Source organism: Lineus longissimus, chromosome 18 (assembly GCF_910592395.1).
Source record: "Lineus longissimus chromosome 18, tnLinLong1.2, whole genome shotgun sequence".
Lineage (NCBI taxonomy): Eukaryota > Metazoa > Nemertea > Pilidiophora > Heteronemertea > Lineidae > Lineus > Lineus longissimus.
The window spans coordinates 10966126-11036225 of NC_088325.1; the positions used below are offsets into that span (position 1 = coordinate 10966126).

General features: G+C 39.8%; 5 protein-coding genes across 6 annotated transcripts in view; 4 read left to right on the forward strand and 1 right to left on the reverse strand.

The window, feature by feature from the left end:
* Positions 1-9888, forward strand: part of LOC135502379 (uncharacterized) — a 20987-nt gene extending 11099 nt beyond the window's left edge. The window contains exons 9-15 of the mRNA XM_064795168.1: positions 645-831; positions 1915-2032; positions 6486-6627; positions 7621-7844; positions 8019-8214; positions 8671-8803; positions 9336-9888. Of these exons, the coding sequence (XP_064651238.1) occupies positions 645-831; positions 1915-2032; positions 6486-6627; positions 7621-7844; positions 8019-8214; positions 8671-8803; positions 9336-9413 (1078 nt within the window). The 3' untranslated portion in view covers positions 9414-9888. The remainder of the gene's footprint in view (positions 1-644; positions 832-1914; positions 2033-6485; positions 6628-7620; positions 7845-8018; positions 8215-8670; positions 8804-9335) is intronic.
* A 6996-nt stretch (positions 9889-16884) lies between these two features.
* Positions 16885-17784, reverse strand: LOC135502224 (uncharacterized). The gene has a single exon (XM_064794882.1). The coding sequence runs from the start codon at positions 17782-17784 to the stop codon at positions 16885-16887; it is 900 nt and encodes a 299-aa protein (XP_064650952.1).
* Positions 17785-20159: 2375 nt separating this feature from the next.
* Positions 20160-24605, forward strand: LOC135502514 (uncharacterized). The gene is made up of 5 exons (XM_064795428.1): positions 20160-20601; positions 21389-21721; positions 22173-22595; positions 23109-23262; positions 23567-24605. Exons 1-5 carry the CDS (start codon positions 20526-20528, stop codon positions 23733-23735), a joined length of 1155 nt encoding a protein of 384 aa, XP_064651498.1. The 5' UTR covers positions 20160-20525; the 3' UTR covers positions 23736-24605.
* A 13409-nt stretch (positions 24606-38014) lies between these two features.
* LOC135502225 (leucine-rich repeat-containing protein 74A-like) lies at positions 38015-45247 on the forward strand. Its single transcript, XM_064794883.1, has 12 exons — positions 38015-38264; positions 38523-38716; positions 38905-39012; positions 39621-39764; positions 40206-40287; positions 40630-40715; positions 41971-42165; positions 42452-42547; positions 42925-43188; positions 43418-43503; positions 43924-44035; positions 44399-45247. Exons 1-12 carry the CDS (start codon positions 38015-38017, stop codon positions 44897-44899), a joined length of 2118 nt encoding a protein of 705 aa, XP_064650953.1. The 3' UTR covers positions 44900-45247.
* A 742-nt stretch (positions 45248-45989) lies between these two features.
* LOC135502504 (tetraspanin-18B-like) lies at positions 45990-59865 on the forward strand. Of its 2 annotated transcripts, none has more exons than XM_064795409.1 (8): positions 45990-46471; positions 55255-55326; positions 56230-56490; positions 57130-57204; positions 57764-57877; positions 58441-58683; positions 59130-59213; positions 59772-59865. In XM_064795409.1, exons 2-8 carry the CDS (start codon positions 55273-55275, stop codon positions 59841-59843), a joined length of 903 nt encoding a protein of 300 aa, XP_064651479.1. In that variant the 5' UTR covers positions 45990-46471; positions 55255-55272; the 3' UTR covers positions 59844-59865. The 2 variants fall into 2 exon arrangements, with proteins under 2 accessions (XP_064651479.1, XP_064651480.1); XM_064795410.1 differs by lacking the exon at positions 45990-46471 and adding an exon at positions 49982-50116.
* Positions 59866-70100: the final 10235 nt, after the last annotated feature.

Below are 70100 nucleotides of genomic sequence, written 5' to 3' on the forward strand. Positions count from 1 at the left end.
ACGCCAAAGGCCGTAGCCAAAAAGAAGAAGTGATATGGTTTTAGAAGCCACAGCATGATTTTCTCACTGATTATCGAACTCTGATGGCTGTTTAGTTGAGGCTAGAAGCAAAGGTACACGGCATTGAGCCTAGTGGACCTCCAACGGTGTCTCACCACAATACATGTAGACCTGTCAATGGTTGCTGAAGGCACTTATTGGGTCTTATAACATGGCAGACGCATATGGTGGCCGTAGTGGACATAATTGCCGATTTCTGTTCTAGAACATAATTTCTGTTCAGCGATTGGTCGATTAATGGTCTAGAACATAATTCTGTACTATGATTGGCTGATTTATGTTCTAGACCATTATTCCTGGTCAGTAATTGGTTCATTAATGGTCTAGAACATTCGGACACCACAGGGCAAACGACCTTACGCCAATTATGGGGAGAGCGGCTAACATTGTTAAAGGATTTTGGTTACTGCTGCCTCTTTTAGAGATGATCATGTTAGTTCACATTCATGTGTCAAGTGTGGCGACGCGACGTGGCGACACGACGCGAATGTGTGTGCTCCAGCATTGTAGCTATCATAAAATCATTCAATTGAAATTCGATACAAATTAACTACCGCTAACCTTGAAATTAAAATTTATTCCAGTAACAGCGAGGTTGGTTGCACTTCAGTTGGCAGAGGCAGGCGCCGAAAAAATCGTAAAATGCGGCTATTCCCCTATCAACCATTTTACTTCACGACCAATAAAAAGATAAAGGGCATCAAGGAAATCACTGTTCAAGCTGATAGGAAGACGACGGAAAATTTGAAGGACTATTGGAAATTTAGGAAGGTATGTTTGATAATTAGCTGTGTTCGAATATTCGATCGGTTCTAGTTTCCTAATATTGGTTGGATGAAATTGATGTTAAGGTGAGAGGCAAGCTGACATTTTGAGTAGAAGCATGTAAATAATGAAAAGACCTGTGGTAAGTATGTAAATATGTTAAAATTAAGATGAATCGTCAGAAAATATAATGGTCACATTGGATAGATTTACCCCTAAAACCTAGGGTTTTTACACCAAAGTTAACACAATAGCATAATTGGGCGACAAGATATGGCCATTCATTTCCTACGGTAGCCATATCGGCGGCCATGTTGGATTTCAGTATCCCGGCATGCATTTCCAATGTAGTTGAGACAAGACAACTAATGAATATTCATAGGTTGGAGGGTCGAGGCCTATCAATTAGACGAGTGCATGTTTTTAACTCTCAAGTACATATTTGGAGAGGTATTGAAAAAATATTTGTTGTGGCAAGTCTATAGATATAAAGAAATTATTTGATGAAAAAATTAATTTCGAATTTTGCTAATTGGGTAATAGGGGGCGTGTTTTGAGTTTTTTCTGCCAGTTGGCTGAAAAGAGTGGAAATATCAAAGTCTGTCTAATTTGTCGATTATCAAAAAATTTCCGTGGTCAATCACCAGTTTATTTTTCACCATTTACTTGCCCGACTGTCCGGAATAACATAATCTAAATTTCAGATTCACAACACCACGCATTCTTTGATGCGTCGCGGTCAAACATTGACAATTTAACTGCTAAAAGGCTTAAAAAATCAATTGTGGTCTTGTCTCAGTTATTGGTTTCATTGGATAGGCTTACCCCTTAAACTGGCTCCAGAATTATTTATCCAGGGTCGAGTTATGGGTATTCATATGTTTTTGGCGGCCATCTTGGAAGCCGTCTTGAATTTAGTCCCCTCTGTCCATGATCTGCGATGTCTATAGTTTTTTTCACTCTCGTAGAGGTCACTTGCTGGGATTTTGAGGGAACATACAATTGAACACAGGACCCCCCCCCCCTTTACCCAGTTTACCCCAGCACTATCTGAAGTGGCACTATCTGTTGTTTCTTTGCTTTTATTAGATTGTAATACTACGGAATAATAAGGAGAGTTGGGCATTTTATTGCGATTCACATTCCAAGACCACACCTTGCATGATTAAAGGAACAAACAAGATCACACTGAAGCCTGTAAAACCTGGTAAGTGAAACCCCATGCGACGCATTCTGTCGGACGTTAACCTTGAGCATTCCCGGCTGGGAGCATGTTACAGAATGGTGACAGACGAAACGGTTGCTGATAAAAAGCATGTGTATTTCTTCATTCAATTCAACAAATATCAACGCATTTTAAGGCACGAATGTTTGAGTGTATAGCTGTTACAACGGCAGACTAGTACTTGATCATTACATGGGTCATTTAACCATGGCCCACTAGAAATCTTATAACATTCGTCGTGTAGGCAACCACGTTGAAATGATGAGTTCACACTCGAACTCGCATTAGTTCATCAATAACTTTCATATTTGCTGGGTTACCTTTTAAATCATTCCATTTTTAGCTCAGCTGACAAAGTCAGCGGAGCTAGTCAAATAGCTATTCGATTGGTGTCCGTCCTTCCACCCATCCTGCCATCCTTCCATCATGCCATCTGTAGACAAAGTTGGGCATTTTGTAATCATACAACCGAGGCACTTCAAATCTAGTCTTGCTTATAAACACCGCAGAAAATGTTGCTTACGGAAAAAAATTTGGGCGATTCGACTCAAATTCAGCTCCCCAGGGGGCAAAATGCGTAAATGAAAAAACAATTTTTTGACGCTCTATTCAAGCAGATAAAAGCTTGAAATAAAGTTGAAAAGGTCTTCATGATACAGAAGTTTTGATATAAAATAGATTAGTGTCGATTAATATCACCAGTTGGCGGTAGTGAGCAAAACTGTTGTTTGACCCCGGATGACCCCGCTTTAAATTTCCCGCCGAGGTTACCTGGAGTACTATCGTCAAGAAAATGGCGGTGACATTTTTATTTCTACCGGAGCGATGATTTGTAAGTGACGAATTTTCTTTTTTAAGCCTTTACGGAAACGTATTTTGGTACGAAACTTGACACGTTTATAGAAAAGATCAACGAGAATGTGTTCAAATGCCCTCATAACGATGAGTTCAACAGAATTTGGTCAAAACAACCTTCGAATGGAGTCAACTTTCTTTGCGAAATTGAAGCGACGACCTCATTATTTATCGTAATTTATGCAGATCTGAGTCCAGCTGATGGGTGATGTTCTGATTTGTGTTCAAACTATTGGAAACTTCGGAAATTAGTTCTATTAGTTCTACTATTCTGCAGGAGTATATTATAGCCATTGATGTTGACAGCTAAAAGCACGAAAACTTTGTTCAGGTTTCTCGTCCAATCACGTGACCTCTCCAACACTCGATAATGCACTCTTTTCGTCCACGTTTTAGGCCAATCTTCGGCCTGAACATGAAATCTAATAAGCGCAGTACTTAAATCAGATGTTTCTCTCGCCTTGAAAACATTCCAGGGTAAAATCCATTGAGATTAGCCGAGTTAATCCACTTTTTCCGTGCCTAAAATCTCTGCCGCTGAATTCTATAAATAGAAACTATTAACATCGCGGCAGTGTGGTTCCCATTGTGCGCCCTCCCACTTCACACCATGTCAGGAACTTTCACGGAGAGAGAGGGCCTGCGGTAAGAAGAATGGCCAAAATGACGTCACGTTTTCCTGGCAATATCTCTTGCCGACCAGTCAAGCATTGGGAAAGCATCTTTACAGACGACGTTAGAACTAGAAAACGAATATGTTAATTTGCAAAATTAAAAGCAGATTTCACCACTAACCAGCCAAATCGGAATACGACGGCGCAAAATGTTCTCGCTTTCCTCCTGCTAAAAAACCTTGTTCCCGCACTCCTATTTTAATTTATGCCAAGGAATATGATATGATCTGTTTTCACTTTTTTTGTAATTAAATGGTATTCATATAATGAGATCAATAGTAGTGTCCGTGTCAGATCCCATCATGGAGGTATAAATAATTATTTATACCTCCATGATCACATCGTTCAACTAGTCTTCTCTCCCCAGGTGCCTCACACGGACCTTCACGTCCCCATACTCAAGACCAACTCTTACAATATCGCCCTCAAAACAACCCTGGAGTCATGAATTCACAGGTGCTCCTGTGAAATCTCAGTTCTAGTTTATTTATCAAACTTTATCGAGGGTTATCGAATCGAATGGATGTGTCGATCGTCGGGGCGGATTGATATGTGGTTAGGTTTAAGGAATTGAACCCGAGGCGGAGGACCTTGGTTGAGTTACCAAGACACTCGAGGGTGGAGCTAAAATACAGTCCAAACCCGAGCCGACAGGCGAGGGTTTGGACGAAATTTTAGCTCCACCCGAGAGTGTCTTGGTAACTCAACCAAGGTCCGAAGCCGAGGGTTCAATTTCTATTCTAAAATACCTCAAACTTAAAAAGATAGGCCACGAAATAACTTGAATATGTGCGAATTTGGCAAATTCCATCCATCGCCTGCCCGGAGCGCCGGTAGCGCCGTTGTTTACATTATGTTACGGCAGCCCGTATAGGAAGTCCGGATCGGCTCGCTCAAGTGACGCTAAAATCCGCGCAAATGGGCTATTTGGAGCGTTTTTCTCAGCAAATATGTGTAGTGCTCATTAAAAAACTTAGGGTGGTTGATGCTTCCTTGGCTGATTTGTGTTTGAAGCAGTGTTTTGAGAGCCTCAAACTTCTGAAGTGAGCTGTGTGCATGGTTCCACATTTTAGTGCAACCCGAGGGAACTTTGGTAGAGCATCTTGGTTGCGTGTCCAAAACACTCCACTCTCAGAACGAGGCTTATGCATTTTCCATTTAAAAGTTGACTTTACGGTACCAAGGTATTTTAGAATGTGCGTCCAAGGCGATTAGGTCATTCAGTTAGTTTGAGAAAGATCATGATCATGAAGATGCGTGTTGTGTTATCATGACTGGAAAATAAGTTGAAGTTATTATTAGTACTACGATTCTTACATGAGTAAAAAGTAGACGTTTTAAGCAACACAACAATGTTACTCCCATAAAAAAACTGTCAATTCTCCTTACCACTCACAGAAGCCAAGCCATTGCTGTTAAGTTATGCAGGGGCTTAATCAATTACTTGCACTCCATGTGGGGTGAATAACATTACCTTTTGAACGGCTGGCTGTAGGGGGATGATTGGAACAGCCGGTATACCTGCTGACCTGCTGAACCGAGGTTAATGTTATTTTCAATCCACGATTGCAGGTCACCTGATTTTCGAGATTTCGCGGGAAATGAAATTGTAAACAAACGCATGTGTGCAGTTCAAATGTAAACAAAAATGTATTTTTGGTACTTTTGGTTGCTGGACTTGGGTTTTCCCGCACTTAGGAGCTGGATCAAATTGGTGGTCTATTGTGCTGTTTTAGTCAGAGGTAGCCCTTGATTATGAAGGTATTTTCAAATTAAGGTGACCATAGTCTTTTATGTGCTCAGCTCACTACAGCTTTCAATACTTGATGTATCTGAAGAGGCGCGCGGAACCTGACATGGCCTTACCAAGGAGCTGCTAACTTTGCCTTTTTGGCTGAGACATTGCTTCATGTAGGACTAGGAGGAGCACGCATTTTAAAGTTATAGTAGTGATAGTACAGTTGGTTCGAGCCATTTGGAAGCCGACATGTGAAGGCCTATCTGGGTTCTCCTTCTTCTCCGTATAAAAAGGGGCATATTGCTGACTAAGGAACAAGGCATATTGACATTGCCTCATCATCTCTATGGGACCAATTGATATACTTTTATATGCACGCATACATCGTGCCATTTCAGGGTCCGAGTCTGTGGACAATTGGTTTGATTAATATGTCTCTTCGATATTGCTCCTTTATTGCATTAGATTTTAATCGCAATTCGATCTATTCAAGATATAGCCAATTTGAACCTGTCTGCGCCAAGGATAGATTGGTTCCAGATCGACTCACTATGACTAGGAATACGCAGTAGAGCACAATGTCATGAAAAACGACCCTTTGTATTGTAAATTCCAATCACCTGCAGGACAGGTCAATTTCTCTCAATAAAATTAATTTTGTTGACTCCTGTAATCTCTACCTTATTAAAAAAAAAGAAAGTGGTGCTAGTCCCAAACTGGTAATTTCTATTTATTCTGACCTCTGTTAAATCATGATACCTCTCAATTACAGACAGCATTTTGTATCCTTGTGCTGTACAACCCAGCCTGAACATACCACAGTTGTCCATGGAGAAGTCTCATCCTCTCTGACACTTTTTTTCTGTAAAGCTACTGATACAACATACTGAACTAGGGATATCTTCCGTTGCCTCCTGTAATATTTACATACCATGGCTGATTAGTTCAATCATATTTCATCCACCTGGCAGCTCTGCATTGGAAATTTTAGTGGTATAACGTGTTCTCTTGACCTTCAAACAGTAGTATAAAGCCGATATTTACTACTTTATACCCTCAGTCCTATGTTATTAGGTCATCCAGCTGAGCGCCAGGCCCTTGGGCCTCTTGTTATTGAGAGTTTTTTTTGTCTCCCGTATTTAATAAAACTACTCTTGAATTATTTCAGCGAGCGAAGTAACGGTTCGTGTTCTTTTCGGAACTGCTAACAAGAAAATGAAAGGCAAGAACCATCTAAAAGTCTCCATCAAGGACGCCCATGGGGGATGCAAATTTACTTGGGCGCCTGGAAGATATCCAAATACGAACAAGTAAATTGCTTTATTGTCAAACTTAGTTTGTCTTTGTCAGTTTATTGATCAAATGAAGAACAATATATCATACATGTACAAATGGAGAATAAATTGGGTTCTTAGGACAGGCATTGCGTTTATAAAAAAGATTCTTCTGTCGGTGTCAGTGCCAAAGCTGTTTTAGGCGGCAAACAACATACGAAATACATTGGACAATAGTTAGAATAAAGCGATAAACAGAGCAAATCATTTAAAAACCTGGTGCTCAAAAGAGAGCGCCAGGTGTCCAAGATGCAGGCCAATATACTGGACCCCTGAAAAAGAAAGCTGCTTATAAAAACGAATAAACAAATCAGACCATGGGAGCACCTGCCATGCCTGCAACACGTGCAACGACCTGACCATGAACATGCGTTGTCCGGTCAAAACGCGTCGCAAGCAGTTTACCGTAAAACGGTGTGATGATAACGATGGGACGCTTGAAATCATTTATACATGAACGTAGGAGTCGCCTTAAATTTCAAATTTCAAATTTCAAATTTCAAATACGTAGGACTCGCCGAACAAACCATACCGATCTGAAATGACAGTTGTGGCATAACAAGGACTTTCGTTCTGGTTGCATCTGACATGGCAGTCAGTTTACATCGGCCAGAGAAATCGCCCGGCATGAGACAATTGTCATAAAATTTTAATCCACGGGCTAATCACAACCTTTCGGACGGCCTCAAGTCATCACTGGAACAGTGAATGCTTACCCTGCTCCGCTTAGGCCAGCAGATAAAACTGCAACCCTGGCATGTCTCACAGCGCATGATATAGGTGGTGGATAGTGAAGTTTGCCCGGTTGCTAAATGCGCCAAACATTCTTCTAAATTACTTTGGGTTTGATCGTCAACCGAAAACGCGGAAACTGCACTTTAAGTAGCCGTAGATGAATATCATGAAATTAGCAAATTTCCTGTACCTTATACTTATAAAAAAATGTATCCTTTTGTATGACATTTTTAGAAATCTTATCGGAGAGACGACGGTTTTGTGTAATGTGAAGGACATCAAGTCTATCAGCCTCTCAAACGCGGGCACCCCGAAAAAGACAGACATGTGGACATTTCACCGTATCAGGCTGACTCTGCGCCTTGGTACAAGGAAAAAGGTATACGACTTTTATTGTGGTACTGCTTCAATTCCATGCGTACTGGAGAAAAGGAGCATGGTTACTGTGATACCACTGGGTAAGTACATGTACCAGTATTTGTCTTGGGTGTGGGCGATAATTTGTCTGTCTATTAACACAATTAACACAATCGTAGTCAATCTTCACATATTCAAGGCATAGAGGACTCTCTGTCACATGTTATGTTGACATACCTGGTTTTCACGTGTGCGTATGTTCTTTTCATTAAAAGCCGGACCGCAAACCCCGCTTGTTAACTATATGAGCAGACACAATAGTCGTAGGGTGACCGGCAAGGGTTTAATCGACTTGACTGTGAGTGTCAGAAAAAGTTACCTCGCCAGACGCAGAACGAAGAGTATCAAAAAGAAGAAAATCCCCATAGTGCCATCTGCAGAGTTTTATAAGAAAATGATCGGCGGTCTTGGGTAGGTTATGAATGCAGCAGCACCTATTCAGTTAAGACATCATTGGTACTCAAAAATATAAAAATATAAATGTTCCCTGGGTATAAAGGTATATTTTGCGTTTATTTCATTTTTTACGGGCGAAAATATGCCGGCAATTCATTCGACGCGCTGATTTGTATTTGGCATACAGTTGGCGATTTGCATTAACAATGAAGACTTAGCGATGTGAATCCCTTGGAGAAAAGCAAAGTAAAGTTAGTCGCTTTAGAGAAGAAGTCCTACCGAACCGCGCCACAGCAGGTTATTGTGAATTGCATGCTTAGAAGCCATATATTTGAATGATTACGATAAACCAATGATAAACCGATAAACCAACAAACCAATAAACCAATTGCAATTGGAAGTACGATAGTATCATGCCTTCAGCCTTCATGTGTCCGAAAAAGCTTTACTCTCGTTTTTTATGAAATTCAGTGTTCAGGTCTTCTACGTTCCTCTGAATAAGTTGCGAAAGTTTGGTTCACCAACGCGACTGGCCTCTTACTTGAGGGGTGCAGCTCAAGTCCAGATCGGGATGCGGAGCCCTCATTCCCTCGTAACTCGAAAGGTGAGTATCTGAGGGCAATTTTCGATCGTGATCATTGTTTACATGCTAACCCACTGGATATAAGATATAAACATGGCTGGTGTAGTAAATAATAAAGGGCGTTTTAAAGAACGAAAACGACTTGAACATCATGCAGATGGTTAAGAGTGGTCGAATGAGACTATTTCTTTAGGGATCGTTGACGAGTACCGCCATATTGAGAACTCCAATGCAATTGTAAATTGGTTCTTAAACATTCAGTAATGCATATTTCAATGGCTGGAAATTGAGAAGACGTGTTCCAAGCTGTAAATGTTGACAACATGGTAGAATCCAACTTCGTCTATGGCCCACCAGCGCATTTTATTTTCAAATTTTCAGTGACGGATATGGGTTGTGTTTTCTCAATCTAAACATGTTTACTAATTCACCTCATTAGACACCACTTTGAGTTCAAATTGGCCCACTTTTTATAGTAGATTCCTGTAATTAATATCCGTTATTTGATTGCAGTACAGTAATGTATTGCAGCTTATTTCCTCCTTCTTTCTAGATGATGTTCCTTGGACTTTATTACTACTGCAGAAAGAAGGCAAGCGTTTGTTCAGTGTCCGTCTTCAAAAAGCCGTAGGTTGTCTGTACTTCATGTGAGGATGACAGAGATTCCAGACAGCAACTGATGTACAAGTTAATTAGTGCATATCTTATGGCCCGTTTCAGCTGAACGAAATCCATTCAAGGAAGCAATGAGTTTTTGAAATTACATAGATTATAGCCTTTTTTATTGCCGATGTCACCTTTTACCAAATGATAAATGACTCATGCTATGTCTGTTCGGTTCTGGGACATGTATGTGATTGTCCACCGTGGTCATTTCCTTTACCACGTCGTTCGAGTTCATATAATCATACTTGGCAGATTCACCCCGTCACCGAAGTATCATTTGATACATTTGGTCACTGTTTTTCAATCTGTATGCCTTCATTACCACTATGGTTTGTTTGAAATGCGTAATTGAATGGGTTTGAGTGTGACGCTCTAATCCATATGAAACATCAGTTGCAGTCATATTAAATGAAAACGAACATTAATGAATAAAATCTAAACATTTGTGTTCCTGTTTGTACATGTACACGTACACTCCATGACGAAATTCGGATTAAATTAGTTTTAGATATTCACAGATTGCATAACGCACAGTGAAATTTTCGTTAGGTTACGAGTTGTCAAGTACATCAATTATAATGTCGATTTTTGATCGAGACCGTGTAATGTCCAACACTCTTTATCTTTCAAATTTGAAGTTTTTTTTCAGCGCATTTCGATCAATAAGCAGCGCCCCGGGCAATCCATAGCAAATAACATACTAGCAATTCAGCGATTCGGCAATCAACACGATCAGGGTTTTTTTGATTGCGCAGAAGAGCCTAATTTATATCGTGAACTACTCAACTGACAATCATGTACGTTTTTGCAGAATATAGATTATTTGAGTTCTCTGAAGAGCATGAGATCAACATCTGATAGAAGTTGTCGCTTTCCACGACTGAACATATTATAGCCAAATGCACACATACAATATAGCCATATCGATTCCTAAATCTGATTCCTTCCGAAATGAACTCCGATTTTATAAGTCACAAACCGATTATAATCTTATCTTAATGAGTGACCAACTGCCAACTGCATCGGACCAATTTGTGTTTCATCAAGATGGGTTTGAAAGGAGACTATCATGCAGGTAGGTCAGACTGTGCTAGTTAATGTGGGTGTAGGGCCGATCAAGGCAACATCGGGAGGTGCGAACTAGGGATCGCAGGAATAGACACAAAAAAAATGTGTTGAGAGGAATGCTACAGTTTTTCATGATATAATTTCCTACAATCATTTCGGAATGATTGTCTTGTCAAAGGGCTTGTTCCTGTCCTGTAGGCTAGATAGAGCTACCTAGCGTTAAGGGCTGGGTAGGGCTACTTTTCGATTGACCAACAATTCATACTTTCTATGACATCAAAGGCAAGCTCTATCGGCGCACCTGTCTTACCGTCCAAAACAGTGCTAAGGAGCGACATATCTATATATTCGTGAACGTATACTCAAGATGACCATCATTTCTGTCCTTCATATTGAATGAAGCTCGATCTGAGTATGCGAAACCCAACTACTGGAAACGATCGTTATCTGTCTCTGTTCCACAGGCAAAAGCGTCCATGCATGGATCTATGACGGCGAATAATCATCAGCGCTCCGTCCATGGGCCGACCCATGGATAGTTGATGGAGAATCCCGATTATAGATCCGAGGATGGAACCCATGGTCGTATCTACCAAGGGCATATCATTGATCCATGGATGGAATCCATTTTTTTTCGATGGGCAATCAAAAAATTATACTATACTTATTTCCCGGAATTCTGTAGACTGTTACTCAGGTGGGCTTGTACTTTACTGCATCAGTCCATTCGTATGTGGCCCAACGGCAGTGGGCCTATGATGGAACTCCCATCCAAGGAACGTCCATGGGCCATCAGTGGATCTACCATGGGCCATCATAGAATATATAATGGGATCCTGTTGTAAAACGTGGTTTGTCATCGTAGATCTATCCATAGGCCCATCAATGAGCCATGCATGGACACTTTTGCCTGTGTCTGTTACAAGCATACAGAGTTCAACGTTAAGAGAGTTTCCTCTGACAAAAACAGGAATACCTCATAGTCTGGTCATATCGAGGTCGGAAATTCCGTGCAGGTACATGATACAAGCTTTACACGATTTCATGCGGGGGTAAACAGGAGACTTGTTACAAAAAGTATGTACATGTACATGTACATGCACATGCATCATAGATCCTACCAAAAGATTGTATCGGAATCTTATCAGGATTTTCAATTCGGCCTCCGGAACGCCAGTATGGTGTAGTGTCCTATTTCAAGAAGGTAATTACATGTATAATGGAAGAGGTTTGAAAAAGTAACATCACGATATGGATGGAAGAAGCTTTGAATGGCATAGCGCTACTGCCATGACTGTCGGCTTGCAAAGCACAGCAGCTGCCGCCGGCATCGATGTAAACGATTTTTTGGAATGGCGTATACATAATGTATTATCGAAGTATCTCCCACCGGTTATCATTTTACTTGGAACCTTCTTGAATTTGTTAACAATAGCAGTGCTTCTTCGACGAAAATTTGGGAAGGTATCAACAAGATTACTACTGATATCGCTTGCGTTGGCAGACACTGCTATGCTACTGACGCGCATTAATACAGTTTTTGCCTACATTTTCAACATTAATCTGCGGACAATCACAGCAGCATCCTGCCCGATACATATTTTCCTAACTTATCTCTTTCGCCATTTTGCGAACTGGGGCATTATGTTATTAACATTGGAGCGGTTCATTACAGTAACATTTCCTTTAAAGGCGAGAGTAATTTGTACTCAGAAATGGACCAGCGTAGGCGTTGCGTCGGTTTTCAGTTTTCTGTTTCTTTTGAACCTCCACAGTTTGTTTATTTTTCGTTTGAGCGAGAACGGTGTATGCCATGCCCATGGATACATGCACTTTTACGCAATTATATGGGTTTGGGTTGATTGGTTAGTATACTCTGGCCTTCCACTCTTGGTCATATGTTTTTGTAACTGTTTCATTATTTACAAAGTTTTGCGAAGTCTGCAAAAGCGCCAAACGTTGCATAACCGAGGAAAAGGCCAGGATGAGCTCTCTGCACAACTTACCAGTATGACGTACATGCTTACTACAGTCAGTATTGTGTTCATCATTTTGACTTTGCCCGACTCGGTTATCTTTGTCTTATATAACAATGTCATTGATGTGACTACCTGGAAAATGCATGTGGTGTATCATCTCCTCAGCACTCTGACAAGGACTCTTGCCTTTATAAACAATGGTATAAATTTCTTGTTATATTGCGTGAGTGGCACTCAATTTCGACGCGAGGTTCACAGGTTCTTTAACGGAAAGAAACTATCCCCAAAAGGTGGTGTAATTTGATTGAAGAGGCTGACCCTTTCCCCATGCTAATCTGTCTGTCTGTCTCTATTTTGTTCATGATCCTGACTCTCTCCGTTGAGCCTAATTCGTTACATTCACGATGTTTCTGTCCTTAAAACAGTGACCAGAGGTTTACAGATTTTCCGAATAATAGATACATTGTCTCATTTGAAGAAAACAAGTGTGTGTACTGAATTTCAGCAGAAAATGGATAGCATTTTCTGAAAACGGGTGAGAAACCTCAAATGAATAACGCTGTGGTTCTAGATTGCTTACATAAGCAAGCTAGGCTTTTTCTATCCGAAAGAAGTTGCTCGGTATAAGTCATCTACTCCCATTTTACGCAGTTGATTTTTGTCTTCTAGATTATGAACAGACCGCGAACACGTAGACAAAACATGTACATGCACGGAAAACATTTTTTTACTGATTGCTTATTTTGATACGCCAACACATTGCTACGGGCGATGCGTGCAACCGAGGCTCGTTAATAATAATGACACCATTAAAAAAAATAATCTCGTTATACACCATAACCTAAAGGTAATTATTCTTGGGGCAATTTAACGAAACTCACAAGAGCTTGTAGTTCTGAAGCTTGAAGTTCTTAACTTGCGAAAATGAATGAGGATTTTCAAATGCTTATGCATTGATTGGGGTTTCATGGATGGCACTACGTCCACGTAGGAAGACAAGTCGTCAGGTGTTACAATTCTCTCACGGTGGCCTCGAATGACCTTCCAAAGTGAGGAATGAAGGTGATCAAATTTAGCAGTTTGTGTATTTGGTCAGTTTGACATACTTGGCATCGCCAACTGCCACACGGATATGTACTAACATTATTATATTTATTACGTTACTACATCCATTTCAAAGTCTTCGATGAGAAATTGCAAAACTGTGGCGGCCTGTGCAGTTATCCGTTGTCTACACATTTGCAACGAGCCTATTACTTGTCTGTGGCTCCGCTGCCAACACGAATCTGACAATAAGGGGAGCTACTGTTTTACAGATATGGATTGATGTAACCAATGAAAACGCCATCAGTATCCGTGCTACAACGAAGTCCCGGTGTGGGCTGTCCGTCACCGGCACCTACTAGCCTGATTTACCTATCACACTCTCTGCATGCCCTCAATTAATTTGAAAACGTCCGCGTACCGTCATGATTGATGGTGAATGGGATATCTCAACAGTGAGTCTGGTGACAACACCGCCTGCCTTAACAATAAGCGAAGATGATTTTTGGGAATGGAGACTTCACAAAATTCTCTCAAAGTACCTTCCACCGTTTATCATAATTTTTGGAACGTTTCTCAATCTGCTTACTATCGCCGTCCTTATACGGAGAAGATTTGGGAAGGCATCAACAAGAATACTTCTGATCTCACTTGCATTAGCAGACAGTGCTCTACTATTGACTCGCATTTATTCGGTTTTTACCTACGTTTTTAATATCGATCTCCGCACAATCACGAAGACATCCTGTCCGGTACATATTTTCTTCACTTATCTATTTCGCCAGTATGCGAACTGGAGCGTCATGTTATTAACATTGGAGCGGTTCATATCGGTATCATTTCCTTTGAAGGCAAGAATCATATGCACTCAGAAATGGACCAGCACAGTTGTCGTCTTGGTGTTCAGTTTCCTTTTCCTTTTAAATTGCCATAATCTGATGATTTTTAGCAAAGATGAACATGGTGTCTGCCTTGCCAAGGGTCATATGTTCTTCTACAGTACCTTTTGGCAGTGGATTGACTGGTTTGCATACTCTGGTTTTCCATTCTCTATCATTTGTTTTTGTAATTGTTCGATTATTCACAAAATCATTCAAAGTCGGAGGAAGTATAGTCAAATGCTGGGTGGAGATAAAAAAAGTCAGTCGGCATCGCATACGAGTGTGACGTACATGCTTACTACGGTCAGCGTAATCTTCATCCTTCTAACCTTGCCCGACTCTATCTGCCTAATTGTTTACAACCACATTGTAAAGATATTCACCTGGAAGCAGTATGTCACTTATCATCTCATCGCTACTATTACGAGGACGCTTGCATTTGCTAATAATGGAATAAATTTTGTGTTATATTGCGTGAGCGGAACTTAGTTTAGGCGTGAGGTGATCCGGTTTTTCCAAGGGTAGAAACTCACTCGCATGTTCGACTCGATTAAGAGAATCGGAGAGTAGAACTAAGTGATTTTCAAATGTAAGCTATTGTTTGTTGATCAATAAAGATACACAGTTACATTCAACTCCTTGCACCGCTCTTAACTTTTGAGGAAGCTAACACCTAATTAAGTGGCACTTCTATTTCCAACCTACAAAAAAAACCGAAAACAATTTACCAAAATGAAAACAATCTTTTAAGTCACGAATTCGGTTTTCGCATAATGTCTGTCGCCCTCTTTGCCTCTGGGACGAATTTAAATATACTTGCAGGCCTGGCCATTGACATTGATTGTTGCGCATTACCGTAAGTATGAGCCCACACATGATCGGTATAGGAAATACTCCGTCGATTACTTTTATAGTTATTATCTTCAAGGTCATTACATACATTTTGGCGAGTCCTCCCTCCTGCTCGTCTATGACACAATTTTTTGAACCAACTTCCCAAGCTTCTGCTATTGTAGCTAGGCATAAACGTATCCGGGTCTCCTAAATATACAGTGTCTACCCTGTTGAGAATAGTGTACTTATGACGTGCCGTGTATGTATCAATCATCTGATTGAGGAACAGTGGACCGGTTGTATCAATTGGGGCGTGTCGCATCTTGCCTTTATGTAGAGGCAGGGACTCAATAATAACTTTAAAAAATGGGTGTTTCGGCCTCGCTGCCATAAACGCATTACTTGCCAAGCGCTCAACACCCCATAACAGAACAGAGTGTGATTTAGGTTCCTGCGAAATGATGCAATGATGCTGATGCAAAAGAGGCTCTAAAGATTTCAAATCCACCATATCGATGTCAGCATAGAAGCCGCCATATTGGTACAACATGAAATACCTCATTGCGTCAGCGCGCATTATATTTGACGGATAATGTCGGAACATGTCGTAATATTTCGGAAATGTATGTTTTACTAAAAATTCCGCGTCATTGTCTGTCCAAAACCAGTATTCCCAACCTGGATTTTTCTGTAACCAGGTTTTCGCAAATTTTCCGAAATTGTCCGGAATTTTCTCGTTTTTCCATGTCTGATGTATTATCTTTGGAATTGTTGCATTTACGTCTGAAAGGTCTATTCCAAATTTCCAAGGGTTATCTTTGTCTTGGTACACTGGAGGGAACTTTGACTTCTTTCTTCCAAAGCGAATTTCAGGAATGGGAAAGACCTCGTAGACGACCACCATAACAACCAGTAATCCAGCCAACGCAACCCAAGAGAATATAAGTTTTGTCATGATCCTGGAACACCAATATTTTCGCGAAAATATCATGCCCGCAAATGTTTTCTGTTCTACAGTTTGGCATGCGACCTACATGTACCTCATTATAAATATCCGATAGTTTACAAAGAGAAAGTCACAAGTGAATTCATCTATATGGGGGACTACAAAGTTCCTCTGTTACCTGTATAAGAGCTGTACGTGGTGACTTGAATGCCAATGGTAGAATGACAATCAGAATTGCGGTACGATATTTCCTGCTGAGCTGAGGTGGAGGCCATATCACTTTAATGCTGAAAATCCAAGCGTTTGTATCGAGATCAAGTCATGGTCGCCTGAATTTACTCTAGTTAACCACACGACACCTTGTGTATGATCACGCTTCCATCCAATGCACGTATACAGAGTACGGCATACAAGCACTGGTTCACTCACATGCTAATCACTATTGATAAATCTTTAATGGTAGCCTAATGGATTGAATAGCACTGGTGGAATTAGTTGTAAACAAATATATATTATTGTGTAGTGTATAGCGTTCATGACGGTATATACATACAGTCTTCTCAGGAAATAAGGCAAATATAAAGTGAAAAAACTATCAGTCCGTAAGCGTGCATAATTTTTGATTAATTTGTCATAAAAGGCAGGCGTTTAGGGTACATGTTCTTTGGCCTGTTGCTTGCCTCTTCAGTTATATGATCTGCCTTTTTGAAATGCCCTATCATCATGACCAGAAGACATCGTCTTAATGATATTACTGACAATCTTTGCGCCCGGTACGACCTTAAAAATATTCGTCTTATTATTGCTGTTCCCAAAATATGTGTGCGACCAAGCATGCGTGGTGTATGCGTCTTTCTGCAGGGTATTTGCATAGTTCGTACTTTTCAGATATCCACAGTAGTCCTGTCGAAGTCTTTCCGTCGGCCTACGTTCGTTTTGCAAACAAATCTGCTTCCATTTTATCACAGCGGTTTTATCAGCGACAGGTAGGAATACTTCTGGGTTGGCAAGCCACACAGTCTCGTTATGAAAATGTCCAGATTTCCTTTGCTTACCCTCAAATTCGTACTTGGTAATAACGTCCTCGATCATGAAAGGCCCTGTTGACCAGAGCATTGGGCTTGGCCCACGGCGCTTGGCGAGGTGCGGTAACGTGTCAATAACCCGCTTGAAGAAGGGGTGGCGAGGGGAAGCCGCCATTATGGCATTTGAAGATAAGCGCACTTTGTTCCACGTTACGATGGCTTGGCCCCATGGCTCTAACGGAATCATGCAATAGTGTTTTCTCGATATCTCTTCGAGAGGTCGAAGGACCTGGATGTCCAAGTCGGCATACCAGCCACCGAATTCATAGAGAACGAAATAGCGTAGTGCGTCAGCTCGTTGCATGTGGTGCCCGTACTCTCGGTACATCTGGTAAAACGTGGGATAACTCAGCTTGATGAAAACGTCAGCATCACGGTCAGTCCAAAACCAATACTCCCAATCCGGATTAAGTATAAGCCAAGATTTGATATAGTCCGCAAACTGAGCAGGGACGTCGTAATTCTTCCATGTTTGGTGAATAATCTTTGGTATTTTCATGCCGGCCTTTTTCTTAATTTTTATCCTTTCTGCAAATCCGTCCCTGTAGACGGAATATTCAATTCTTGTTGGTTTATCACTTACAAAGTGACTGGTGCTTGGGCTCCAGACCGGTTCTAGCTTCACTTTCTTGGTGACCTTGACATTTGATGAGGTGAAGGAAAAATGGTGAAAGAGGTCATGGAACAATAGCAAATATACAGTGATTATTAGTATCACAATTGTAATCCAACACCTAGCATCTTTGCAGTTTTAGGTGCCATTTTCTGAAAGCAGAAAATGAAGATTTAGTCTAGACGCAATAAAGTCGCATTAATAGATCTATCACGGCCGTGACTTCCTCAAAAGGAATCGTAGAAAAATCACTTTAGCAGCAATGATTAGTTTAACTAGGAAGGAATGTTACCGCTTCTGTACCTGAAATGCGCAAGCCATGCCCAAAACCATCTGGCAATTAATACGTGCAAAAATAAAAATGTCAGTTGCATCCGGGTGATGTAACAGGTGGCGACGCTCTTGCAACTTTAACACAATCCCGGACTGTCGTCTATCCCTAAGGGGCACATCCCAGAAATGAAAGCTCTAACCGTTAGCATTGCACAAGAACCGTTCTATCCACACATTGGAGTAGTCTTTTATGGAGCACATCCCAGAAATGAAAGCTCTAACTGTTAGCATTGTTCAAATACCGGTCTATCCACACCTTGGAGTAGTCTTTTATGGAGTACATCCCAGAAATGAAGGCTCTAACCGTTAGCATTGCACAAGAACCGGTCTATCCACACCTTGGAGTAGTCTTTTATGGAGCACATCCCAGAAATGAAAGCTCTGTTAGCATTGTTCAAATACCGGTCTATCCACACCTTGGAGTAGTCTTTTATGGAGCACATCCCAAAAATGAAAGCCCTAACCGTTAGTATTGCACAAGAACCGGTCTATCCACACCTTGGAGTAGTCTTTTATGGAGCACATCCCAGAAACGAAAGCCCTAACCATTAGTATTGCACAAGAACCGGTCTATCCACACCATTGAGTAGTATTTTATGGAGCACACCCCAGAAATAAAATCTCTAGGGGGAAATACATTTTGTTATCGGTTATCTTATTGTAAAATGGAGCAAAATCGGTCTAGTTTATGAATTGTTTGGTGCCCATGTTTTCCAATCCTGTGTTTCGTCGGGGAGCAGAATGAATGTGGATCGTTCTCATCGGATCGATTGTTGCAACCTGCAAACGTTGGCTACCAATTGAACATGTGCATACGGTAATCACAAACGAACGCACAACATCCTCTTCAAACTTGTGTTTTGCCCTATTTATGCCATTCAATCTCAAATGCCAACATCGCCCTAGGAATTTCAATCGTGAAATAGTCATGCCCTAATAAACGTAATGGGATTTCAACCACCAAATGAAAAAAAACGTAACTATCAGGCATGACAAATCTTGTTGTGTATACGTAGTGCTAGTTATGAGACATGAGATCCGATTAATAACCGTGGGTCCAATGCAAAACGTGGACAACGAACTAATTAGAACTTTAGGCAAGTTGCTTTACTTTGATTGTACTGGATTACAAGAGATGTCCTTGGCCTAAAATTGCTGCAGACCTCGGCATATGGAATATGTAAATAAGAATGAAGCAAGTGGTACTAAACTCAATCGAACTTTCCACACGATCAGTTAAAATGATACTGTAAAACATAACACACTCCGAATGATAGACTCTTTCGCGGCAGTATATTTTTATGAATTAAGATCGATGCGCCGAGCTGGCTACATTGCATCTGTATCTGTTGTAGAAACATGGCCATATTTAAATGGCATTCTAGCTAAAAAAAACGGTACAAAGACTCTTGCGAGGGAATAGTTTTGCGAGCATGACCAATTTCTTGCACACTCACAGTGACTCTTTGACATGGCAGCGTTACTTTGAATCAGTGCAAAGGGCCAAATTTCTAGATTTTGCAGACGGTTACGCGTTGAAGAACATATTTTGCAATGTACTCATTCATGCCAAAGCGTATCTGGATACAAGATATATGGTGTCAACTTCTGGTGTTGATGATTCAAAGAACTAAAACAGGATCTAGGGGCATCGATCAGTAAATGGAGTTGGTCGTATCCAAACAAACAAGTTAAAAAATGTCTATGGCAAATGTATTGAACAAGATTTAAGTTTACTCAGACGAAACACGGTCAGCCAGTTTAGATTTGCCAATCTCATTGATGGAATCGTGGAGAGCAATGCAAAGATCATGTATCATTTTGTTGAGAAATAAGGCCAATAGACTAATGATATATGATAAGATTGATTATGCGTCAGAAGATAGGTATTGTGCTTCTCCGTTCGGCCATGGAAATGAGAAGCACGGCCACGATTTGTGACATGAGATTTCTAAAGGCACACGTTTGATTAATGCATCGTATGATGATGTGTACACGTATTCAGCAGGCCCAATTCGTCCGCATTAGCTATATATAAATGTAAGGAAGACACTTCAATGTGTTAAAAGTAATTGTAAGTCGGCCCCACTACTATCATAACACGACTGGCAAGATGGCACCTTGTTGACTGAACCGCCTGCTTTCTTTTGGATTCGATACAAGTGATCTAGCCACACTTCGGCCTGTAGCTTGAACTATTTTGGAAACGTATAGTTCAGGTTTTGACAACATTTACCTTGAATCTCGCCCGGCCGCGGGGATATCACTCTAGTAGTCTGATACACTATTCCAACATGGAGTTACATCATACCAGCCTGGGTGTTTTAATTCTGGCGTTTGCAGTACCTTCCTCATCAGTATTATTAAATGGTAAGTTTTATTATCTATTTGATGTATATGCGTCGTCAAGTACGACCCTACTGAAACTAACAAGGGCTATAGAACAAATAAAGGCGCCGGTGCTCACGTTTTATTATCTTGGTCAGCGAATGCTGAGCAGATAGTGTTCGATGACGCAATGTTGAAGCAAAAAAAAACAGTCGATGAAGTTATGTGATATCTGGTGCAGTGCATTGGCTCTGTATGAGGTTCATATGTTGCAAGAACAGTTTGGGGCGTTTGAACAATCATGTAGTGGTATATTTTATTTGTTAGTAACAATAAAGGAATAAATGGCAGTAGAAACTGCAAAAACTTGTGAAATAAGGAGTACTAACATTTAAATATGTAGTTCAGACATGTCAGACTTTGAAACTATAAATACATAGATGGGAATGAAAAACTTGAGGAGATGTCATAAGCCCTGACCAACAAAGTTTTATTCTAACATATAATGCAAAAGAGGAAATTGTAGCAGGGGGATTCTGACAAGCTGAACGCTCGTTAAGATGCAGCATTGCAGGCGCATTATATTGGTGATAGCAGTGGTTCAGTCTGCTCTATGAGATATGCCTTCAAGACAGACGGGTCGGATACAGGTTCCTGAGGCCCAGGATCGGGGTGGTGGTTTAGTCATGTTAGTCATTTTCGACTTGGTCAATGTGCATGGGGCCCTTGGATGAATTTTCGCAAGCCTATCATTTGCTTACTTAAAATAATAAAATGGTGCCGAAGTATGATTGCGAGCTAATTCCGGTGATACAAATCCTAATTTCAGATATCTGTGCTAATATAAGCGAGTCCCTGATGACACCATTTAACATCGGTTTCCCGGGATATCCTAATACAGCTTCCTTCTCTGCCGGGCAGTCATGTCATTGCCACATGTCCATTCAAGAAAGAAAATCCTTCTCTTTTTCCGCGAAGAATTTTAGTACTTCCACGAAGGATGTATTGGCCGTGAAATGGAATAGGGGATTACGGACAAAAGTGGTTTCCGAGGCAGGAAAAAACGCGAACATCACACTGGAGCACCTGCGAGATTTGACGCTGAGCTTCACGCCAGCAAAAGCTGGTTCTGGTACAATGTTGCTCGGAGTTATTGGTGATCGTAAGTAGGCTATATAACAAGAGGCTCGAGGGAATTTTACATCAAAACCTTTATGCAAGCAGACTCTCTCAACTTTATTTCAAGCCTCTATCTACTTGAATAAAGCGACAAAACAATCTTTGTAATTTACGCGGGCGCATGGTGGGACCTCTCCAAGATTTATATTCCAATTGCAGCGACGCATGCAAGGACAGTGTTTTAAAGGCGTTTTTAACACGTTTAAGAGCGAGAGGAATTAGCAAGTTTTCGCAAATCTCCCGAAACGCCAGCGCGACTGTCTATCCCTCTGACTCTTCGACATCGCAATCGGGAGGTCGAACAATGGGATAGGCGTTCGCGTTAACGTTTCGGGGGCCACACGAACAAAAGCTCCCTCTCTCTGCTGGTTGTATCATCGTCTTTAGAATAAGGAACTTTGAAATCACTCGAAATGATATTATTTTGATTTCAGAGAAAGAACAGATCAATTTAAAGTGCCAGGATACGCCTTTCGACCTGAAAAATGCCTGCAGTAATATCAGCATGATCCTTGAAACACCCTTTTCTCTTAACAATCCTGGATACCCCGAATCATTTTCATTCTCTGCCGGAGAATCTTGCCATTGTCGAATGTTCACAGTCGAATCGTACGGCTTCTCAGTAATCGTAAAGAAGTTTGAGACGGAAAGGCGCGATGTTTTAGCATTGAATTGGTATGATTGGAACAACAGCACGGGAAGAAAAAACATCACATCTGAGGAAGCCCAAGATGTCACTGACCTCACAACTAATTTAAAAGATCTGACGCTAAGTTTTCGATCAGTGAAAGGTGGATCGGGTGAATTCCTGATCGAAGTTGAGAGCGAGCGCATGGATGTATGGAATGAAAGCAAAAGTAAGTGATTTTTGTTTTGTTGTTGCTTTTTTACTGCTAGCGGTCTGATGAAGTCACGCTGAACAATTGGATTTAGTTTGTAAGCATTTTTATTCTTACAAACTAAAACCAATTAAAATATTAATATCGACTATGACGATAATAGGTTTGCCCCCCAGCCGATCATGTTGGAGTGGACACCAATCACCAACTATAAAGTTAGTTGTGTGTATGGGACCTCTGGTAGATTATTTAACTTCTCTTCTCCTTTATTGGTGATAAACTACGTCATTGTAAGTCTTAATCGCCACTCTGTGGTAAATCCAATACCAGACAATTTAAATTTTCCTTGCCCAATGATTAAAAACAATATGTTGATTTTCGTTTGCATGTTGAAATCAGTACTGGTTCTGTTGGCGCGACACACATTTTGCTGCTAGCAACAATAATTTGTCGCTGGTCCACACAATGGTTTTTTACTTTCTTCTTGTCATCATCTGTCATAAGCCCGTGTACATGTTCATTTCATTTCAGTTCAAGTTACCATGAGACTGGACTGTCAAGACCACCCATTCCAACTCAAAACAGGGTATGAGAAAAAACGATTACACTACATTTTGTACAATGCAATCCCTATTGGATTGATGGCTGTCATTGGAATAATCGTCATAGCATCGCTACTTTTCGTGTAAGTAATCCTTATAATCATCTGCTGATTATGATCATGCTCTTATGTAGATTACTTACTGCTGTACAACAGTTGGAGCCATATTATCTGCTGGTGACTAATACTCATGTATTAAACTTACGATTTATCAGTGAAATCGATGGTGACTTTATACAATCTATACCACACATGCATAAGCAAGCTTCGTCGAATTATTTTAACGGTATTTCCAATTTATCAAAACTATTTTTCTTATGTCTCTACATTCAATCCAGATATCTTGCAATCAGCAAATTCACCCCTGAAACGATTTCTTTGATTGCAGACTGTGTTTCGGTAAGGTGGAGAAGACAGGCCCACACTACAAACTGGGAGAGGTGGACCCTACTATAAAGATTAGGGAACCTTTAGTCCAATCGACATCCGACGTTGGATATCATCAAGGCGAAGGCGCCTCACACGAGAACAAGAGTTACGTGGCCAGTCGATTGTAGATTTTTGAAGCCGACAAAATCCATTGTATAAAATGTCATTTCTTTGCAAAAAAAGCGATGGGACTTGTTGATATCCGCTTCACGTAATTAGCTACCATTAACCCAAATGCCAAAATGCTGGTGACATACACGTATAAAGCATAGAAGTGCAGAACCAATATGAATGTGAGATAAACCAGAATATATCACTGACGATGGTGCCTTATGGTCTCTTACTCGTGTTGATAAAAAATAGGCTAGTTTAGCTGTTCCTATTTTATATGTACTAGAAACATCAGTCGAGATTGTATGCTCAATACTCCGAAATATTTGCCATCATTTATGCATCTGTGAAAAATTGATACCAATGTGACGGTCATCACATGAATGGCTTCAGTCACCGAATCGGACATCGGTCTTCATCAATGCCCTTCCTGTTTAAACACATTTTTTGGGGTTTTCTGACTTTTTTGTTTATGAGCTGTGATACAATTTATGTTTAGAAATATTGCAATAGGATAGGTCCTTTAGTGGATACGTAAGATAGCATACATGTAGACTGATGTAGTATTTCACTGTGGTAGAGATATAACGATATCAGAGTTTTCAAGTCAACCTGTATTAAGCCTGCAATTTAAAAAATCAAAATGTGCATAATCAGGTTTCTGAACAGATTGGTACATCTGCGACGTTGATGTGTTGGTACATGAAATACAGTATGATATATTTTCGACGAACCAGTATTTGAATCGATTGCAAAAGGAAAATGTCCGACATCATCTAGACTTGCTGAATTGTTTTGTTGTGTTAACACTTTGATCATTGCTATATACAGTTTTGAACACTTTACTGCACTACTCTGTACAACAATAAAAAACTTTTAATATCGTCTTTTTATATTCCTTCTTCTTTTTCATGCTAGATCTCACCCAATTTTGATCGGTAGGTTTGCTCTTTATATTGTATTAATTCATGCAAATCACTTCATTAATTTTCATTGTCTCACAGTACATTGCAGACCACCGGAACCCAAACTCCTTTATCGGATCTGTCAATGGTTTGCCTTTAAAATCGATAAACAAGTGTCCTCCTGCGTTGCTTAGTATGGATCGTACATTAACAGCAGGGTGATAGACATGATCGAGCGATTAAACCGTCATGTTGGGCCGGACACGCCAACCTGGACCTGCATAAACCGTGTTCATCTCTAACAACAATATCAGCAAGCGATGGAGGTCACGAGATAGTGACAATGAGCTCATTCACATACATACAGACCGACAGCATTCATTTAGCAATCATCGGCCTGTACCATTGGCCAGTTCAGTGCTTACTTACCTGCGTATTAGCTAGTAGTCATCAGCCTGGATAACTTAACTGCTGCCATACACTGGACCCTTCCTGCGGGGCGAATAAACTCCACTTAGCCTGGCACCTACCTGATCATTCTATCTTCGTCCAGGGAAATATATAGCCAGAAAGACCTAGACCTTTAAATATGATCGTTCACCACATCGATGTCTCAGATTCCAGGTTAAATGACGGAAGACTTATGCTACAATCGCGAGTTTTATTGCTCATTCGGTCAACGCTAAGTTATAACTTCAGTCTAGTTACTCCAAAGTTATAATGAAAATCTTAACGAAACAAATAGTGATTAATTTCTTTTTAAGTAATCGGTCAGCCATGTTATTTTCAAGGATGACTCAAGACACCTGTGTGTCCCCTTTGTAAATACTCACCAACAGCGTCGCGGGTAATCTTCTCCGCACTCGTCCCGGTGGTAGTATTAGAAGTGACGATTTCAATGGAAGATGTGATGTTGTTTTCCACCACGTCAATGGCACTGCTGTCACCATCATGAACATCGTCGGTATGTGTACTGTCCGTTGGGTTATAGGTGGAGCTGGTAACATCTTCACTTGAATTCGCACTTTTGTTCTCTTCGGTTTCTGTTGCTTTGTCGTCAGGCATATTCGCAGATTCTTCATTGCTGGCACGGGCAGGATGTTTACACGACCATTCTGCATACCTTGTGGCCTGGTTTATGACGTCAGAATCTGCTACCATTTTCAGGTTCCTCTCGGACAGGTGGCATTTTTTTTTACCTCCATATTCAATCGACCTGCAGTTGATTTTTTGTGCCTTTATGCACATTTTCAAGCAATCGTTGAAACCTTCGACTAAATCCTTGATGATGTCGTTGTTGTACCTTATCCCGGTGTAGTTGTACAGTGTCCAGGTTAAGATTTGGTTCTCAGGGCATTCTATGCCTGGAAGAAGAGACGATTTTTTTCGAAAAATGCAATGACTGCGTTAGACTATCAAAGCGATTTTTAAAAATATCACATGTATCTGATTCTTGTTTTGGATGAATAGTGGCTATGTCAACATAGATACTACACGCATAACATTCATATCAGAAATCCTGACTGTTATTTGTTCTTTATAATATTTGACTCGTACCCTCTGCTGGATCATCCAAAGCATTATTATAGCAATAACTAAGGATTACACGCATGACGTTTTTATCATAGGTCACACAATATTTTATCATATGTTATTTTTGCAGTGGGACAAATGTTCTACTCTTTTAAAATGCACACTCTTACGAACCTGGAGAATGTGGAATAGATGATTTGCATCGCCTCTTTTCGAATATGACGTTTGTTTTTGATGGATTGTTTGTGATGTCGGCATACCTACACCACAACAAATAAAAGCTATTAGGCCAGATAAAATACATATTGTGTCTCCATCTACCCCACACCGCATCCACTACTCGAGATTTTATATAGCGCAAGTCATATACAACACACAATACGCACTCGCTTAGAAATGAATATTTTATGAGCTTTTGAAAAACATCTTTAAGGGTCTATTGGCATACAAAAGTTTGCACCCCTCATACCTGTCATAGGATTTTCATCTACTCGTCATGCGAAGCGAAGCGCTCTGTATGAAACAAGCAAATTAATTGAGAAGTTTTGCTTTAATTACCATTCGAACAAGAAGCAGCTTGTCGAATTATACGCCAACATGACGCAAGTAAACGATTTCTCCTGAAGACATAGCTTCCTACAAGTCTCTGCGGTTGATGAGATGTTGCGGAGGTGTATATCGCGACGGTAGGAGTTTATTTCTCTTGTCCCTATCGTCTCGGCCAACCAGGAAAGAGTCCTTGGGTAAATGCAAGCGTATTCACCTTGAAAAAAAAGATGAGAAAACTGCTAAATGAGACAGTGACATATTTAATCGATTCGTTTCAAGATTTATGATATACAATTCAGGTTTATCAGCCACGAGCTATGAACGACGAAGAACGAAATGTGTATGTACCTCTTTGACTATTTTTTACAGAGTTTCTTGAATCCTCTTTCACCAAATATGCCAAAGAATCAAAGCCAGTTAATGAGTGTCGCGTTAATGAGTTTGCGAAGGAGCAGACCTTCGCACTTTGTTCGTAAGGGTTGCGAAACCTCCATATAAAGGCGTTACCTGAGCAAAATGTGATTGAGGCCGCATGCCGCGAGTTCAGGTTAGGAAAAAGTTCAGGTTAAGAAAATTGTCTTTCAAAGCGAAATTTCTTCCAGAATATTGGATGATAGTGAAAACTGTTTTTAATCATTGTCATTTTAACTTGCGAGCATTCACCTTAATTTCGTTTTAATGGCACACAAAATGAGACTTGACTATAATAGTTCATTCGTAAAAGATGTCAGTGTCTGCATTGTTTGGGTGTAAACTACTGGCTGTATTGCTTTCAAGTTGGATTGATATTGTAGATTGGTCGAGAAGTAAACTGCAGAAAGCGGACAATGACTCGCTTCAAATCCTTTACATCAATGTTCATCAACAAAATAATGCCAAAAACATTTCGTTACCATAGTCACTAGAATGGAAAAATCGTATTCGTTCGCAAAACAAAGTTACATAAAATTTAAAGGAATGTTAACAAATTTCAGTCGTTAGTACCCCTATGCTAAAAACGGTGCAGATAAAACGTTTTATATAATTATGATGGGCTTTAGACCACATATCAAAATACCGAGTTTCATATATTTCTGAATGTTAACTTACCAATGCACTCCCATTCAGTATAAGAAGTATCACCCCTCTTAGCTAAGTTAACCTTGCCAGTTTTTCTGTCGTCTCGATATAGGATACACACCCGCAATTTTTCGTAATAAACTACGGACCGACATCTCTCTTGACTACATAGCCACAAACAGGTATAATATTCCCTTCCGATATTTGTGATCGTTTTGTAACCCATTTGAGTTCGTGCAGTATTGAATTCGATGATGTAGCGAAAGGTAGTGCCTACAGGACATTTGCCAATGAAAGGATTTGGAATATGTGACGGAAATTTGGATCTTTCCGCTGAAATATAAAATATGAAAGGAACTCATATTTCATGATTAAAATGTGTATTCACCAATTCAAATCGGACAGTCATCAGATTTAGTGCATTTATAAAAAATCATAGAAGACCGTTATCCCTCAATTATATCCCTACTGATGCGGTGGGCGTATCATATTGCTACTTGCACTCAATTTAGATCATCAAAGACCAGCTGGGTCCGAGTGTACTTATTCTGCAGCGGCTGCATAAACAAAAAACGTGTTGGATGAGTTGTGCATTATGTGGCTTGAACCTTCAATATACATGCTTTCATACGTCTCCTCGAGAAACACGAATTAAACTGCGACGGCATTCTTTCCCAATTTCATCCTTCAAACTGTATTTTATACATATTTGTCACATGTGTTCATAGAAGTAGGCTATTTGACACTTTGAACCTCAATGTACACTACCTTACCTTTGCAGATCCACTTCAAAGTTATCTGATTCCCGGAGACTGGACTGAGCCGATAATTTCCGATTTTTAGCAGGCGACAAAATGCTGTCCTCGATTCAAATCTTATGTACCTGAAAATTTTAAAAAGAGGTAACATCGGCTTTGTTGTCTTAAGATGCGCAGGCGCCTCCGGTACAGTCTATTAAGTACAAATAAATACATGAGGAAAGTTAGGACTAGGCAAATTCTATATTTATTAGATATGCCTTTCATTTGGACTGCCGTTTGTGAAAAGTGACCATGCCACTTCACCGCATGAAAAAAAAATTTTAGAACGATTTTGTGGCAAAAATGTTATCATTACAACGGATCAATTAAATATTTTCCACTCAGAGTTTAAGTTCAGATAACTAGCAAGACGAAGCAACAAAAAATGGAATATTTTGGGCCGAAGACGGTAGAGATTCGAAAAAAAGTCACTCCTCTGACCTTTTGACGTAATCGACAATTAATGACTCTACAATTTGTACCCAGAGCATATACAGCATGAAGCCGAAACTATGGTAGCAGTGTGTCACGTGTTTCTAAAAAAGAAGTGCTGTTCACATTGGCCATTTTGGAGACTACTACGTATAATGATAACGCACAACACGGAACAATCACAACTGTTCTGACAAAAAGTCCTTCCTATATGCTTTATTAATTGATGCAAGAATAGGAAAAATAAGAAAGGGCTGTCATGTTTTCGAAAATGTTGTTCCCAATTAAAAGTACGGATCAAGAGTATGCAACAAATAGAGTCATAGCCGTTAAGTCCCCAGACGATGTAACACTTGACCTAGTTTAAATCCACGCGTGTACATCATTTGTGGGAAACCTACCCAAAATTAAAAGATTAGAATGACATTGTAGACTATTTGTGAACAAAGCAAAATGACTCACGTGCAATTATCGTGCAGAGAAAGACACTCCTTTTTACAATTTGTCAACGATGTTGTGAAGACCTTTATAGCAGGCAACTCCACCATTATATGCGGCCAACCAGTAATCAGCGCCCATAACATGCGTGTATTTGCTGGACATGGATTCAAGGGATCGAGCCCTAAAATGAAACCAAGAGCTATGATGTATTGGTTTTCCCCGATAACTCGGGCTGACCCCTTGTCGAGGAAGTCAGTTTGGGAGCTTATCACAAGTATTATCAATGCCCGATCTGTGTTTGGATTATTTTGCGGGAAAACAACCATGAATTACCAACAAGTACACATAATCTGTCAGCGGTGGTGATCGGGTGTCTTCCCATTTCGCCAAAGTCTGCTTAAGGCCTAGCCTCTATAGAAAATATACAAAAGGTGAATTTCTTTTTAGACATGTATACTGTAGTTTCATGAAAATAACACCACTTCATTAACAGCCGGTGTCGCCGCCCCTGACTCATAGGGTGGCGAACAGAGCTGTTGAGAAGGCCGATCATTGGCTGGGATTCCAGAGAGGGTTGTCCATGCCTCATATCCAATATACTTCAGTTTCGAGTCCAATCCTTATTGTTTGGGTTGTTGAAACCGATTCGTAGGTCTCCTATGAATGGGATAATGGATCGGGCCTTCGGACATTGTATACTGAGTGTCCCAGAACATTTTCAACTAATCATCATTGGTAGTGTAAAGGGTGTCCCAGTGCTAATGGCTGATAGTGTACAGGGTGTCCATGAAAAAAGTCCAACTGACATATTGGCTTCTGCTGGTTTTAGGGACTGACCTGCCCTTTCAAAGTGAGGCACTGCTCAGGGAGGTAATGGAGCATGTCTTCGGGTCTTATCATCCCTTACCAGCTTCGGGCTTTCAAAGATACTTTGCAGTGCGAAATTGGTAAGAATGAGAAGTTGTCCGTCACATATCTGGAGACAAAACCGAACATCCCTCTGATGTACAGTCTTGTCCGAAGTGATCAGTGAAGGAATAAAAAAAAACGATGCAAATCCGGATTCAATTTTTTTTCAAACCTAAAGATACACATTATTAGATTGTCCAGCGTTCAGAATCGTACCCACAATCATTCACAACACCCACAGTCAAATCTAGTTCTAGTCCATCACAATGTCCTCCTCGAACAACATTCACGAACTCTGGTCCATCCACGGCAGTCTCCTCTTCTTCCTCCAAGATAGCATGTGGTCCAGCTTCGATTGGCCTTGGTCGAAACGATGCTTCAAATCAGTTGACGATAACGTCCTCATCAACACCATCCCAGGCATCTCTGATGATGTTGGTCACGTCTCTTAGGCCGATGTGAAGGCAGTCTCCTCGTTCGTCCGTGTGGTCCTTCTTCCACGATTTCCATTGTCGCCGTACGTGACATTTGAAGGACTTCATGACTGCAACGTCTGACGGTTGTACGAAGGATGTGCAACCAGCAGGTACGTAATCCAGGCTGCCTCTCATGTCGCGGACTCGTCCGGAAGTTCTCTGTCCGGTGGACCCGATAATGATCGACGATTAACAGGAACTGGTCGGCTTCGTTGTCGGTGACGTGGGGTGATAGGACTTCATCTAACCAGTGGTGCGCCGTTTCCTCCCTCATCCAACCAGTTTCCGACTGGGTAATCTTTACATCTGCTGGTGGGTTGTCTTGGAGGGCTGCAAGCACCCGGACGAAACCTCTTCTGGGGAAGGTGATGTGCGCCGGCAACTTTGCTCCAGAGGCTGCGATGCAGAGGGTGACGGTGTCTCCCAGCTTGGTATTGGACCTGGATGATCGGACGTCTATGGCCTTCTCCCCCGTGGTGTTGGCCGTGTACATGGTTCTCATATCAAACAGGACAAAGGTTTGGTCCATGTTAAAGAAGAACCGCATCTGTATATCAAGACGATCGATGCTCCCAGTAACCGCATCTCGGAAGGTCTGGATCCTTGCAGCAGCATCAGCGGGGACGGTCGTTGTATTCTTGGTCACCTTCCGTAGGGACACGTGGCGTCTCTTCATCAAGCACTCCACCCAGCCTATGGATGCGTTGAAATCCCATATCTGAGGGCGACAATGCTGAATCCCTTCTCTGACATCTTGGGCTAACGCATTCCACCAGCTTTGCCACACTACCAACGCCTTATCTTGAATGTCGAGAACGGAGACTGCGAGGCGACGCTCTCTCATCTGCTGCAGCCATTGGTAAAGCTGGTCCTCAACCTGTGGCCATAACGGATCACGGGGCTCCATCACCGTCTTCTTCCGGCCATGCCCTTGTTCTTGCTTCTGCTCGAGGTCCTCGAGATTCCACCTTCTAAACGTCTCCCAGGGGATGTTATAGTGGGCGGCGAACTCTGTCATACTGCGCACCGTACCGTTCACCAGTGCCTCCTTCTGGTCTCTCGGGTAGGCAAGTTTTTCCTTCACGGTGTAGCGCCGGCGTCGTTTTCTCAGCAGCTCTACAGCATCCATTGTCGCACAGGTTGTCTGCAATGTGGGTACCCTCAGTGGGGCTTCATTTATAGGCCTAAGAGGCCCTAGAATTACACAAGAAAACCACAAATCCTAGAAACTTCGATTCTGTTTTCTCCCACGTAGGCCTAGGGAGTCTAAATAAAAAAAGAGGGTTGTAGAAAAACAGAGGATGAGCTCCTCGTTTTTCTTCGGAATTTCGTGACTACTATCATTGCCTGAATCTCACTTTGCTTTACTAATGCAAGCATTCGTAGATTTTCCTTCAGAGTTTCAATAAGGACTTTTTTGTTTTGGGGGGTTTGGATCAATCTAAATGGTGCTTCAGTTTTATGAGACAACCTGTATAAACGGTCGGCGAGTGGCCTTACCCTTTACGTCATTCCACATGCGCACTCATCGACCAGTATAGGCCCACAACACTTCGAATCAAAAGGGCTGCGGTAATAAGTGGTTTAGCGTAACCGTGACAGCTCGGCTGAGCCATCACAAGGGCCAGCGAAGTCACTCATTGGTTACCTCTGGTGAATAGACTCGAGAGAAGAGGCCGGGCCTTGAATATCCCGAAGTGGTGTTATTTTCATGAAACTACGGTATCTTCTGCGCAGAGTCAAGCCACCAAGCATCGTTTAAAGATTTAAATATACCCGGTTTCGTTTAAAGGGAGTATAAGACCACGCGGTTCAGGATGAGCGCAGCTGCAGTGCAGAATTAGAAGCACTTTATACAAAACACCTCCAAATTGAACTGAAAGCCAAGCTTAGTTAAAACAGGCTGTTTTCTGGAAAACAGAGAGTTCAGTTCGTTTTGAAGGAGTTTTAATTGCTTTAGCAGTTCAAGTTCCAGCCAAAATGGTGGTGTCTTTGGCCAAACCTTCGTCCTCTTCAAAACTTACGTGTGCAGTACCATTCATAATACATATAACCGTCCTCTTCACCAATTCTTCTAGAAGGAACTTCTGACTTTCTTGCTCTGCTCAAATAGCAGTTTGGTGCGGAGAATCGGAACGACTTGCATTCAAAATCCAAGTGGCTGAGGCATAGAAGTTTGCACTGGGCAGATGTTTGGACAATCATGTAACTTGTGTGGTCACTGTGGAGAATGAGAGAGGTGCTTGCAGGGGTCCATTCGAGTTTGAACCCATTGTGACATTTTCTTGTGTCTGAAAAAGTTAGTTGACAAATAACGCATTATGCAATGTCTAATATTCGGGGGAGAACTGCAATGCATTTAGGATGGACATGCCATTATGGATTATCGGATGAGACGTTTTTGCCACAAAATGTGTATAAAAATGTAATTTTGGGCGAATTAGTGCTTTCAGAAGGTGCTGCAAATTGCCGGGAGTATATAGAAGACATGCAGTATACTCCGTAAGCTTAATCTCACCTCAAAATGAGACTTGGGACGGACAAGTGCTGTCCTCAGAGAGGTGTCATGATAAGAGAGGTAAAACTAAATTGAAAAAAACAATTTTGGACCAAATCTAGTGTCCCTAATAGCAAGGTTTCCGCTAGGGGAGGTTCCTCTTTGTATTTCTTTATCCCAGAGGCCTGGTCATGCTGATAACAAATGTGGTGAGTATCGTGACATTTAAGTTATCTACAATAAAGCCGCCACCACCTTGTATAAAATGTGGATCTGATTAACTTGTCGCCACTGGTAAAGTGCAGCTTGTGCAGATGCCTTTGTTAACATACCTTTACAAACCCAGAAGCTGTACTCCTGTCCATCATGGTGTTTAAGTATTTGCCTTAAAGTTATTGCATTGTTTCTACGAATGGAGCATATATTATGACGTAAATCGACGGCTCGGCATTTTACTTTTGTCTCATCCAGACACTTCATCTGGCACTCCGAGAGGGTCCATTTACCACCATAAGAGACCTTAGAATGGTTTTGAGGTCCTGAAGCATTTAAGTGTATCCATTCCAATTGGAATCCTTCAGGGCAGCGGGTCGCTGAAACAAATTGGATATTGGTGTTCGAAGAAAGAAAACATTTCGAATGTGACTTTTGGGTGTTATCTCTCTAAAGGTGAAAATTATGCCTGCATTGTGTCTAGCGAGTAAATGTCATTAACAAAATACTTGTATTAGATTTACTTCTTAAATCCTTACTCAATGATGTGCTATGCTGTGCAGGTCGGTCATTGTTTTGTTACGAAGTTTCTGAAAGAACACTGGGAAGGCAGGAAAAATTTCGCGTGTCAGGATCCGGAGGTGTGTGTGTTGTAAAAATAGTGAATAACGCGATTTTCTACAATCTGATATCTACGTGAACGTCAAACACTTTTATTTCCCGCAAAAAGAGGAAGACGAGCAAGCGTAATGAAGCGATGACACGCCTTGTCATTTAGGGGAAGGGGATATTCGATTTGGTGGGCAGCGGAGTAGGTGAAACAGAAACAATGCCTAACTAATGACTGGCCTGTCATCCTTAACAGTGCACAGTGGTTTCCATCACAAAACTAAGATAAAGCCATTTTCTCTACAATTCATGAAAAGTGTACACAATGGATTTATTTAAAAAGCCATGGCGAAATAATATGGAACCCAGCACCTATGTCCTAGCAAAGTGAATTGGACGGAAATATTGAACGAACATTTCTCTTGAGTATTCAGAATTTGCACCGGAAATAGTACCCCAAAAGCATCCATTTATACCAATATGACACTTGTCAGGTTGGGTACTTGTGCAGGAAATTAACCACGCATTGCTTGGCTGTTTTCAAATACTAGTTCCGTTCCCAAGCCTGAGGGCTCTAACTTGCATTTATCATATAATTGAAGAATGTTTAGTGCTGGAATTCATCATGTTTATATATTGGCTAATCTGAGTGGTTGCTAACAAATCGTTGAGCTTGCTAGAAGCCTGACGTTCCTGTATTCAAAAGGTCGTGAGAACTTGAAATATCACGCGTATTAGGCAGCCGTTTGAGGCAGTAGAGTCCATTTTTTTCAATATCGTCGTTCGAATATGGGAAATATTCATTCTAAGAGTACTAATCAGTAACATCATCTTATCAATGAACAGTCAGCAGTTTTCTACAAATTCTACAGAACCTAGCAAAATAAATCGAATTTCTGGTTTCGGGGGGGGGGGGGGCAAAAGATGAGTACACGAGCAAATATGGAATTTGTACAAATAGTAGAAAGTCATGCCAGATCAAGAATATTCGAGCTATTTGACCAAAGATTTGTAGCAGATGTGGCAAATATCAATATAATAACGGGTAAAAACCCAATCTTAATATGCAACAATCAGCACAGAGCTAATTATGTTGAAACAAAACATCTGCGAATTGGATCTGTAACCAAATTATATCATTAAGCTCATCAGACAAGAGGATGCAACGCATGGCTTACAGTTTCTGTATTTGGCCTTTTGTCTGGCTGCTGTATGCTGTCCACTTCGTAGATTTTTGTTTTTCAATTTTGAAAATACCTACCATTAATCCCATTGTACGACAAATTCTCTAGTGTCCCATAAGTTTGTCGAATAATAATGAGAGGTAAAAACAAAAATCGGTTGAGTGGAGACATTTTTTTGCAGTTGATATGCACACTTGCAGTTAATCGTCCGAGCTTGGTGCAAACACTGCCAAAATAGAAGCGAGCTGCTGACACAATAAATGGGCCCAAATGGGATACAGAACGATCGAGCGCTCTAAATAGTAATAGATTTTTTCAATATGTCAGAAATGTCCGGTTTTAACATGAGAGAGGCAGCACTTCAGCTTGTCACAATGGGTAGATTTCAATGCAAGCAAACTGTGATTTAGAAGAGTGAGAATTTCAAAATACCTAATGGCAAACATAATCATTGGAATATTCTTCAACAAAAGTAAGGCGCCATCATTAACCCCTTCGGTGCGTGACCGTTACGGGATTACGTTCAGCAGCTGACCCGTGTGTCAATTTTGCCCATAACTAGCTTAAATTCCGCAACCTCTTTTCCCAGGGGTAATCGCGCTCCTCATCCATTACCATAACATAACAAACACTACAACTTACATTTTGCCTCTGGTAATCATATTGGAATTAACGTAAGCCTCCCATAGGTGGAATTCTCGCCCTCGAACTTGGTCATGATTAAAGTTAGGAAACCCCCCCCCCATTTCCGTAATTAACAATGTATCGCATTATTTCTTAAACACGACTAGTATATACTGGTATACCAACTGAAGAATATGCGATAACAATAAAAACATACATCGACGTTCCAACCAGAGCCATAATATATGAGGGTCCATTAGGGGCAAGGTACGGCTTCACAGAAAATTTTGCTTTTACAGTGAATCCCATCAGAAACTGAGTTTTAAAAGACGTTTCTCACAACGAGTTAAAGTAGTGATCATGATACAATATTTTTTTGCTCAGCCCACGAACTTCAACGCAGAGGACAGCAGATGTTGTGCTCATTTAAAAAAAAACATCAAGTGTAAAACATGGTTTGTTCCTTCCGCGAAGCAGCAGGTTTCACGCCTGGATGGACTCCCACACCAACACAATTTCAATTAAAAAAGTGGCAACGCTGTTGATTTGACGGACAGGATTACGAAATCAATCAAAAAATTGCTTGGTATGTAAAATGTCCGGTTGCTTAGTGATATGCATGATGGAGATATTATAGGAATTATATTGACAGCGGGGTGAATATTAGTCTGATAATTACATTTCCTTTTATTTGCAAACAGCCATTATTGTTAACTCTTTCGACGCGAAGAGGTAGTGTTGGAACCGAATAATTGCATATCAATGAACGTTTCAGTTCCCTATCCAATCTCAAATATAGCTACGAATGCAATGTACAAAGTACATGAGTAAAAAACAACTGCACGCTTTTTAAAAGCCTGATCGTTTTCTTGTGTTGCAAAACATACAATATCTTTTCACTTCTGCCTATTCAACATCTGTCCCAGCTTCTTTTAGTACCAAATACACCCCCTAACTGCACCGGAGGTAATATAGGGATGCATGTGAAATCTGACTTGCGCTTACTGATAGCTAGGTGCAGGAAAGAAAAAAAAAAGAAAAGCGATGTCCCTTGATTCAGGGTTATTTAAAACATGTTTAAAACAATGTTTTATTGTTCAATAAAGTCGAGTTCTTACATTTCACCCCCCCCCCCCCCCGCCCCCTCATCCCAGCTCGGGTTTTAATTTCACACCGGCCTCACAGATATCTCATCTAGTATTCATACTGTAATATGATACATAAATGTACATCACGGCCACAGATCTCTAACCCATACAACACGTTGCCCCTAACAACATTGCAGACTTCCGGATTGATGTTTTTCTCTTGTTCGTATCACAATTGGTTTGACCAGCGTAAATATGCATAGTGGAACTTTTAGTCTGGATAAAGACCTAAAGATTTCTAGGACGTTTTTGAAGGTAAGTGTTTTACATCTATAGTGCAATTTGATTTTCTTTCGTATTCTCAATTTTGATATTTTTTTCCATTGATAATACAGGTGCATGTGCATTTTTATAATATTAATGTAGGATGCTAATCAGGCTCTTAAACCGAAAGTTTAAACAAGAATCTTGCGCGTACAACTGTTACATGCACATAACCAAGAATTAATGAGATCTTTCTTTATTTTTGACTAAGCTTAATATGATAATGATTATCAATTATTCGTCCTGGTTGAGGGTTAGGTTTCTTAAATACTATATCAGCTGGTCGAATTGATATTATTTCCGAATTCTATAAGTATGTTATTCGCATCTTTTGAATTCCAATGTGGTTTCACAGAATGGTGCGGATTTCTTTCAGAAGATACATCAATTAAATCATTTCTGGGTCGTTAATCAGTCCGTCCACAACGACTCAGGCGCCAACTGCGCACCTGCACGATTCAATGCACAAAATTACCAAAAATAATGCCTCAAATTATGATGTTATGGAACAAGTCAGCAACCAGGTCGAAAATCTTAATACGTTTCTTACAACCTGTACCCTGCTGTCGAATCACTGCGAACGTTAAAGTTTAGAATGAATATGGAACCCAATACTTAAGTTAACATTTATCTGTTCCAACGATACTTACGAAATGTTTGCAGGGACGATGACCACACTAAAGGTTCTCCCTCATCGACGTTCCATACCACGTCTGTACGTCAGAACCCCTGTCCAGCGCAGGCATGACGTCATCATCCCAAGAATTGGGCACAGAAGCTCGAAAATTGTACGATTTGACGACATTGATGATGCAATGAGCGACTGCAGTCGTGTCAGTGTATCGTCGAGCTTCACCGACCATGCGTTTGATCCGGATGATGACTATGACTTCGACGCTGACGGTGAGTTATTCGGATGTTGTTTGCAACAAAATTGCATGCCTAATCATCACTATCCAGGGCTTCTGGAGTTTCGGGGAGCATAGTTAATTCTCTAAGTTGCATTGGCCCAATGACCACAAATTCAGCCGATATAACTTTGGCGACAAATGGTACTAAGGACAAAATGCCCCCACTGGTGGGACCAAGGCCGACTGGAAGCCGGATTTCATACGGTGCGGGGAGAGGATAAAATCACTTACATGTCTGCCTGATTTCTAGATGACCTACTTGCTTCAATGAACGAACCTAACAAGACGCTTCCAATATGCGAGCATCTCTACCTGGCTGCCTGCAGGAAATACCGCATCATTCCTGTCCAAAAGTTCTACCAGCAGCTGTCGTGTTCAAGGATTTGTCTTAGCAACACTCCTCTTGGGGAGGTGGGGGCGAGGGCAATTGCTGTTGCTTTTGTTGTAAGTGAACTTAATTTTATCTTCTTGCTCAAGTTATTTAAGGAAACCTTCAACAAGTTTTTCACCAGCTCAAACACCTTCATTTCTATGATTGTATCCGCCGCTTCTAAGACTGTTCATAACGTTACTCACAGTTTCGTGAAGGAAGGGGCCGCCCATTTGAGCGTTTGAGTTAATATCATTTTCAGAGAAACCATGACGTCGTGACATTAGAACTCAGTGGAGATGACATTGGTCCGGTTGGTGCGCAGCATCTTGCAGAAGTCCTGCTTGAAAATGTTAGCATTGCAAGCTTAGTAAGTCGTTTGATGACTCCTATATGTCCTTTAAGCACTGTTTACTTAGTATCACAACGGGTCCAGCTTTTTTTACGAATGGCGAGGATAGAATATCGGGCAAATTTGAAAAAATCGGCGTGTAGTGTGCAATGTTAGGAACCACCTTTCAATTTTATTAACCTTCCTGGTCATGAGTGACTGCATGGATCGCTCGGAGCTCGATTTATAAACCAGGATATAAACGCTGTCTAATCACTTTGAGGGTGGCGCAGTTACCTCGATTGTCGTTCGAACTACATGCATGTATTACCGGTGTTCATCTCGCCTGTCGTGGGTTCGATGCAAAGTCAAACGATTTCCTCTAATCACAAATTGATAGGACAACTCGCTGACAGTGGCTGGAGGCGTCCGAGGGGGTACTAGATGATCGTCCCACAGATCATCCAATATTGTCCATCATGTCTGCAGAGCTAAGAACTTCTCCAGTTGACCTCAAATAAATACTTAACAAAAAGTCCTTTAATTATCGTTGAAAATGAATAAACATACATGCAAAACAACAATATTTTAAAATATTTGTCGTCTTGATGAGTATCAAATATCTCAGTTATAGCTCTTTGTTGTAGGACTTATCAGACAATAAATTTGGTACTGAAGGGGCTATCGCTATGGCTGGTTTGCTTAAAAAGAATCGTAATCTCACCAAAGTGAAATTAGCCGGGAATAACTTCTGTGAAGATGATGCTGTCCATTTTTCAGATGCACTTATTGTAAGTACAGAAACTATCTTAACTTTGTTTTTTAAAGTGGTCAACACCACACAGCAAAAAAGCATTCCCCACCGTCGCCACCTGCACCCATGGTGTTTATTCAATTGCGTGGCGACGATCTTCTGAGAGAAAAGCGGAAATACGTCATTTCGCGTTTCTTCGAACATGCGTACACTATTCATGCATCGTAACATGGACTGAAATATGAATACCAAATTTGTAATACCTCCATGGTGCAATTAGATAATGGACTGTAAATATGAGTTATGGTATTAGTTATCCATGCATACCCAACCTATTATACCTCAATTAGATAATGCACTGGGTATGAGTCATTTTCTACTGGGCGGCCTAGAAAACCTTCCCCTCACACATTGGATACACAATAGAATTATATTGTGCAAGGGAAAAGAGTAGCAATCTTTTTTGTTATTTATTCAGGAAAATAACACATTGGAAGAACTTGATCTCAGCTACAATAACTTGAGCACGCGAGGTGGAATGGTGTTAAAGAATGCATTGGGTAAGCATGGTATTTTCACCCTTTTTTCACATTCAAGTACATGTAATACCTTCTCAATAATTGGTAACTGTACTTCAAACTGATGTTACCAGCTAGAATTCTGTGATCAGGAAAATAATACACTTTTAGGAACTGGCAGATTGCAGAGTAACATTTATCCGGTTTCTTTTTATCAAAACCTAAACTTTGGAAATAAATGTTCCACTAGGCGAGTGATAAATTCAACCTTTTCGCCTTTTTTACTAAGTGACCTATCCCCCTTCAAGACAAATTGCCTTGAAAGGTTTGAAAATCTACAACAAATGTAACACTTATATCCTGAGCCTTTATAATTACTTTCAGGTGAAAACTGCACCCTTCAAGTATTGAATCTCCGATGGAACCATTTGAGGAAGCATGGGGCATTAGGCATCGCCGATGGTCTCAAGGTATATGCGATATCCAATGGGTGATTTCAAAGTCAGTTTTTAGATTTAGTTTTAAAACTAAATGGAACACTAAAACCCTTGATTAAGCCAGCATTGAAATGAAGCGGGTTTTAGTTTCATCCTCTTTCAAAGTCGGTGTTTGTTGGTTTTAGCATTATGTCCGGTTTTAGCTTAAAACTAAGGGATGGTTTTAGTGTCAAAAACTAACACCGAGACTAAAACTAAAACTCTCCACAACACCAGAAATGAAATCAGTTCTGGTGTTAGTTTTGACACTCAGTTTTAGCATTATCCTATTTCAAATTAGGTTTTAGTTTCACACTGAAACCAATTGGAACACCAAGGTTTGATCTTAATCCCAGCTCGGTGTTATATTTGGAAGATTTGTAGTGCATTTTGTATTACCCATAAAACTAACACCTTAGGCATTAACACCGAGTGGATTTCAAAGTTGGTGTTGCTGTTAAGAAAGAAAAATCATGTTGTTCGTACCATTTCAAGAAGTAGTTGCTGGTATTTTGAACGCTGATGGGAATGATGATGGACGTGAAAGAAGACGACCAAATTTATATAGATCGGAAGCGGTCACAATAGTGAAACAACAGTAACAACGACAACAACATGCATGTTTGGTTTTTTTCCAAGGTTTTATCTCTGTCCATCTTGGTGTTGGTTTTACCTGCAGAATAAAACCTCTTCTTAGTTTCAGCCCAGGTTTTAGGTGTTTAGATAAAACCAGGTGTTGGTGTTAAACTAAAACCTCGAATTGGTCTTATCCAGACATAGGTTTTTAGGGGTAGAAATTTAGAAAAAAACTGACACTAACACCCAACACTAAAACCAAAACCAACTTTGAAATCACCCATTGTACTCATGTGGTGGGCATATCATTAGAGAAGTGGTCAGTTTTATCTGAGTTTTATCCCGCTAAATAAGAGCCGCATTCGGTTTATGGTATGAGCATAATCTGCGTGGTAAATTCATAAAACACCCAGGTCAAAAATGCCAATGAGATTCTTACTTAAGACCTTATTTGGATTCGTATGTGTTACATACATACATGAATCTTCGTGTCGATCTTTGAATTCGAGAAACTGCGCTTTTTTCGGATTCTATCTTATCACTCAAATAAAAGTTGTGTACGTTGTCAATCAATTCGTTAAATGCCCAGAGACCAATGATTTACATAATGTGAATGCAAATTTGGAGGAAGAGTCTGTATCTAAATGATAGCAGTTAAGTTGTATTCCTTCAGTTCAATGTTGGCCTCCGTAAACTTGACATCTCATGGAATGGATTCGGTGTTGAAGGGTGCCACTACCTTTCTCAAGCGCTGAAAGTCAATAGGACACTGAAGGAGTTGGACGTGTCTGCCAACAGAATAGGAATGTTGGCAGTTAAACTCCTCCTGAAGGGATTGACGAAAAGTGACTCTCTTGAAACATTAAAGGCAAGTTCAAAATAAATCATATAAAAATTCAGCAAAGCCTAAACAATTAGTAAAAATCGATACAGATTTTCCAATAATACATGTAGTTCCCCAATTCTCCATTTGAATTTTACACAGACTGCTTTGAAGACACTTAATTTAAAAGCCGTTTACCGCATATATTGACTTGATAATCTGGTTCTAACTAAAATGCATAGTGGAGTGTATTATAAAGGTATTCTATATTTCCCTTACTCACTTGATTCGTATTTCAAAATTCATCATGCTTCTTTTTTCCGGATTCCAGATTGGAACGAATCCGTTGACCACTGATGCTGCCATCTATGTTCTCCAAGCTTTAGATAAGGCAGAGGAAAGCATATTGACCACACTTGATCTAACGGTATCTATTGTTATATGCGGCCAGAAATAATATGCGTTTTATCTATTATGAACTAATTGAATGTATATACATGAATTACCGAAATGTGTCGTAAGTGTGAACGATACCAACTTGTCTTAAAATGATAAATCGCCACCTTTAATTTGTTGAGGTGGGATAAATTATAAAATTCCATGTAATGTTGTTGTGCCGAGATTATGCCCTTGTTGTACTTGTTGTACAATATATTTATGATAGGGCTAAGCTGTGCCAGGCAAAGAACATGACTAGGATTCAAACGGTAACGGCGAACTCCACCCCTCTGCTCGTCATCCCAATGTCTTCTTTGCAATACCGTTTAGTCCACCATCAAATGGACATAAAATCCTATATTTTAGAATATTCAAGTTGATGGAGTTTTTCTCCATATCCTGGGAAAAATAAAGGAAAAGCGAACATTCTCCGTGACACACGGAATGGTCATGCGACAGGACGAAATAAAGAAGGTGTCTAAAGATGACGTTTTTGATGAAGATGATCCACTAAGTGTGCTGTTTGAGTTCATGAGGCAGAAGAATTTACGACTCAAGGATTTGTTTGGTGTTTTTGATAAAAATGGAAGCGACTCCATCACCAAGGCTGAGTTTAGGAACGGATTCAAGGTAAAACCTTAGCACAAACGCCAAGTTAGTCAGTAAGCTTCATTTCCATGTCGAGGATCTTTATACAATAATCTTGAACATGTAAAATTTGTACAATTTAAAATACTTATAATAATCGTATCTGAATTTTCAATTTGCACCTCCGAAATCAATATGCATGCCTACTCATACCAACTGTTTCCTTTTGTGTATCTGAATTAAGTAAGGGGTTTCCTTGGTTTTCTCGCAGAAATTTAACATACCTCTGAGTCGACGAAGTTTGGAGCAGCTGATGACCCAACTGGACAAAGATGGCGATGGGTCGGTGGACTTTTGGTAAGTTTGCTTTTAACATTTGAGAAAAAAAAGTGGGAGATTTTTTCTAAATCGTGGCCCCAATTGTATTGTATAATTCCGAGTCCAATGTCCTCTCAATTATTACATATTAATTTTGTGAACAGGGGGTCCTAGCTTTAATTCAGGAAACCCATTGGTAGCAGCAAGTAAGGTAAGATACGATGTAAGAAAATGTTCTTGGAAATTTGAGTTCGAGCTACAAGAATCTCTCCGAACCAAAATATGGATGGCTCTTTAACGGGACCCTTTGAATAGCGTTTTAACACTGACTTAGGTACTCACAATTTACTAGGACATATAACTGTTTCTCATTCTTGCACCAAAAATTGTAATAAAGCGAATCCAAAACCAGTTCTTACAATATCAATTAATATTATATAATCTTTGCGACGTTTGTAGTGAGCTGTCGGAAGGACAGCGAGAAAATAATCGGAAAAGGTTAATGCAGAGAATGAAGAGGAAGAAAAGAGGAAGCAAGCAAAAAGATCCACAGGAGGCTCTTAGGCTAAAGGTAAATCGAAGATTCACTCACGAAGTTTTTCTCAGGTGAATTTGAAGCATATGGATTTTTAGTGGGGTTTAATATCCACCATAGCGGAGTCACGGCATCCGCTCATAAACGAAACTTCGCGCAGAAAGTTTTTCACGTATATAACCGATCAGTCGAAGACATAATTTAGAATTTTGGCCTTAATTTTGTTGACACATATTAATATAATTTTACAACTAACGGTGATCATGGCATCGGTCTGCTAACCTAGTTTGCAAATCATTTTTTTTTTATGTCATCTTTATGTTCTGTTATTTAAACGTGGTCAAGTGCATCCTGGGTTCAAGCCAGCACTTTGATTAATTTTTTTATCGTATTTCGTAGGTGCAATTCTACTTGGCATCAAAGGACAGAAAGGACAAAGAAGAAAAGAAAAGGTTGGCTGAGGTGAAGGCAAAAGAAAAGCTTGAAAGAGAGGCTCAGGCAAGTTTAACAAAGTCGTTGGATACGGAAACGCTGCAGATTGCGAAAGTATACAGAGATATACCATCGGAAGGCATAGCTGGTACGGCGGCTAGCATTGCATGGGTCGAACCTGAATCGACCATGGGAAATTTAAAGGTTAAAAGCGAAGAACAACTGGCAGCATTGCTATGCAATAACAAACGATTTGAGAATTGCCTTCCCAGCACAATATCAGACAATCAAACAGCGAAGCCAATAGATGAACAGGTTATTGTAACGCAGGAGATGCCAAAGCTACTTGATGTACCTGATACAGTTGGTCATAAAAAGCATGTGACGTTTAAATTGACGGATTCATCCACCTTTCCTAACAAAAGTGGTCATCTTAAAACGAAAAAGAAGAAAAAGAGAGTATTATAGTGCAACAATTTCATTACATTTTGATCCGTCTAGGACCATATCGAATCTTTCTATCGAAAAAGGTCCGGTGGTGTGGGTCAGATTTACTTGAAACCAGCCCTTCTGTCCCCGGCTACATTGCTCAAACTTCACTGCTCCTGTACTCCATGCGTAACAATAAACATGTACATGCATTTGTCCCGAGGAGAAATCTAATGATATTAAGTTACGACTACGCAAACGTGTTTTGGAGATAAAGTCAGGACGAACACATCATACATAATTGACAAACCAGCATGTGCTATCTAACGCGTCTAAGGACATCGAGAACACACAAGATGTAAAAATAAACCAATGTGTTTTGGAATAAATGAAAAGCTTAGCAATCGGAAGACAGGAAAATAAAACTCGTTTTTTCCCTGCATTATATTTATTTTCAGCGAAAAAAGGAACTACACTCATGCATTTTTGTGGCTGATGGAGTTAGTAAACATGATAAGAAGCGTCAACCACACTGTAAATAATTCACAATAGTACAATCGTACTTAAGCATAAATGGCAGCATTATAAACATGACAAAGCATTCGTGAACACCATACTTAACGATCGTCTACTTCGTAACTATTGTCATGACAACTATAGGAATGGGAAAAAAACATTTGGGGAAGTTTCACTAGTTTACAAATTGATTTATAGAGTTATTTGTCGATATTTGCTTTTGGATTGATTATCGAGGTATGATTGTTTTGAACCATTCCCTTTAGTCGTTAGAACTTGAGAGTAGAGGCCTTGAATTCGATTATGAGCTTTTCAAGGTGCTTTGATGCGTTTATTTGAACGGCTGGTGACATTGAAATAACGATGATACGCTAGATATGAATAGTCTAAATATCGAATGAGTTTAAACTCTTTACATTGCTGTCAGTGGTGCAGATTATCTAGTTATGCTGGTGGAAGCATGAGGCAAATGTGACTAATTTTCATGCTTGTATGATGCTTGGACATGTTGGAACACGTGGAATTTCTACCAAGTTTTTATAAATATGTTCCTATGTACTATGTATTCCATTGGATGCCTGCATTGGATATCAAATAGGTCCGAAGCGGGATCGAGGAAGCACAGCCAATCGGATGACTTCTCGTACCACGTGCCAAAGGTGTTCAAATCAAAATGGATGATTGTTAAAATACCTGCAAGGAGATTCAAACATCTGCATTGACTGTGCATTGTTGGTGGCAGTACTGTTCAAGTAGGACCCGTTTGCAATGAACTCTGTATGAACCCTTGTCATGTATGCATTTACATTTACATTATTCCCAAAAGCAGTAATGGAAGATTACAAAGCGATAATATGATTTAGCATGTTTTCTGGGTGTTACGCATCCAGATGCGAAAGCGGAATTGAGATATTCCAATAGGATGAAACAGGAACAATCGACAGCGAAAAAATACTTTTTTAAAACACTTTTCATGCATTGGACCAAGATAATCTAAAGCTATACAACGCTGGTTTTTGGATCTTTATTGCCATTGGCTATTCAGAGGCATGGCGATCTGGGTCTCAAGAAGTCCGACAGAAAGCCAAACGTAAGGTAAGTCTAAATTTATTTTCTTTTTGGTGACGAATATCTTTATAAGTTGACTCATCAATGCTATACAAATGGTACCAGTTGAACGATGGTAGTTTACTCGTGCCTCTCTCGTTATTTCGCTCCGTTACAGAAAAAATAAGCCCAGTTCAAATACACGATCTATTGTATTTTAAATTCCGCTCGCACCTAGGCCTAAATTCCCACTTTTCTACTGTTTTACCAAGGGCTATCAAAGCAAGTATTGATAACATTTACCCCCACGAGATAACTGCCATGGGTCAACTGGCCTAAATCGGCAAGAGCAAATATCCGTACATGTTTTTAAATGATCTGTATGGAACCTCGAGTGGGTTACAACCAACAAATGAAGTAGATCCAACCCAACATAATCGTATCATTCTGCTCAATGATTGTTAATAGACGATACCCTAGCTTTGACGAATTGAAACTTGTTCGTTGAATATCACCGTAAATCAAGACTACATGCTAGAGCACAATGACATCGCGATCATTGGACAACTTGGTGTCGCATTGTCCACCCACACTGGACATGCTGAAAAACGGCACTGAATGACCGCGTGCTAACTATCAAGATCGAATTAATTATTCAAAACCAAACTAGAATATACGGTTGCTGACACTGTACGCTTAGATTAAGTGCATTCAGTGCAGCTCATGAACTCACGACTCTTGTTGATCTTATTCATTTTCGAATGCAAGAGTTTTGTTTAAATATCAAAGCTTTAAACATTGAAGACAATTACACCAATATTCATTAACAGATACGGTCTTCAGCTTTGTCAATTGAACCGGAAGGAGATGTTGTGGGTGGGTTACTTGGAACATGTTTTTGAAAACTTTGACTCAAGAAAACCTGACAGATCGACATACACAAGTCATTACAAAATTATGTAGTTGTCTAAGGCATATTTGAGTAAAAGTATATTTGAAGTTGTCACTTGTAAAACTCTAAAGCATGATAATACCTCTAAAATAGCTAAAGTCCACTTACACCATTATGCTTCAACTAAAAGAAGACAGAAAATATTGTATAATAGACTATTGCAACAGACTTTCGAAAATCACACAAATGTTTTTTACCCTGCAGGACGTGGTAAAGGCCAAAAGAAACAAAAACATATTAGACTCAATAGGCGGAGGAAATCGAAGCATAACCAACATGTTTTCAAGCCTCAAGGCTCATGGAGAAAATTTTAAAAAAATCCTACACTTGAATTTGGCATTCACTCATTTTGAAGGAGTTGTAACTGATTTAGGATTTCAAATTCCTGACAAAATGGCGGTACCTATGGTCAAACCCTTAGGTGTCAACTATTATTGCAGCAACTGTCACTCGAAACGTTTTCATCAATAAGCTTACCTGACAAGTTTTAAAAACGAAACATAATCAGAGATAATTCAAAGTTCAATCGAAGTGTGCTACTCCAAGCAGATATACATGTATTAAAGCAATTATTTTGTTGTCCACATCGGTGTATCATCAGAAAGGTATTCCGGCAATGGAACACAAAACGGGCCTACGAATGCCGAATGTTCTGGTTTGTGACTTGAAGCAAAAACAAAACGAACATAATAATTTCCTGATAATTCGAAGTTTACATATCATAAAATAAAGTTATATTTGTGATAGGTATTGTATCACATGCGGCCTGCGTCATGAATTTAGCAGAATCTCACATTTTCTTTCCAAGGACATTGGGTTCCTTCCGGCCTTTCTTTTACTTATTCAGAGATAGGCGTCAACTACAGGACATTAGGACATTAATAAGATCAATAAACGACATTGGGAGATTTGTCATGTAATGTAAAAGGAAACTAGAGTCGACTTCTAAGCCAACGCTGCCAGAGGTCAGAGTGTCGCTCAGACAGATTGTGAAGTGACCTACCGGGAATGACCACAGGGATGACAGCCCACGGTCAAGAAACCGGGGGGAATTTTTTTAACAAGATTCTTATGTAATATCGTATTAAGCTTCATATTAATTTACAAATGCATTCTTTACCATCTGTAATGTTTTCTTGTAAAGCTCCAGTTTAAGATATTAGCTGAGAATCTTACACGAATACTGTAGAATCAAACATTCACATGTAGCTGTATATTATATTTACTAAGAATTGGAACATCATTATTTCTATTTAATACTAGTGCTACACAAGGTGCAGTGGCTAGCTGAAAATTATAACGAGTCATTCTTCATGCGTTACTTTCATGAGCATTTATTTGGTAATTGATAACTATGGTTTGCTAATTCAATTGTGGATGAAGAATTGTAGGATAATTTGTCATTGCAGAATGTTTGACGTACGGCTACTGATGGGACAGTGTAGTGACATGTCCAACAAGAATAAAATGTTAACCGTTAGTGTTAAAACGAATACATAATCGATGAGTTGGTTAGTGTAAGGCGAACACACTTTTGCACACCAGTGAAAATATCTCTAGAAGTATAGATTTAATTTTCCTGCAAACGGGATAAAAACTTTTCGCTTGAAGCAAAAACAAAAGCAAATCGGAAAATAATTCGATAAACAACAAAACACAAACGCTCAGACAGGAGATAATGTCGATCATTAATGCAACACATTATTGCCTTTTTTATAGTCTGAACTTTTAGGAAATAAGCCCCCCCCCCTCCTCCCTCAACCCTGTCTTTTCTTCGCTCAAAAAATAGGGTGTATAAATTATTATGACAAAAATAAAGATTCGTATTCAATATTCAATTAAGATATCGTGGACATGTGCAAGCACAATAATGACAACATTATTGCATAATTCTTACCTGAATTACTTTAAACCATAATCGTACAATAATCGCGGAAAAATTGTACTTTAAGAACATGATTGCATGACAAAGATTTAAAAATATACGATCTGAAAATACTAAAAGGTATGGCCAAGGACACATTTTGACCACATAATAAATGGATTATTGGGAAAATGCATACATTTCTTTTCTTTCTAAAAATCTGACTGATAAGAACGTCATGTTCAATTCGATATTGAATGTGTTGAAAAACTAAAAGAAAAGCAACCAGGCAAATTAAAAATGACGTCACAAATGTTTATCATGATATACACACGTGTCTGGATCATTGCTAACATGACAGAGAAGAAGAAGACATTCGCTAGAAAGTTCTATGAACATTCTAAAAAACATACAATGGGTCTTGGCTGACTGCTTTATAAAGATAAATATTAGATTTGTCGGCCTTAATCATATGTCACGTCACGTGGGCACCAAAGTAGCATGGGCCGAAAACATAGCCGTGCACAATTATGTACTGTATAGACAATGATTGCGCCTGCGTACTGGAATCGCTGCTTCCGATATGTCTGATTTAACATCGTCCCCAGACCAAAACGATACCTATAATTATGGGCATTGCGAATATAGTTAAGTAAATAGCGTATCGCTTTCGTGCGACGAGGTTGGATTGTTATTATTTTATCGGTCTGATCAAGTATGGTCGATGCTGGTCAATAATTTATCAGGTTTCTTGCCATTGGGTTGCTAGCCACGGATAAGAAATAATGGACACATTCGGTTATGGTGGACTAGACGTGTCGTTTTGGAATATCAACTGGTAGAGAACACAATATCTCGACAAATACGAATTTTTAGAGTTAAGAGTTGTTACAAATTCTTTTTGACTAGGTAAGTCTAACTCAAGTCTAAATGATATCATCAGAGGCTTAAGTTTCATCTTCTTATTACCATTGTGTTTAGCTGTACTTTCCGAAGTTCATAGGTTTCATATTCGAAACAAGAAGAGGTCGTCAAGAAAATAAAACAATATGTCGATTTACTAAGTGCTTACAGCTCTGGTACCTGAATATAGAAAGCTGATTTAGAATACGATTTAAGACTACTCTGTGACAAAAACGATTTATTCTCACCTACGACCCCCTAAACATAATATTATATTCTTGCTTTGTTTACAAAGTTTAAGCCAGTTGTTGCTGAGAACAATGCGTTTAATTTGCAGTTAGTTTCGTTTCCTTCCCTACATACTTTAAATATTGCGCAGTAATCATCACGCTTTTGTTTGTCAACCTTCAGTTGGCTGATATTATTTTGAAGGCAGCGTTATCTGCTCCAATACTAGATATAATTTGTTAATTTCTGATTGGTTATAAGGAAATTATGGCAATTTAGTGAAAACACTATACCCCCTTTTTGTTACTTTTTCATAATTCCAACTTTTGTGGAAAATGGTTAAATTTGGCCCTTTTTGGAAAAATCACGCAAGGCATCCAACCTGGCCAGGTGTGGGACACCATTCTCTCTCATATGTGGTCGATGCTTGTCTCTAACATAAAATGTTAAAAAAAACCTTATCCAGGCCTCTTTTTCTCTCTACCGTCCTGTAATATTCTTAAAAGAAATTATTCCGTATCATTTACATATTCATACAGAAAGAATGTGACAACACATTTTTTTGAATTATTTTTGCTAGCTTTCGACATAAACGTGTTTTCTTCTTGTCCCCTGAGTTATGTGTTAGAGTAGAAAGTTAATTGTCTCAAAAATACCATACAATCAGATGATAAGAGAAAGTTCAAATACTGCAAAGGCAACCAAGAAAATCATTCCGTCAAACGACCGACGCCATGACAACCTTCATTACGTAGGCATTATATCAATAGATGAACATAACAAAAAATGAAAGTCAGCTAATTACGGCCAACGATTGTTACACAATGACTGACGCCAATGTTATCTATCAATAACACTTCCGATGGCAATATCATAGCATTATGTAGGATTCAGAAGGGCTCATTTTGGGAGCAGTGATTTGGGTCTTGCAACCATAATCACTTTAAGGCTGGCAAAAGATCTATTTCGCATTAGAAATTGAATTTGCATGTTTATTACATCACCGCTTGAGACCTGGTGATTTGCTGCAGTCGCGACCGACTTCACCTCTGCTGTGAAGTTGTAGCACATTTGGCCACCAGCGTTGGACAGGTTGTTTGAGGATCCACCTACTGTGCAAATGGGTAGATGGAGCTCACCAGCTGTGGCAATGATGGCAACTCCAAAACACAAGCCCGGGCTGAATGCTGCTCGGTTAGCTGTAGCGGCAGGCCAACTAGGAGATGGAAACTCCGAAGAACAAAACTCGGACAGAGGCTGCTCAATTAGCCATGGACGACAATATGCGTCGAGAAGGAAACTCTGAACCTTAACGTTACCACGACCGAAAGTCGGAAGCACCCAGCCTCGATCTAAATGTCAAATCGGGAGTCTATGCATGATACGATAATAGTATCCTCTTCAAATGGCTACGTAACCATTGCCTTCGCTTCGTATTATTCGCTTTTGTCATACCGCATAGTGTAATGACATTGCATAACAATCTTTCGTATCAGGACCGTGCAGAATGGTAGCTGGTTAATGGACTGATTAGGAATGGAAGATGTAGGCGGATTGATTGACCTGGCACATTTCGCACATTGATGTCCTAGCTGAAGGGGGGGGGGGGTCCTGTCCTGTTGCCATCAACTGCCATGTCTATCAGTTTCATTTTATATTTAACTCGTGTTACTGAAACTCAATGAACTGTGCACTGCTGGTGGTCTTAATAGGAGATGGGTGTCATTAATAGGGACGTTGAATGGGGGGGGGGGGGGCATAAATCCGATATATCGTTTTATTTGGGATACGGCATTTTGATAAAAGCGAATCAGAACACTGCTTAGACCGGTCAAAGTGAGGTTTCTTTTCAGTTACCCTTCTAAGAGTAACAAACGTTAATTAACCAAACAAACAATGATTACAATTCAAGATTTGTAATTACTAATATGCTATTTACGTCTAACTTACGAAGTAAAAGACACTTACTCATCCTCTCACTTCTCAAGGAAATATAGAACAAGTCTTGTTCTACATTTCCTTGTTCTACATTTCCCATATCTTAGATATATACCCATTTTTGCTAAAAGCACTATTCGCTATATTCTCATGTTATATTTATACATCAAATAAGTGTCATTGATATCTTAATTGTATCTTATGGTGTTTTCTTTGTACAATCTTAAAATGGCCTAAAGTATAATGTACAATCGAATGTATTCCTTTTATAAAAATCGTCACTGTTAAAGTAAAGTTGGCGTGTCAAAACTTGAACACACCGAAACGAATATCTGTGTACAGATTTGTTTATCTATAAGCTGTGAAAGATCTATGTGTGTATTTTGCTACAACTTCGGAAAATGTTGTACTTCATGAAAATGACTGAGACGTTCTGATCTTTTGGATGAGATATTGATGGAGCAGTAGAAATCGCCAATCTAAATTAAAATTCGGCACGACGAAACGTACATGTATCAAAAAAGGTTTAGGATATCGGATGACGTAGTGTTTGGCTAAGCATTTATCCGACAGTGTAGAAAGTTCGGATACTTCCAGTACAAAAAAGCCATATTGGGTTATCTACGATATTGAAAAAAGGAATTAATCAACAAAACAAAACGTGTTTATATGAAGAGAAAAAAAACAAATTGAGCAAAACAAAGAGATCCATGGTACGAGTATTCAATTGAAATCCAATAAAACAGCATTAGTATACTCATAGTTTTTTTTGTAATTTTGATGATAATTAATTGATTTTCAACAAAATTGACTGCCAGTGCGATATTGAAATTCTTGATTTCAAAAAAAGTTGGAAAGTGCTTGATCTAGGTTAGCTTTTACGAGGGTCGGTGTTGTTTCGGGAGTGGTGGTCGCGATGCGGGGGTTGGGAACACATGATACATTGCACTGTCAAACAGGTATTTGGGGAAGTCACGGAATGCAGGATGTGATACACGTATGGCAGATCTCGAATGTATATAAAAGAGAATGCACATTGTTCAAATTTGGTGGTTGTGCTTGAAGAAAGGGAAAGACACATAGCTGGGATGGGCTTAAAGGACAGTTCTTGGGACGTTGTAGAATAGTTACACTTACGCAAGCATCGGAAATGATTGCACCCAATGATCATGCCATTATTCTGATTTAATATCCTTTGAGGTATTAGCTTGAGTTGCACGCGTTAGATATATAGTTTTGTGTAAAATGTCATGTATATTTGGTTAATCAGTTGGATCAGGTAATCCCCTGGCATTGTTCTTTAACAATAGTCATGAACGCCTACCTCTAAAATAACATCAATACTTGCTATGACCTTCGATTAAAGTTGCTAAAACTTGTGTTAGTTCCCGGTGATGACATGTGTGTGAGGAAGAAAAAGCAGGGATGCTACAGTGTTGAAGTTTATAAAAGGAGCGGTGAACATAGTGAGGTGCTGATGAAAAATTTGTTGGCGCTGACTTAGTTTCTAGGTCGAAAGTCCGGATGAGGTTCTTACAGCAATGTACAATATGCTTAGTAACGATCGTATTCAATCTGTTATACATAAAATATCACAAATCTTTACAATGATTCTTGTAAGATTATTAGTTAATATCTAAATTAGGAACCTTACAGAAATCTCGTAAAGAATGCAGATCTACATGAAAACTAAATATTATCAGATAAGAATAGTGCAAGATATCCGTATTTTTGATCGGCTCATGTTGATAACCTTGTCTGAGAATCAGCTGGAATACAGTCACACATTTGGACATCACGGCATGTCAATATAATCTAAATTCAATGCGCATTTATGTTGGTTATCCGACACCATCTGATATTCTAGATATTCGAAATTTAAAAAACCTTGTATGCGTTGCGATTATCAAAATAGTAGATTTGTATGTTTTTCCAAATGTTATTCTTCCATTTCTTCGGACAACACCTGCAGGGTCTAGGTCAAATTGTATTGATACTGGCGATGTAGCTCTGAGCTATGCAAGTATTGCAAAACAAAATGTTATTTCTATCCTGGGGAGACAGTCATCATTCGTATGACGTTTTCTGGACAATTCGTGATTTACAATTCTTAGCCAAACCGGTGTCTCACGAAGTTTCCACACCTTACTGAGAAATATGAAGATACTTGTTTATATAAGTAAGAAACACAAAATATGCAGGCTACAACTTTATCGCAGATTATAGCATGTGGTTAAGCCATTAACCTCCAAATGATAGTAAGCACGGATGTGACAACCTTGACTTCCTAGTTTTTGTGATTGTGTCCAAAGAGGGGCTATGAGGACAAGCACTTTATCCAACAAACTAAATCGCAAGCAGTTACAGGAATCAATACCAAATACACACTGTGCTTCCAGATGCAATGCATGGGTGTCCATGCATTATTAAACAAGCACGCAATTATATAGGTAATGGAATAACTATGTGCACATAAACCGTTTCCTAATGACCGGTGAACCTGCGTTATTGAACGAGAAACAACTTTAACCTAAAGTTGCAAAAGTAATAGTTACTTTAAATACTTGAGCGATTATATATAGGGACATTGTTTCACTCTCCTAATGCTCTGCTCCTTAAATGAAGTTTTCTATACTGAGCAGTATACTTTCCTCAGGATGTGAAATAATCGTGTCGACCTTTGCATGTAAGATCAGAATGTTTCGTTGTTACTACATTGGAACACGTGGTATATGTTTTGGATTTGTCAAATCTGCATGCAAAAACGGTGATAATGATACCATTGTTCTTCGGTGTGTTCGAGTAGCTCTATATAGATCCGATTGATTTTCACGACACAAAGATTAGCAAAGTGAATAGTTGATAAGGATATGTGTTATATATTTATTTCCTTTCCTAACTGAGACATATTCGGATGTTATAAAAATCATTGCTTTCTTTTTTCAGGCCATTTCTCGTTGAAGAATGGCATCTTGTGCGGTAACATGCACTCTCATATTCCTACAGACGATATTCGGGGTAAGTCAACTTTCATTCGACAGAGAAAAGTTGGTTTCATTGTGCCTATTAAGTTGTTAGCGTCATCATACTATGCTCAGATAGTGTCATTATCAATTAACCTCAAAGTATCATAGCTCACCTCGCTTTCGCGCGACTACCGAGAGCTCCTCATATCGCACAATGAAACGTGTCGAGCGTGTAGGCCAATTTCCCGCAGACCTATTAGCTATAAACAGTGAAATACCGATTATCAATACAATACCATATACAATGTAGCAATAATATTGGTTTTGTCAAATGAACATTGCTTTAGTGCATTATTTTCCAAGATATTGAACAACTAAAACCTTTGTTATTTTCAAAAAGCCTGTCGGAAAAACTCTATTTATTGCAATGGTTAGATGAATTAGCCTTCAGCTAAATCACACGATCACTACTCCGATTTTCACTGTTTTTTTGAATGTTTAATTCATCGATAGATTGAAGAGAGGTTTATTAAACTGTAAATAATAGATACGTAAAGATGCTGGTTAGATAATTTCGATAATAACCCTTTACTTATAAAATGTCGACAGATGATGATGCGGAAGTGCACTTGAGGGCAGATGATACAAATGAGATGAAAGAATCTGAATGGCAAAATTGACTCTCTCTGGAGTCTAAGCTAGCCAACTGAGCAAGAATTAGCCCCATTTTTGCAGCCCTCTTTTCCGAATATTTAACAAATTAAAAAAAAATCAATTGAAATAAGGGAAGCATGTGTATGCGATGGTAAACGCGCATGATGAAATATTAGGTTTGTGCAGAGTCGTTCAATGATCGTAAGGCGAAAAAAGCCTCCGAATCTTAAATTTCCTCCGATGACGACGTAGGCTTGTGGTTGCCTGTTGCTATATATCCTCTCTTTACCTTTCTTTACAGTTAGTGGGGTTCATATTCCTTGGACTTGGCCTCTTCGTGAGGTTCTTTGCGGACTCAATATGGCTGATGGCAAAGCCATTCGTCGACCAGGCCCTCGCAATTCTAGGACAGTCCGCAAAAGATGGTCTAAATAGCGACGATCTCCTGGACATCTTGAAGCAGATTGCAGTACCTCTTATTGTAATAGGAGCCATTTTGTTCCTCCTCAGTATTCTAGGATGTTGTGGTACTTGTTGTAGAATCAGGACTGCGCTCCTTGTGGTAAGTTAATAGCGGGAGCTACTGCACAGAAAAGGGGGTGGGTCAAGTCAACGGTTTTTTTATGAATCCAATACCAAATGCTGTATTGTAGAATCTTTAAAACTGGTTATCAACCATATGCATTTGGCGAGAGAGTTTTGGTCATTTTTCTCCAAATGCTGTCATTGTAACTAACACCTTGTGTTATAAGAATAGCGACAATATTGGCATATTAGTTTGTAATTATGTAACATCATGACACAGGAGCTGGAAGGAAGTGGCATTCATTTCCTCAGCCAACAAATGTTACATAATGCAGATACACAGGATGACTGACACAACATGCGTTATATAGGCCAGGAAATACAAAGTATCAGGTAGAATGGGTAATTGTAGCCCCAGTTTAATTGTAGCCCCTGCCTATGATATTGATTAATATCCCCATGCATCAAACAATGCAGGGACTACAAATAAACCGGGGCTACAATTACCCCATTCTACCCTATACATTTATCATTCACAAACAGAGTGCAGTGTCTGCGACACAGCATTAACAGGTAATGGCTAAGGAAAGGATATATCCAATTAACAATAATTCAAACACAACATTAATTTTATGTTTTTGATTAATTGATATAGTTTTACTTCTTTTATTTTCAGTATGGTATTATCCTCCTGCTTATCCTATCATGCCAAATCATTGCAAGTATTGTGATCGGAGTCGATTGGCCGAAGGTAAGACAAGTTCAAAGCCAGGCGATCCAGTTTTATTGAGTATTCTTAAACGCCGTTCCGATAACTCTTCGATAAGAGAGTAGAACATTGGGAATTCGGGCATTGGTGCGAGCAGGTATTGTTTGTAGACTTCTTCTTCTCTTGTTCTTCTGCGTTCGAAATGTTGGAGAGGACTTCTTTTGACAGTCCATGCGTTTTCGGTCCCAGAGAGTTTCACCGAAGCCCCAGAGCTTTGTTGCTCGGGTGGTGTCCTTTGGCCAGTATGTCACTATATTCTTCACAGGGGAGCAGGTCTGAAGCACATGAGCTAGAGTCCAGTCTCTGAGCTCCATATTCACATCGAGAAGATTCTCGTAAGCCTATTTTGTGAAGGTGTTTTCTGAGTCTGCAGGGTCCTGTGCGAAGGCGGTAGATTTTTGCATGTTGCTGCCTGCCTAGCTTAGTGATAATTCTAATGTCCGGGGGTGGTTACCCTCTAAAAAACAACCCAAATAACTATAGTCAATGATATTAAGTTTGAACATGGCGCATTTTAAATTAATTCATTTGTCTTTTCCAGTATCGAGGTATGGCTGTTGTGCACACAGTAAACCTTCTAAAAACTGAATATACTGGTGTAAGCCCCAACAACACCAACCTGGTCACGATGTTCCTAAATTTTGCGTTCATGCAGGTAGGTCAAGATCATAACATGCTTTTTGGTCAATTTGTTTTTGTTATTGCCATTTAACAGAATTCGACTGGCTACGTAGAGTCATTTGGGTTTCTCTATCACTTTCTTACTGATGAAAATTTTCAAAAATGTCGTCTAAGAGTAGAGCAGGGTGTAAATAGGTCGTACGTAAAGAGGAGGGTCAATAAGTTTCGAGAGCAGGATGTTAATTCAAGAGGGGTTTTCACTGACATTTTGGTAATGCTCTTACTCTATAGAATGATATAAATTTCCTGATGTGTCTAAAATGATCCAACATTTTTTGGCAGATTGTACGTAGCCTTTTGAAAAAGAGATATATATAAAAGATTATGACTTTTTTTGCTTTCTAAAATCAAATGGTCGTTTTTAGTTGTGAAACCAGCCAACTATCAAATGTGTAAATATCGGACATGTGGAGTAACCATATGCGCAGCAGTATTGATTTTGAAGACACATCCGCAAGGCACACCCGTTTGTTGTTTAAGGACGATTCACTTGCCTCTTTTTTATTACATTAATGTTCCGTCGATTTTCCATTTCAGTTCGAATGCTGTGGTATTAATTCCTACAAGGACATGTTGCTAGCTCAGAATTGGACCGGTCGCGCTTTAGACGGGACAGTCTACACAGTCCCGGGCAATCCTTCCGCCATGACGAATGCACTTGGACAGATGCAAGTCCCTCCAACCTGCTGCAAGAGTCGATACCCCTTTCCGCAATTCGACCCATATGACTTGGAGACCTGCCTTCTCAATCCGGACAGCAAGAGCGCGTACACCGAGAAGGTACGACCATTAGACCAGTATAAAAGACATATACCAGAATAAAGGATTGATTTAGGATACCAGAGTGTCTGGGGGACAACTGAGCTATTATGCTATGTTAACCCCTGATGTATTGCCCCTCGTGGTCTCTATATCATCACACGAGTCCTATCTTAATCCACCCTATAATAGAGACGAACATGTTTTCCCATTGAGGGGGGGAGCATTTTAGGCTGCTTTGACGCTACATTATTCCCTTCTCACCTGCGCTCATCTCGACTTGGTAAACGATGCTTGTTTGGTGAGTTTTCACGATCCTGTTCGAGCACCGCTCATCCAAAAACGATACTCGTTTCCGTTAACATTATTGGAACAGTAAAAAGGTTTTCGCAGTTGCGACCAAGATCAAACAAGAAAAAGTACTTTCGTCAATTGGCCGTCTTCATTCACATTATTCGCAATTTCAGGGATGCTTTAGCGCGATTGACGATCTTTTGGCAGAAAACCAGCTTTATGCAATTATAGCAGTGTCATTGATATTCGTGTTACAGGTGAGTTGTGTACTTATGTACGTATGTGTGTCTCCCTGTGAATATATCTATCTTTATCTTATAATATTAAATAATTTTTTAGAATAACGACGTTGTATATAAATCGGCGTGGTTAAATAACACATCTTATTCAAGTCTAGTCCTTGCCAATGCCTAAAATGACTCATGCACAGCCTGGTGTGACGTGTAACGTGTTTGAGTCGTTCCACATTATTGTTTTGGAAGCTGAAAAACTGGTTGACATTTGTTTTCCGTATTCCCACTTTTGGAAACTGATGATCTAAAATGCTGTCTACTGTATGGACACTGAAATGTTGGGAACCACTACAGATGTTACATTGGAACTAGCTTTATTGACTGTCGTTTCGTTACTGCCGACACATGTCTTTGTTTTTAGAGAGAAAAGCCTTCGATCTGCTTAGAGAATGGATCAATGTGTAATTGTTCTGGCTTGCTTCGACTATTACTAGATCTATCACGAAGAAAGATATTTCGAAGTCATAAGAAAATACCACTTTACAACAGCATCTGTGTAATATAAAAGTTTTATCTTTTCAGCTGATCATCATAATCTTGGTCTTCTGTCTGCGGAAATGCTTAGCAGATGACAAAAAGGTTGGACCTATGTAGTGAAGATATGCACAGAAAGCAATTCCATCGGGGCTGGGGGGGGGGGGGGGGTCTGCGGTGCAGCGTTGATGTATGTATTAAAAAAACAAAGCTTGGAATTGAAATGAAAGCAGGAGAGACGGCATAAAGAACCACAATTACAAAACGAAAAGTATTTTTTTCTATAACTACGTCGAGCCCGAAATGACGATTTTGTGGCCCCAAAGGATATCAGTATGTCAGTTTTCGAGCTTGACGGGTCGCAATAACCCAGCGAGGGTGTTGATATTGAGGCTAGTATTAAGATAATTGTTATGTGGCGAGTAAAATCAACGGAAACACGACATCTTGAGAACTGCAACACCGTACAGTGAGAGCGATACACGCCACACTCCCGCGTCTGACAATGGGTCAAGTACAAGGACATCAGAGAAAAAATAATTCTTTACAGTATTGCGAATCTTGCGCATTGGCTTGATCAGTTGCAAAGGACAAGATTTTTTTTAAATATTTGACAAAGATGTATTCATTTCACTCTGCCGAGTGATTCACAAAATGCGCTTAGAATTGCATGCGCACGTCGTCCGAATTAGGACCAGCACATTGCTGCATTCACGCACTCATATCTATTCAAACACTTGTGCGCGTGCACATCAAAGTACTGGCGTACGTGTAATAGTTATGATCTTCCAAAGTTATATGTATTTAATCTCCGATGCTTAATCTTTTACGTGATGCATTTTACCAGTTTTTTTGTGGCATCATGACTTGTCCATGGCTATAAGCGATCTTAGGGTGTTTCTTCAGTTACGAGACGTCCTCTATAGCGATCTTAGGGTGTTACTTCATATACGAGGCGTCCTCGTGTAAACTGTTGAGCCAGCATCCGTAATCTGACTCGACAATAAAAGGGACAGGTAAGTGTGCCACTAGCATTATACTCGACATAATATACAAGTTGCGATTGTTTCAAGGAGCGTGTTCTTTCAGAATGTATTATCCAAATTATCGGACTGAATATAGATATAGTGGACATGTGTTACTCTAAAAGGAATCTTATTCAATTCTTGGCCACATGATGATAATGCGCGCGTTGTTTCTATAATGGTATCCAAGCATTTAGCGTCTTCACGCACATTTTAAAACCATAATAAATACGCCACCCAAACTAAACAAAAAATGTTAAATACGCCATCTGAAACTAAACAATAAATGTTGAAGCAAAATGAACTGTCACTGTTTTTTGGGTTTTTTTAACTTGATTTAGATCAAGTGTCGATAATTTTATGTGACTGACCTCTTATTTTTAAATTGTATTGAGTAAGATAGCTGCATCTTGAGTATTATATCGTCATTTGTTGTATATTCATGTTTGCATATAAATTGTACATACTGCCAGACTGCATAACGTATGATGAGCTATACCCTGCATATAAGACTCTGTATTATTCTTTAGAGAATACCCCATACGCGAAAAATGGAAAATGCGGCAAATTCTTTCCCTCCCTGGTCACAATACAAATACTATTCCCTCGAAAAATATGAATTAGTAAGATGTCTCAGTGCTGCAACCTTGAACATACATGCGTCTCGGCAACTGCATGCGCATGCGTTAATGTATTATTCCCGCCATTTGGGCTAAAACAAACCTGTATTGATGCAACGAATTTATCCAGAGGACAGTGCTGATCATAATGTGCAATATATTGTGTTAATAATGGTGTATTTTATCGTTTTACCGTGTTTAGTTATGCAGTGCGTCCACTTTTTCTCTAAGACATTAATTTGTCTGATCATTGTACATTTTGTCTTCTTAAATATCGAAACGTTAGCTTCGAGAGGCTTACAAGTTACTATGCTACATTGATGAGAAGACCATAGTATTACATACATGTATTTCAGCTATGTTCGTCATATAGCCACTTTTGGAGGTTACTGATGATAAAGATGACCTTTTACCTGTACATGTACTTCCTGTATCACAATTGTAATTACAGTAATTGAGGAGTCTCATTAATACTCTCAGCGTCTGTTCGCATTCTTTGGTTGGCACTCTTTTCTCTCCTGCATGTCTTTTTTTATGTTTCAACATAAGAAACAGTAAAACAATATGAAAATTACCTTTTTTAATACTAAAGGTGCATGTAGTTTTCAGTACACGCCACCCGATAAGTGTATAGTGTTAGTGATATTCTCCTACATTATACAACTTCTATAAACATACATATACATTGTACCTCTCAATTTGGAAACAAATTGGATCCCACGACAATTTTTAAAAAATGCATACCGTTTTAGTTCTTCCGATCCCGATATTTGGTCACCGATGGTGCAATTTAGGTTATCATGTGATTTGTTTTATTTTAAGATGTCAGCATGTGATTCAACATTAGAGGCGATAAACATGATAACATTGTAAATTCTTTCATGATATCAACCTATTGGGCATTTTTTACCTTCACTACCAATCACTATTCTCCAATTGTCCAGACGTGATGCTGCTCTTACCCTGTGGGACAGCTTTCATCTTGACAGTATAATCTGCATTTATTTAAAAAGGGGCCGCGCTGTCATGGTATTGTATAACAATGTACTTAGTTATGTTTATGCGCACATTTTCTTATATCATGTTTACGAAAAGTTAACCCGATGCAAATAAAAGCCATTGGTTTCACTGAACGTCATTTTTGAGGGAACGCAATGTTTTGGCTGTGACTTTAATGTTATTTTTAGCATCAAAAGTGAGGGCATGTACATGATAATTGATTGAATCCTGCGGGTTTCGACCTTGGAGTGATACAATTGTACCATTCTTGTTCAATATGGCTTTTGGAGGCTTGTGGAGCATAACTCTTGATATATTCGTGCAATGTTCCAGTAAACGTGTTGCAGGCCGTCACTACGTTTTCATTGGTGGGGTTGTATCATGATGGCGCAGATGTATTCATTTTCGCAGCCCTTGAACTCATCGAAAACTCGTAAAATTATTCAATCTATCGGAGGATTAAGAGCAGATACTGATATGCACATCCCCGGGGTGAGAAAAAAATACAACCTTCAATAATGTTTGCAAAATTCGTTGACATATATATCTATATATATTCAGCTTAAACACCAAGTTTCGTGCACATTTACATAAGCATTCTTCAATTGCCTTCTTGTACTTTTAAGTACATGTGCCCACAGTGGAATCATTTTGTTCGTAGATTATACCGGCATTGGTTTTAATTTAAAAGCAACGGGCCTTAAATGGGACAGTATTTATTGTGACTCGTTGATCAGGTTTAATTAAACATTTGAATATCTAGCAATCGCTAGAAACGAATCTATGTTCGTTTTACAGGGTGGCCCAGAAAACGTTTCCCTTGCACAATATAATTCTATTGTGTAGCAATTGAGTGAGGGAAGGTTTCCTGGGCCACACTGTAGAGTAACATAACACAGTTTTTCAGCTCGAAAGACAAGGGCCTCTTGAACGTGTCGGCAGAAAACATTTTGTCTTTTTCCGAAAGACAATTGCAGTTGAAGCACTGATCTAGTACCGCTACTGAAATTGCACTTTCCTTTTTGATAGTTTAGAGAGAATCGAGAAAAACTTTTAATTCCTGGATAAGGGTAGGTGACGGTTTTGTATCACAACCAGTGTTAACCTGATCCATTGCCTCCAATATTAGAACCCTCGCCTAACCTTTCAAAGTATAACAGACAAAGCAAAATATGGACTTGTGCATATCTAAGGTCAATAGCTGGATTTTTTTACCCAGTATTCGGGATTATCGGTTTGATATTGTAAGGTCGAAAAGCTGATTATACAAGAGTTTAAAGAAGAAGAAAAAATGAAGAAAACACTGGATCCTGACAAAGAAATCGTTTTTATTATCATAACTGTTTGGCCCTATACTATTTTTACTGCATTTTTCCAGTGTACATGACTGGACGGAGTATTTTGCTTAGGACTGAGTCGCAATTGAGCCTCCTTTTTGCCTCCATTCTGCCAAATGGATGCTGTTATAGCACTCAGCGGTTTAGTTGGTACCCATCACTTAAGTATACAAACTTCTGGGTCACCAAGCTATTGTAAATAAAGTATTAACGGACCAAGCTATTTGTTTTAGTTAATATCATTATTTCTAATTTGTTTTCTTAGCATCCCCGTTTTAAAATAACTGTTCCGCCCATACACTCAGGTCAATCCCTGCCTAAAAGGAACAACTGTCAACAACGGACGACTATATTCCATCGAATATCCACATAAAGCACTATGATAGTAGCTGCCAGTATGCAAAATATTTCTAGAAGAAATATGATACCCAGATCTTGATTCGGTCCATTAGTTTTTAGATAGTAGTTTTAGAATCACAACCCAACAATCACAACGCAAGAAACACAAGAAATAATTAGACTAAGGTCGACCCAGTCAAATTTGGTCGAGCTTAGTCTAATTATTTCTCCATCCCCAGGTACTAGGGCTTTACAGAGTGGGGGAATGCAATGATACCTATCATGTTTTTGGCTCACCTGTGAGCCTTTGCAATGACGCAGTGTCCGTCGTCGTCCGTCGTTAGACATGGGTGGCACGTTTCGTTACCACTGAAGCTATTGAACACCAACTTGGTACACATGTACCATTTGGTGACCGCTCCTCGGAGACTGAACCGCGACCTCATATGAATCACGGTTTGGCCACTAGGTGGCCAAAGGTCAAAAGTGAAAACATGCGTTTTCTCCCTTAATACTTGGCCGAAAATTTAGAATAAAATATGGTAGGTACTTCTAGCAATGTTACATCACATATCGTCCGGGTTTTTGATTTGAATTACTTTTCAAGGTCACAGAGGTCAAAGTCTGTCGGCGGCACTGCCGTTTGGCAATGGCGGCACGCTTTGCGACCGCTTCAGCCAGATATCTCAAATTTGGTACAAATGTACCCCTGGGTGACCGCTACTCAGAGACGGAATCGTGGCGTCATATGATACACGGTTTGGCCACCAAACGTCAAAAGTGAAAATATGCCATTGTTCGCTTAATACTGGTCCGAAAAGTTTGAAAAAAAGATATGGTAGGTACTTCTAGCAATGGTACATCATATATCGTCTGCATTTTTTTTCCTACTTTTCAAGGTCCTTTGACACAGTTGAGCAAATTGGCCCTGGTCCATTTCATTTATGGCCACAGACGCCTAATAAAACCTGCAACCGATCATCTTGTTAAAAATTATGTCACACGCTATAGGGGCAATGATAAAGTGGACACAAAGGAATTCATTCTTGTCAATCTTCACCACAAACTACCACACTGCTGCCGTATTGAACTCGGGAAACCCACGTAAAACATAGAATATGCTGGTATTACAAATGTTGGTGGTCATTTAAATTACGCACTGGTCAATTTCACCAGCCACAAACGATTCCGATGGGTCATGTGCCTCAGGAGGACAACCACAGCTGAATTACGTGTCCATCAACTGGGCAAGGCAACTCTGGTGACATTCACCTGCAGGCAAAGCACGAGGGTGGACACTCCAAATCATCCACACTAACAACATATTAGCAACATGTCCCATTCGACGAAGAAAACCTCGCTGATGCCACACACCTAACGGCATCAGTTCTAGAGAATAATTCAAGATGGCTATACCAGTCACCGTCGATATTATTCCATTCTGAGCTGATCTATCGATGCTCTTTGCTCTGTCACGAGAAAGGTGACGGGATTAGCAGTATCTTTCGGCTGAATCCGTGCAAAATGACTTGTCAGTTTTACGATGTTTGAGATACTGATTAGTTGCGTACTCTTGGATTACTTATTACGACTTTTTAGAAAGATTTCAGATAGTTCTTCAAGGACAGAAGAAGGAAAACAGGGCAAAGGTACGTTGGAAGATTTTTCATTTGTTGGCAGAAAAATATCAGAATAGTAGTACCTACGGCCATTTTGTTATGTTCTTTTCATAGACAACAGAATTTTTCCAAAGGCAACTGAAGTTTCCCATGAGCGGATACTGGCTACATACAGGTCTTCTAAATGATACTGTGAATGCCTTTGAGAATCAAATGACTTAAATTCACTTTTTTGTCTTGGTGATCAAACAAATACATACAAGTGCCTGTTTCTTGGTGGACTACAATTACTTGTGAAAAAAGTGTTTACAAAATGGTAGCTAGGTATTTCTGCAAAACATCTATGCTGAATGGTGTTTCCACAGCCTCACGGTCGAATTATATGAATAAAGTGTCTTTGAAACCTATTACGTTTATGAATTTCTGCGACTTCCGTTATATAATCACGTCTAGGGCCACTTTAACCTTTTTTTAATGAAACCGCATATATATTAACCACTCAAAAAGAAAAACTATTCCGTGGGAATTATTGTATTCATTACATTAGACATTGAATTGTAAAATGACAAAGAAAAAACATACATGTAATTTCAATAAGAAATAAATAAACTGCTTATCAGAGGAAATTGTTAGCTCGCCATACAGATTGCACGAAACAAATTTAATGCCAACTGCAATGTTATTTTCAAGATTTTGAACCCTTGTCTCGAAATGTAGGTATGTGGTGCTCTTTGATCTCGCGTGTATGGCAAGCCAAAGCGGAATTTATTCAAGACCGTGGAATTACTATTCAAGAAGTTAAATATATGTTCAAGACCAAAATATGTTCAATCCTGAATCAAATATTGTCAACCTTGAATCAAATATTGTCAACCTTGAATCAAATATTGTCAACCTTGAACAAAATATATTCAACCTTGAACAAAATATATTCAACCTTGAACAAAATATATTCAAGACTCACGTGACCATATTCAAGACGCACGTGACCACAAAAATTGATGACGTAGTTGCTCATGTTTTGATGCTTTACGGACTTTCCCGAACCCGCGTCCGGACTTTCCCGAACCCATGGTACTTGTGTTGCGTTTCGGAGCTCGAATTGTTCGCACGAGGTTTTGACACATGGTTGTACACGTACCTAGCCGCCTACACCTGACATGTACTGTAATCCTACACATCATGACATGGATGCCGAGTGAATGTCAGAGTCGATACATGTTTCACAGACATATCAGGCAAATTATAGGTTCAAAATGCGCAATGCCTGTCGTGAAACAGAACGCATCGGAAGTACCACAGATTCTACGCTCTACGTCATCAATTTTGTGGTCACGTGCGTCTTGAATATGGTCACGTGAGTCTTGAATATATTTTGTTCAAGGTTGAATATATTTTGTTCAAGGTTGGACATATTTTATTCAAGGTTGAACATATTTTATTCAAGGTTGAACATATTTTATTCAAGGTTGAAAACATTTGATTCAAGGTTGAACATATTTTAGTCTTGAACATATATTTCCTTCTTGAACTTATATTTAACTTCTTGAATGGTAATTCTAAAGTCTTGAATAAATTCCGCTTTGGCTTGCCATACGCGTGAGATCAAAGGCAGCCACATACCTACATCTCGAATGGCAGAGTGCGAGACTGGTGTCGCACGACACCACTGTTGCACTCTGCCATTTGATATTCGTTAGAGATCCAAACTGAGGCTATGTCTCGAACCCGAATCGGGAAATCGCGAGCTATTTATAACCCCAGCCTAAGGTAAACTTACTTGCAAACAAAAAGGGATGGAGAGTATGATATCGCGAAAGAGGATTACTGGGATGCGAGCTTTAGGATGAGTTACGCGACTTTCTTTCATGTGACGGGTTGTCATCTATAATGTGGCATTAATATAACCAGGATCGGAGCTGGACTCGATTTATGTTTTGTTACCTAAGCGAACTTGTCTGCTTCGTAATATTTTAGGGTTTTAAAAAATGTTATTTTGAATATGACATTATCTAAATAGCTGAGGGCGACATGAGAATGAGGATTTGTTCCAAAACCCCCGAAATTTCAACTCGGACGCCTCTTGCATTGATTGACGTCCAATTATCGGACTGGCGGGCGCATTTGTGTTTCAAGGGTGTGGGAACACTCCGTATTACAATGGTCGTATACAAGACGACCAGGGCGGGTTTCTCTTTGAAAAGAAAGTTTCCGTTAACGATTTGGACAATATTCAATAAATAAGCACCTATACATGCTTCCCGAGATTGGTGGCTTGCATTGGAACTATTTTTTTCCACCTTGTCCGTCATTAAAGGCATTCAAGTGTGTTGGTCAACCATGACTGTCTCCTTTGTCCCTCCACCATAAGGCCTAGTTCCCCCTTATGACATCACTGTTTCGAACACTCAGCGCCCCATTTCTGGAAAGGTGTATAAAACAACAACATTATCATATGTCATCTAGGCCTGTCTAACTCACTTCATAAGTTATTTTTTCTTCACCAACTGTAGCCCCTGGATCCATAGGGAACTTCGCACTTTAATGTTACACACCTACACACTTAGCGCTACACCTCCATTAGAAAATTGGAGATTATCACCATACTCGTGGCAACCTACCGAGGTCTAATTGGGTCGTGTGATCCCTCGGTGTTCTTTCTCGTCTTATTCGACCTTAGGCTTAGGTGGTTCAAATCGGCTTTTTGTCAAAATGGTGCAGGGCCGGGAATGGGTACATTCATCACCAGGTGAGCTGGAGAGACAATTCAGGGGACTGACTAGCATGGGATCTCGATCGTTTAGTACCCCCCCCCCCCCTTAAACGAGAGATTTTAGTCGCTGTCACCTTACAAGAATCGATGATCGCTGGGACATACGATCAATATCCAACCCAGCGATTATCCGAAGATGAGTGAGTGATACTAAACCGGTCTAGTAGTCCAAACTGCAATACGTACGTAACTGTCGTCTGTAGATTTCGATCTCCGAAAGTTCCAGGTTGTCGATTGTAACTTCCTCACTCACACAAGTATTGTGCAGCAGGATTAGGCACGCAACAGGGCGTATCGCCATTTGCTATTGATTGTATCACAAACGAATATGGATGTTAGTTATAGAACTAACAAACCGAATAGTAAACTTCGCCTGCATATTTCGATCTCAGAAAGTTCCATGTCATCGATTATCATATTCCTGCATCGAATACCGTGACCCTAGCCCTGACCTATCAATGCGCAACTCGTGGTATCGTGACCCGCAACAAAAGAAGCTTCTTGCCAACAGCTATTGATGGTACTAGATCACAAACAAATATCGATGTTGGCTATGGAACCAACTAAGTCATGTGGCGCAATTCATTTCTGACCAATATGTAATCAGAACCAGGCAGCGGTTTCCCGACATTTAGGGAGTGGATTCGATTTGACGAGATTTCGAAGGAATTTCTCGTTCTTTTTACATTGTTTCGATGCAGGGCAGTCAAATCGTACCTCTTATATACGCGCGATAAAAATGTGGACGCCAACGCAGGTTCTTTACGCCAGCAGCCAAATTTAAGTCACGCTTCGAACGGGCCGATTGTCCTGCGTCTGAGTGTGCAGTCGACTTTAAACCCACCCCTAGGGCCCTATGAAGAGGCATACAAGTATTTGCCTCGAATCATGACGCAGTATTATTTGTAGCTAGAGGATATGCATATCGACTTTCCAAACAAAGATTTCATGCTGCAAAATATGAAAAATGATCTGGGCAGTCGAATTATATACAACAATCACAAACCCACGTGCATGGTAACACCTGCCAAATGTACCATGGCCACTAAGCATGTCCAGCAAATGCAACATATCCCCAGCCAATAACAGAATGCACGCCAATGTGTATCGACGTCTCATCTGTCTGAATTTACTCGCATCGATACCTGATATCTAATCGACAGTCGTTGCATTTCTTCGGCCACTCATAAGCAGATCTGCATGCGAAATCAGCTTCATGAAACTTGACCCGGGAACTCTGGTCTCTGCGGCAGGCAATCGGTATTGATCTGTATCGAATGCTGATGGCCGCGGATTGTTATTGTTGTTGCCGGCGTATGTTTTGACCTAATGGTTTTTCATTTCTTCTCTTGATCCAGTAGACATTTCGAGATTGTGCTCATTGGCGCGTAGGTTCGTATACTGCTCGATCAATAGGAAAAAGAGGGTTCCTGGTTACTACTAGTGCCACGTGTATGGTCATTGCAATTGGTGGCGTATCGTGTAACTTACTAGCATAATTTATATTCGAACTCTCTACAGCTTTTGTAGATACATTTCGGAATTAACGCCGGAAGGGTCAAAATGAAGTTTATCACGTTACTTTCTAAAAAATAAACAGTTTTGTTTTTCTAAAGAGGGGGCTACATATACTTCACCCAATCACTATGTTTCCCCCACCTGTCG

Bases quoted from the DNA above. Each gene is read 5' to 3' on its own strand.
- LOC135502514 (XM_064795428.1), top strand. From the start codon at position 20,526: ATGGAGTTACATCATACCAGCCTGGGTGTTTTAATTCTGGCGTTTGCA. The intron at 22,596-23,108 runs GTAAGTGATTTT...ATTTCATTTCAG, and splicing joins TGTATGGAATGAAAGCAAAA to TTCAAGTTACCATGAGACTG. The intron at 23,263-23,566 runs GTAAGTAATCCT...CTTTGATTGCAG, and splicing joins ATAGCATCGCTACTTTTCGT to ACTGTGTTTCGGTAAGGTGG.
- LOC135502504 (XM_064795409.1), top strand. From the start codon at position 55,273: ATGGCATCTTGTGCGGTAACATGCACTCTCATATTCCTACAGACGATA. The intron at 58,684-59,129 runs GTACGACCATTA...TCGCAATTTCAG, and splicing joins AGAGCGCGTACACCGAGAAG to GGATGCTTTAGCGCGATTGA. The intron at 59,214-59,771 runs GTGAGTTGTGTA...TTATCTTTTCAG, and splicing joins CATTGATATTCGTGTTACAG to CTGATCATCATAATCTTGGT.
- LOC135502225 (XM_064794883.1), top strand. From the start codon at position 38,015: ATGTTTGCAGGGACGATGACCACACTAAAGGTTCTCCCTCATCGACGT. The intron at 43,189-43,417 runs GTAAAACCTTAG...GTTTTCTCGCAG, and splicing joins AGTTTAGGAACGGATTCAAG to AAATTTAACATACCTCTGAG. The intron at 44,036-44,398 runs GTAAATCGAAGA...CGTATTTCGTAG, and splicing joins AGGAGGCTCTTAGGCTAAAG to GTGCAATTCTACTTGGCATC.
- LOC135502224 (XM_064794882.1), bottom strand. From the start codon at position 17,784: ATGAAAATACCAAAGATTATTCACCAAACATGGAAGAATTACGACGTC.